The sequence below is a fragment of the Solea senegalensis genome, linkage group LG3, assembly GCF_019176455.1.
Source record: "Solea senegalensis isolate Sse05_10M linkage group LG3, IFAPA_SoseM_1, whole genome shotgun sequence".
NCBI classification, from domain to species: domain Eukaryota; kingdom Metazoa; phylum Chordata; class Actinopteri; order Pleuronectiformes; family Soleidae; genus Solea; species Solea senegalensis.
Window position 1 is genome coordinate 17,155,102 of NC_058023.1, and position 72,089 is coordinate 17,227,190.

At 40.1% G+C, this 72,089-nt stretch overlaps 3 protein-coding genes and 2 non-coding genes across 5 annotated transcripts; 4 read left to right on the plus strand and 1 right to left on the minus strand.

Annotated features, from left to right (window-relative positions):
- Positions 1–2,482: 2,482 nt before the first annotated feature.
- On the minus strand, positions 2,483–17,446 carry acox3 (acyl-CoA oxidase 3, pristanoyl). Its single transcript, XM_044022530.1, has 19 exons — positions 17,230–17,446; positions 15,946–16,083; positions 15,730–15,827; positions 15,288–15,423; positions 14,228–14,302; positions 13,389–13,478; positions 12,769–12,912; positions 12,407–12,495; positions 11,690–11,786; positions 11,275–11,457; positions 10,322–10,444; positions 10,015–10,135; positions 8,384–8,506; positions 8,036–8,149; positions 7,365–7,480; positions 6,371–6,545; positions 6,207–6,274; positions 5,674–5,760; positions 2,483–3,912 (listed from the first exon to the last, which is right to left on the minus strand). The coding sequence occupies exons 2-19, from the start codon at positions 16,063–16,065 to the stop codon at positions 3,793–3,795; spliced, it is 2,079 nt and encodes a 692-aa protein (XP_043878465.1). The 5' UTR covers positions 16,066–16,083; positions 17,230–17,446; the 3' UTR covers positions 2,483–3,792.
- A 4,043-nt stretch (positions 17,447–21,489) lies between these two features.
- senp3b (SUMO specific peptidase 3b) lies at positions 21,490–48,506 on the plus strand. Its single transcript, XM_044022502.1, has 12 exons — positions 21,490–21,805; positions 25,338–25,463; positions 26,134–26,865; positions 27,395–27,508; positions 30,157–30,268; positions 30,399–30,546; positions 34,594–34,641; positions 39,058–39,135; positions 41,771–41,908; positions 43,932–44,015; positions 44,177–44,227; positions 47,128–48,506. Exons 2-12 carry the CDS (start codon positions 25,376–25,378, stop codon positions 47,236–47,238), a joined length of 1,704 nt encoding a protein of 567 aa, XP_043878437.1. The 5' UTR covers positions 21,490–21,805; positions 25,338–25,375; the 3' UTR covers positions 47,239–48,506.
- A 2,059-nt stretch (positions 48,507–50,565) lies between these two features.
- On the plus strand, positions 50,566–57,266 carry eif4a1a (eukaryotic translation initiation factor 4A1A). Its single transcript, XM_044022503.1, has 11 exons — positions 50,566–50,643; positions 52,056–52,101; positions 52,254–52,386; positions 52,462–52,601; positions 53,589–53,757; positions 54,778–54,887; positions 55,119–55,262; positions 55,398–55,535; positions 55,649–55,738; positions 56,242–56,321; positions 56,549–57,266. Exons 1-11 carry the CDS (start codon positions 50,621–50,623, stop codon positions 56,691–56,693), a joined length of 1,218 nt encoding a protein of 405 aa, XP_043878438.1. The 5' UTR covers positions 50,566–50,620; the 3' UTR covers positions 56,694–57,266.
- Positions 52,804–52,944, plus strand: LOC122767372. Its single transcript, XR_006360219.1, has one exon. It is a non-coding gene; the product is annotated as a small nucleolar RNA SNORD10 (small nucleolar RNA).
- On the plus strand, positions 54,023–54,162 carry LOC122767371. Its single transcript, XR_006360218.1, has one exon. It is a non-coding gene; the product is annotated as a small nucleolar RNA SNORD10 (small nucleolar RNA).
- Positions 57,267–72,089: the final 14,823 nt, after the last annotated feature.

The following is a 72,089-nucleotide window of genomic DNA, read 5'->3' on the forward strand; positions in this document are numbered from 1 at the left end:
ACAACTATAACCTTTAAAGAAAAAGTACCCCATTTCAGAAGACATTATTCACCCTACCCTGCCGACATTCAGGGGGGAAGTTATAATATATTTCTTTACAGCGACATACACTGTAAAAAAAAATCTACGGTAAAAAAACTGGCAGCTGTGGTTGCCAGAATTCTACTGTAATAAAAAAAGGTAAAAGGATATGAGTACTGCTGATTTTACGGTATAAAGATTGGAAGTTTTTCCATATTCTACCATATAAATAACATTGTTTTTAATTGAAAGTAACAATGTTTTGCCATATATTTAACATGAAATATATGACACTGGCATCAGAAAGAGTGACAAATTCTCTTTAAATGTTTAGATAGCACACACTTTACGGAGACATACATTTTATGATCTACCTGCTTACAAAGATCTTTAAATCTTTAATGTAGAGGGATTCTGTCCACACACAAGCTGCTTATATCCACAACACATGTGAAAAAACACACCCCTTGAGAAGTTTGTATATTTATTGTTTTTATCCCCGCCTCCCCATGCACCCCCACTATTACAGTGTAACCAATTATACATGAGATTCCACTTGCTGTGTATTGGAAATGTATTGTTGGGAGTTTAGTGGCTCAACAGCGCCCTCCTTTAGTGGCAGTTGATCAATGCTCAGTGCACGTTAGAAACGCTGCCAGTTAATGAGTGGTGCGTTCAAGGTGAGTTGCAACGTGCAGCAGTGCGTACAATTATTATTGTGTACGTATGTCAATATTCCCTCTTGTATGATTATAAAACATAATGTGGTTATTGAAGATGTAAATGTGCGAGCTATACGTGAGTCGTGGCATTTGTAGGTGTTGGAATGTTAATTTAATGGTGTAAACACAGTTTCTCGGTTAACTAGTTAGCCTCTGTGCTAACGTTACCTTGCTGTGCTGCACGGGAGCCGCCTATCGAGCCTGTATGTGACCAGTACATATTCTGTTCCTGTCCAGAATAAACAGTGTTATGAACTGCAACGCAGCCTCCTGGCCGTCATTTAACACAACGCAGAGTCGAGGGGTTCAACCAGCCAGCTACAACACAGTGTAGTTGAGTTCGGTTACAAGAGCAAGGTCTTCTTCTAAATATAATTAAAACTGATATTAATTATTTTTAAAAAGAAGACCTTGCTCTATAAAAGAAACACATACTAACACGCCATTGTTTTATTTCATTTTGTTGTAAAGGTGCTATATATATGTAAACAAAAAAAACATAATTAATAAACTAAATCAATTCCCAGCCATCTGTGAAAACAGCCTACGTCTTAGTAAGAAGTTCTTCACTTTGGAGTCATTACATGTCACACTCAGCACACCAACAGTTGGGGGGGAAGGTTCAAATTATATTGATTCTTTTTTAAAAAAGTAACTGAAGACCTTACTCTATAAAACAAACATATACTAACACACTATTGGTTAGGTTTGGTCACTGCTGAGTGGGCCTTCAGTGCTAATTCTCTTAAACATTGAGACATTATGAGAAGACAGCTCCTTACCCTGCTCAGCACTGAACTGGCAAGCAATTCCAGCTGTCGTGTTGAACCGACTGCTGATTGAGATTCTCCACATTATCCGGCCCTCTTTCGTGGACGACCAGCCTGCTTGTGGAACTTCAACGAGTTTGTGACACTGGCTGATAGGTCATCTCTTTGGCCTTCAACTTCTGGGATAAAACTTTTTGGAGGCTCGTCTCTGTACTTTTTGGCAAATTCCAGCCTATTTTTGCTAATGAGTGGTTTGCATCTTCTGGTGTAGCCTCTGTGCTTTGTTTATGGAGTCTTCTGTGAACCGTAGATTGTGATACCTTGACTAACAGTTGTTTTAGAGTCTTTCTTTACAGCTCTCACAATGTTTTTGTCATCATCTGCTGATGTTTTCCTTGGTCTACCTGTTAGACAGTCGTTTGGTGAACCAGTGGTTTCTTTCTTCTTCCAAATGGTTGTACTGGCTATGGCCAATGTTTGTGCAATGGTTCTGATTGATTTCCCATCTTCTCTCAAATTCACAGTTGCTTGTTTTTCACCCATAGACAGCTCTCTGGTGTTCATGTTGGTTCCACTTCTAAACGCAGTCTGCACATGAAAAACCTATCCTACCCAATCTGAAACTGAGTGACATTCAGTGCTATTTATTGTTTGAATAAACAATGTAATAGGACACACCTGGGCAACAACACACCTGTCAGTCACATGCTCACAAGAAAAATAGGTGGGTTTAAACAAAAGGTGCTATGGTGTGTATCAGATCCAGGTGTAAATACCTCAAAGTAAAAGCTGCAAAGTCTCATATTCATCTTTTAAACAAACCCACATGTTTTCAGTCTGTGGCAAAAATAAAGGAACTGCCTCACTGTTCCAATACTTTTGGAGGGCACTAACTGCCTCACTGTCCAGTTTTGTACAATACAAATACAATTAACTACTCACACACATGCAAGTAAAACACTTGCTCTGTCAAGCTCTGCCACACCAATATTTATTAACCTCAATAATCAATCATTGACTCATTGCTTTTTGCTAATACAGTATATAAAGCATCTGATATGACCTCAAAAAACTGACTTAAGATTGGAGCTGCAGAACTGATGAGATTGGCCCCGCCGCAACCCTTCTGTGGAGGATAAAGCAGTAGAAAATGGATGGATACTGTAGATCACATGCAGTCACTTGAGTTCAGCAGCAGGGAAAATAAATCTAGGTGAACAGAAGTCTGACTAGAGATCTCAAGGTCCATCTTGTCCAAAAGTTGAAAAAATGATGGCAACTCCTAACTCAAAACATTCCAAAAACCTTGGTGCTCGACACAATAATAAAATGAATGAGGTCACCAATGGCCCTGACAAAAAAGATAAAGATAATAGATATAGAGATTTATGAGACCATTTTTTTTAAACATGTAAATACATATACTGTATAATCATGTCACAAAAAGAAATGTACACGTATGTATCCCTTCTGGTCATAAAGATCATTTTAAATGTATCAAACAGGGAGCTGGATTCCCTTCTTTTGTAAAATAGTATTAGCTGTTATTGTGTTTGTTCATTGTGTGAACTGTTGTGTTTACATTGGAACTCAGAAGTCAGTACTGGGAGTAACCTCACGTTCCAGGTGAGAAGTCATTGGAAAAAATGTGCCCAAGCCAATCTCAGGCTATCCATTGTTAGCAATACCAGACAATAATAACACACTACATGGTATTTTGAGCAAACAAACATCATAGCAACAGGTCTACTGTTGAAAAATGAAACAGTACTATGTGTACTACTCATTTACTGTGAATAAATACGACATAAGTGCTATTATTGGTAAAAGTACTTTTTTTGAACAGTCATCTTGGAATCGAGGTCAGTTTGGTTGCTCCAAGTTTTACTAGTTTGACATCCGACTACAAAGGGAACATACTATTCAAGGCGTAGCAAGAAAGGAAAAGGAAAATGGCCAAACAGTCCCTTTTTTCATTAAAGCAGGAAGATAACTGGGAAGGGAGCTGAAAATGATATGGGAAGTGAACTGTACCAGTTATGATGTACCACTTAATGATTTGCTGGTTGTTACACGATGGTGCAGGTGCTCAGTGTTAGAGAAAACATTATCCAGTTAGCAGAATGCAGCTGAATTTTTAAAAGGCTTGTCAGGGCTTCCTACTCGTCCTAATTGCCATAACCGGAACTTTTTTTCTGTCTCCCACCTCAACTCTCACCCCTGCACTTAAGATTCACAATTAGACAGACCGGGCTTGTAATCGATAGTTCATCTGTTTTCTAGAGTTTTGGACGCAGCGAACCAACCACAGGTTTGTCTGAGCAGAACTCCTTCCACCAGGAGGGACGATCCAGAACCTGACGGTTGTTCATCACCGTCGACCACAGGTTCTTGTAGAGCTGTGTGGAGGAGAAAGAGGGAGATGAGTTTTCAGTTTTTTTTAAACTGAAAATGTTTCTATCGTCCCATGCGATCACATGCAAACATTTTAAATTCAGATGGTTTAGATTCTTATGGGACCTGAAGTTACTATATCAGCGCTGAGATAACATGCTTTCACAAATAGAACAGTTTGAAAATAAGGAACAATCCTGATACACGCTCTTTCTTATCACTGTAACACTGCAGCACAGAGTGTACCCAGAGTTGCACTCTTTAGATATTGCATTATCATTTTGGTCTTTTACTGCGACTGTATTATCCGAGTCTTATCAGACATTAAAATAAAATAAAGTGGTGAATGATCTGTGCTACATTTATTCTGGCAGTAAGACAAATGTTTTGTAAACAATAATTATTTCAGAGTCATGTCGAACAACCCTGACAAGACCAAAACCAGAGTATATCTGAGGCCAGGACTTTGCAACACTGAAACCAAGACCTTGACAAGTCCACGTACTGTACTGTACATTCAGCATAGTTATAGTTTATATACTATATACTGTATATGCCCTGCTTTATTCTTGGTCTGGACTTGATCTTTTCAGCGTGGTCTTGACCATAACACCACCCAAATCCATAAAACAATAATCTCTCTCAAAAATGATTAAATGATGTGATTTGTTTTTAGTCATGCAAAGTAGTGTATGTGGTTCTGGTCAGCTAAATACGAAATGTATATATTCAGTTTGTCAATAAAGTCAATTTTAGAACAAAAAAGTTGAACTTGAACATGATACAATGCAGATTATCGGCATTCTACTGTACGCTAAGACACAGCTGCAGGGAAGATAATGTACGTTGATGACCTTGGTTCACAGCTGCTCATCAGGTGAGTCCACAACTTCAAGGACGTTCCTATTATAATATTTGAATTTTTGGTCCATTTCTACTGCTTTATCCTCCACATGTATCGCATTATATTTGTGCAACATTCGTGAAAGAACAATGTGAGATTTTGAGCACAGAAAAATATACTTTGCAAGCACAAAATTATATTTTTGGATGAAGCTGCATCTTGCCTTTGTTGGAAAGAGCTGTTCATCCACAGTAATGTTGACACCGGGTTTATAGCAGGCATGTGCTGCGGGGCCCCAGGCTCAGTTCATATTGTGTCAGTGGATATCTCCGACTCTCTCAAATGACGTTAAATCTTAATAAACAACATGAAATTATTGGGATTTGTTCTGTGAATTTTATTTTTCTACAATATTTTTTAAACTTTTAATATATTATTATTATTTTCTATATGAGAAGTACCGGGTCGGCCCAAATAAGTCCCAGAACGCAGGCAGGCCAAAACTGGATCCTGTTGTACGTGTGTCCTTTTAATTTGCTTTATTTAATATATATATATATATTGATTTTCAATAACATAATTTTAAAAAACACATTTGATGTTGTGGTTTAATTGTAGTGTATCAATTTGGTTTGTTAGATGATTGTGTTACCTGGTAAATTCAACTTTGGAGTCTAGCATATGGAAAATAAAAACACCTCTGCATTACAACCTCTGCTGCATCGTCTTTGTCAAAAAAAAACAGACCTCCTGTCATGGTACCTTTCCACAGCTTCAGTTCACTCAACTGTGTCTGGCTTCAACAAAAAATACGTCAGGTTGCTGCCGGGTTTGGACAGACAGGCCCTCTACCCTACAAGTGCTGTATTATTTGCACCCTGCAACACAAACTGAGGTACGACAAGGTTTTGTGTGTCCTTACCTGCCCATCAGTATTTCCAATGGGTGAGTGGAGGATGAAATCAGTGGGTGCTAGAACGTCCACCAGTGCTATTGCATCATCCTTCAGCTGGAGAAGAAACAGAGCAGAGGAGGTTAAGCTGAAGGTCTAACAGAGACACAGACACTTGCACCTTCATTTTTGATAAAGTTTAGAGTTCGGGCCTGAACCATCTTGTAGTTATGCTGCTATAGGTCTAGACTGCTCGGGTAAATTTTGTGGTGCATTTATTCCCTCAATCTCAGGGTATGAATATGACTTTATAACATGTCATTTACCTTGTTCTTTCTTTCTCTAGTTTGTGCCTTTCCTCTCCATCAGAACTGTCCGGACTAAACTGTGTTTGATTATCTGCGTGTGTGTTTTATTCATTTCTATTCCTATTTGTGTGTGTGTGTATGTTTGTCTATCTGTCTAAATATCTACTTGTTAAAAGAAACACGTGGTTTGAGTCAGATTATAAAGACACACAAAGACAAAGAGTGAGACAGACATGAAGACTGATGTTTCTATACCTGAGAGCAGAGAGTGAGAATGGCTGTCTGAACCAACTCTGTTGGCCTTTTCCCACTAAAGTAATTACCTGGAAAGGAAAACAAATACATACATTACACATGCACCAGAATGCCTCACCTACATTTGAATGTTTGCAGGACAGTGTAATAAGTACAGGACATACCCTGGTAGAGTGTGACCATGTAGTTGCTGAGACTCCACAGTCCATACAAGGCACACAGTTTACTTAGCACTGGTCTGAGAGAAGCGGGTGTTTCCTCATCAGTCACCTGCTCATGAAACCTCTGGAGGCAGCAGTGCTCTATGTAGGCAATGGACAGGGAACGACAGTAGTACACCTATGGGGGCAGGGGGTGGAAATACTTCATGTTTCTACTCTTAATTCTGGAGAGAACAATACAGCATAAGGCCACTGTGAGGCAGCACAGTTAATGCTAATATTTATACAGCAACAAGGTTCCTGAGTTCAGCCAGGACCCCTATACTCATGAGGATTGTGGGGCCACTGGAGCCAATCCCACCCGACACAGGGTGAAAGACGGGGAACACCCGGAACAGGTCGCCAGTCCATCACAGGGCAAGCACACAGATGAACAAGCATTCACACACAGTCCAATTAACCTGCATGTTTTTGGACTGTGCGAGGAAACCAGTGAACCCAGAGAAAACCCACACACACGGGGCCACACTTGGTCGGGCCAAGTTGCAAAACTGGGTCTTCATTTTGGTTCAGAGCCATGAAGTGCAACTGCAAGTACACTCATCATTTAATGTCAGAACATGGTTTGTGCTTCAAATCTAAGTGTGTCGAGCAATGACTTATGGCAACGCAACGATTTCAACCTTCAAATAATGTCTTTAAAAATAATTTTGATGGTACATAAACTTATGTACCATCGTAAATGTCACCTCTATCAAAGCCTGAGCAGGTCTGCATCACCTGTTTTGGCTCGATGTAACTTCTGGTTTCAGGTTCGTGCCACAAAAAGAACAATGACATTCTACTTTGCAGCACACATACATTCAGTAAAAAGGGGAAACGCTATGATAGTAACACACTACTTTGATGGAAACATGATCCAAGGTATGTGTGTGTGGACTTTTTCATGAAGTCAAAAGTAATGTCTTTGTTTCTTCTGTTGTTTTATGTGGTTTACCTGGCTAGTGTTAATAGCGTCAAACATATCCTTGCTTGATGCCTTCTGCTGTTCCACTCTCTTCAGACTCTCGCCCAACAGGAAACACACCAGCCACTTATATGCTGCCAGGGGCACTGATATGAAAGGCAAAAATACACCGTGTGCACATTGAGATTAACAAGTACAAACAAACAAAACAAGAATTATATTTAATGACATCTTTACACATGGTTTCTCCATTCCTGTGAGATCTGGAGAACTGAGTTACCACAAACACCATCAACTGCTTTGGGTCATCACTTCTCCCTATCCATATTTGACTCTATGAGCTCTATGTGGCCTTTTCTTAAAAATGTGTGTGTTTGTACGTCGGTGAAATACGGTCGCTGACTAAATACGGCGACCGCTGGCCGCAGTCTGATGTGAAGTGGTGCGAACACACGTTTGCTGACTTTATCCGGCCATTAACATGTTAACTTTGACAGCCCTCGTTATTACCAATAATTGTCTCTACAATGAAAACCTTATGATGAGACAGCAAAGACATATCCTGAGCTCTACACCGTATCATTAAAATTAAAATCATACCATTGATCAAATTTCAATTTACAGATTTGAGCTTCAATGTAATTTATCTCTGCTTTACCTAAAAAGTGAACAGACAGTTTTTTGGAAGTAATCTGGAGTACCTTCAGCATCCATACACTGCTCTATTGTTGTTGCAGTGAACTTGCTTTCCAGAATCCTATGGAAATCATCCAGGAAATCCACAGAGTGTAACGGAGACTTGATCCGCACACCATCTGAAAGTAGAGAAAAGGTCAGTGGGCAAAAGTATAGTAGGCATTATTACTGAATAATTCCATTAACAAACAAGTAATGATTTATTTTCCAGTGGACAATTTTTTTTAACATGCTGGCACAAAGATCTGAGCCAGATCTTTCTCAAACCAAGAGCACTGAGCAAATATTGTGCCTCCCTGCCTTAGTGTTCCACCTGACCCATAATGGAATATCCTGAATGAGAGAGGACTGACCATGATGCTTGACCTGGAGCCATTTGAGCAGGTAGCTGCTGGTCTGCTGTAGCAACACATTGTTGTCTCCTTCATATGTGCAGTTTGGGTCATTGTCATCACGCAGCTCGCCCAGCCGGTTCACTAAAAGACACAAGAGTTACATTCATATGACAATAATGACTTTTTACATTTTTATTGTTCAACTTGTTTCTATATATTGCTGTAATGTTTGAGCTATATAACATTACAGCACACAGGAGTAGTTGTTCCACAGCTGCCTCCAGGAAGTTCAAATGTGTTATTACTTAAGGGTTTGAAATCCTTCTTTCAGTTTTACTTCAATTAATATTGCCACACCAGGCAGCAGCAGAACTAGCATGTCAATATAATTATCATCAGATCTTCTTGCCTATTTTTGCTGGGAATCGCAAGCTTCACACAAGTAAAAGAGACGTGAAAAAGCTTGTTGTGGCTTTGAACAGCACTAGCACCGAGTTCATTTTGATGAAAAAGTGGTTCCACACAAAACCCACGTTGATTTAGAGTGAATTGACTAAACTTTTATGACTTCTGTTGTGATTTAGGGCTATATATAAAATAAAATAAAATTAACTTGATTTTCGGGGAGGCATGCTACATGCTTTTCGCTGCCTTCACAGCAGGAGTTGAACGTGAGGGAAATATTTATTATATATATATATACACACACATATACATATATGTATATATATATATACACATACATACATATATGTATATGTATATATATCCAAATGTTCCTCTTCTTATATATGTATATATATATATATTTACATATATATGTAAATATATTAGAGCTGGGCATAGATTAATTTTTTTAATCTAGATTAATCTCACTGCAATTTTGGAGTTAATCTAGATTAATCTAGATTAAAATGGCTCATTTGAATTCTTCTTCTGCTAAGTGGCGCTCCTCTGTTTTCATCACACCTAACATTAGGAGTAGGACAGAAAAAGTATATCAGAGTAAGATTGCTAGTAGTAGTAGGCAACTATCAGCAACTAATCAGCAAAACGTTGATAACGTTAGCTAAAGCTATACCGCGTGAAGTTAGTTTCAGGTTGGATATTCATTCAGACAGTTGTCGGACGCGACGGTTGGATATCCAACCTGAAACCATTTTCACCGTGGTAAATTACATAGACCGTTATAAAACAAAAAATGACAATAAATTACATAACGTAACGTTACCTACATCCGCGCTCAGCCAGGTCAGAGCCTTCTGGGCCAGGTATACATCCGCGCTAACATATCAAAGTGAAATTCATAGCTTGCTCACTATGTGGACCCAGGTCCCAGACCCAACTTTGAGAATAGATTAACGGCGATAATTTTCTTATCGCGCGATAAGAGTCTTGCGTTAACGCAGCACGTTAACGCCGTTAACGGCCCAGCACTAAAATATATGTATATAAGAAGAAGAACATTTGAACTGCTGTGTTTACGTGAAAACATTTACTAAGAGACAAGCAAAATAGTCTCATACGTACACCTGAATGACAAGAATGTGAAGGTGTAATGCTGTAGCCTGTCTACCTGCTTGTGATATAAATTTGAATTAACAGTGGCAGGATGTGTGTGTAAGTTTATGTGAAGGATGAAGACTGACTGGCCAGGTATCCATGTCCACCACAGGCCTCCCTGCATTCTTGGATCCCCCTCTGAGTGGTCCATGAGCTCAGTGGTTTACTGGAGCAGGCTATAGCATGGATCTCCCTGCCCAACTCTGCCTGAACAACACATACAACACACACATACGGATTAGAAGATGATTTTTTCATGTTCTGAACTTTATCAATTTACAACCAACACAATGAATATTCTACTTACTGCCAAGAATCAATCAATACAGAAGGAATTGTATGTGACACACAATGTCCAATTCTACAGAATTACCCAAACTGAATTGTACTTACTTGTCTGTCACCTTTGTCGCTCATCATCTGTCCAATCTGAAACTCGACATAGTTCATGAAGAAGCTTTTGGAGAAATGTTCAAGAGCATACGCTGCTGCCAGGTACGGGATCAGACGCCATTGCTGGACAAACAGACACAACAAGGACAGCATTTAATATGAAACTCCAAACATAGAAGACAGTGATCCTGTCGTAAACTGCAGAGAGACCATTAGACCATTTCATTTGGTCAAGGAAAAAGAAGAGGAAGAAAAGAGGAAGAAGAGATTAATAATTGGCCACTCCAATGCAACACTGTAGCCAGGAGTGTTATGTTTAGTGGCAGCTGATTTTCATTGAAAACACCTCCACCTGCTGGGTGACAAACAACATATTTGGAGTTTGCTCCTGCTGTAGAGCTACACTGTGGTCTGCAACAACTAATCTATTACTCGATTACTTCATTCATTTCTATTGTGATAGTCAATTCATTGGTTTCAGCACATTTTTAATCATTTAGTAATTATCGGATTTTTCAGATTCTTAAATGTGAATATTTGCTGTTGTCTTTGCTCCATTTAACAAAGAAATCATAAAAACTTTTCCAGGTTTGGGAAACAATGATCAACATTTCCTGACATTTTGTAGACGAAACAACCAATTCATTAAACTAATGAATAATAACTCAAGAAAATAACTGACAGGTGCATTGATTAAGGTCTGTATTTATATAGATTTTTTTCTAGTCTTGATGACCACTCAAAGCTGCTTTACACTACAGTTTTGGCATTCACCCATTCACTCAGCAGTGCACTTTCTATCACACAGAATCTTTCATACCCAGTCACGCGCTGATGGCTGTGTCTACACTGATGTCTTGTACACTGTGTCTTGTGTATACTTTTGTGTCCAAGGACACAAAAGTATAGATCATTTTTTTTTTTTTTCATTTTTTCTATTCCATTATTCAGACCTGTAGCTGGTATTCCAAAACTGGAATCTCCTCTGAGTCCTTGGGTCCGAACTGTCTCCTGGTGGCAGAGAAGCGGAGAGCCACAACAAGAGCCATCTTCAGGACGACCATAGCATTCCTGGTTATGGCGACCCTGCCCCCTGACAGAGCACCCAGAGATGCCCCAAAACGTTTGTTAGGGTCCTGAAAATGACATGAACACATCTGATGGTCATGTTTTGAAGTGTATTTGTGTATTGTAAGACTTGTGTATTGTTTTGGTGGAGGGAACCAGCATTGAGGAGAGTAAACATTGGTTTTAGTGCATTGGTTCATTTTTGCAGTTTCTGTAAATGTGTTTGGGGGAAAACTGTAAAAAACAAAACAAAAACAACAACAAACTCTATGCACACTAATTTAAAGCAGCATTACTTACTTTGAATGGAGTAACGTACTGGCCATCAGGAGTAACATCACCCGTCTTATTCAGTAGGTTCTCCCGTGGGATCCTCACATTATGAAACATAACAAACCTGATGAGAAATAGATATTAAAAATGAAATAGTTAGTTTTACAGACAAGCAACATGTTTCTTGTCGAAAAGCAGGGCATAGGTTAGTTTTAAAGTGAAGTTTGGTCCACATTAGTATATTAGGGCTACTTCTTATACTGTATGCTGTTCAAAGAAAAAAAAAAGGATGAATAAAATAGTATAATCCATTTCACTTGCCAGATGGAACATTTTAATTTCATTTATAAACAATGAATTGTGGTTAGGTTAAATTTAGGGTCAGGCATTAACTGGTTATGCTTAAGTTTAAGGATAACGTTTGGTCCGCCCGTGCAAATGAAGTCAAAGCGGTGTCCTGAGAAGAATAGCTGTGCAAACTTGTGTGTATGTGTTTGAGGACAGGCAAAACTGAGAACCACATTTTTGCTATTACAAAGACCTTGTAGTACCAAATTCAATTTACTGGCACTGGTAATATAAATGTGAACAGTGCCTATCCTTCATCCACATATTTGATTTACACCAGACACCCTCCCATTTATTCAGGCTTGGGACAGCACTACAGCTACAGCTGATAATGTAAAATGTTAGAAATGAATGCATTCTTTTTGCTTCTGTAAAAAGAAACCACTCATCACTTACCCATTATCCAGTCCATTCTGTCCAAGCTTCTTGCCAATGTCTCCAGTCAGTACACCAGGCAGAGCCAACAGGGTCTTAGGATCTCTAACCTGCGGCACAAGAGTTAAAGATTCTCTGGATATAAGACATGGTGCTAAGACGTGTATTCTGTACAAACACATGTCATTGAGGATATTATTATTATTATTATTATCACTTTGACTCAGTCTCACACCACACACATACCAGACATGTCCATAAACACAGACATGATGACATTTCAATAATTTAATGCCATGATTTGTAAGATGGAGTTGTGTGTGACCTCATCAAACTGTGATGTCAGCTGTGACTGGATCAGGGGTGAAAAATCAGAGCCTTACCGGGACGATGAAGGAGTGCAGGCCGTGGCAAACCTTGTCAGCTGTATAGAGCTGAGCAAACACTAGGGCATGAGTGGCAGTCTTGCCCAGGTTTCCCACCCAGAACTTGGCAGCTTCTATGTCTGGAGAGTTGATTATAAACTCCTGTTGTCAGAAAAGTTACTGTTAAGCACAAATACATAAACAGAAATTTTCAGGCAGGAACTCCAGATAATGTCTCTGGACATCCCATCAGAGGATCCACGTGAGGGGAGACACCAGACCAGAGCATGTAGTAGACATGATGGTCTTACATTCACTCATACAGAAAAACAAAAATGACCAGTAAACCAGAAAATGACCAGCAGAATTTTACCAGGTCTGAGGAATAATACGTTGCCAGTCAAGTAAGCTCCAGTCATCAACAGAGTGCAAGAGTCTGTGCATACTTACTGTATTTCAAGAACAAATTGTTTTATATATTTTATAACTATTCTATACATATTTAGAGATAGATAGATATAAATGGAAAAAAACTCTCACTCATTTTCATTGTGACGGTTAAATGGCTGCTGGCCTGAATACCAGGTACCGGCTATAAGATCAAGGTAGTGACAGTGTGTGTGTATGTGTGTGCTAACCTGGCTGGAGGGGTCATATGTGGCTGTGGTCCTCATGGCTCTGGTGTTGCTGCCGTGACTCAGTTCAGTTAGTGCAAAGCACCCAAATGTCTACAAAAAGATGACATGCAATTAGGAGGTGAGGTTTTGCTGACTGTGCAATGAAGCTTATTAATGTAACCACAGTTCTTTGAATGATTACCATAACTAATTTGTCTCATACATTTGCAGGCTCCGTTCAGTGAAGTACTAGCTCCTCCACTGCTGCAAGGATCACTCAAAAGTAGGGATGATAGCACTGTTTACAACACCTTTGTGCTAGATTACACTAAATACTTGAAACCTGAAGAGGATGTTTTGTTTTGATTTTTCCTGATTTTTTTTTTTATCATCATTATTATTATTTTTTAAACAACAAAAAACTGAATACATATTTTCTGGATGTGTTCCAGTAAAGTGAAATAGAAATATTATCCTCTATTGTCGTTATAGCATTGCTAAAACAACAAATCTATTGCTGCACCATGCAGGGGTCAATGGGGTCAATTTAGAGTGTCTAATTAACCAAGTCAATGTGGAACAATGGCGATAGGCCTTGACCTGTTGGAATTCAAACCAGCAACCCTCTGGTTTCAAGTCAAGTTCCAAACTACTTGCATATACATAAACTTTGGAGTGGTGGCAAAAACAACTCAAAGATGTTAAACTTGTACTGTTCACTATGTTCTTTTCACACATCACAATGTAAATGTAAAGGGTTATAGTAGTGGGACATTCTTGTCCTCAACATAGGTCTTTCCTTTTAGTCATGAATAAAACATTGCCAGCTGTAAGGCGCTGTTACTGTAACAGTTGCTTACCATCATGTTCTCGGTGCTTTCAACATACTTGTTGTGTCTCTTTGATCCTGAGCTGGCAACAGTCCTTCCAAACATCTAAAAATAGAAGATAGTTTTTAGTTTTTAGCATCCTTCAGAACCAGAGTGCGTTCGTCCAACTTTAAGATTTTGAATTTAAAACCATTTCAGTCACAAACATATTTACATGCATTTTAAAAGTCTGCTTGTAGTCAGTCTAACACAATAACTTCTGGGTGGTTACAGAGGTGGACCACAGTCCATAAATGTGGCGTACATAGTATGTACAGGCTTGTTTTGTGTTGCGGAACTTAAAACTTAAGGTTGGAGTTAGGCTACAGCTCGGCTGAGTGAGAGTAGCAGGCATGTGACTTGGCATCATGGACGTATTATAAGAACTGGATAGAGCTCTGACTTAAAGACAATTTTGTCATGGTGGCCACTCATGGTACTGCAACAAAAAATACTCATGCGAACAAGTTGAGTTAAAAAAAGTAGGAAAATTAACAGCAGGTTCACAGTGTGGGCACTCACTGCATAGCTCCATCGCATGGCTATGTGCAATACGTTTGGAATTCTGGAGCAGGAAAGCAAGTGTGCATGAGGTGTTGTTTTTACTTTTTCATTTTCACTATATGTCTACTGATCACATGAAGAGGTCTTGATTTTGTAATTGATTTCGTATTTTATCGTCAGCCAACTGATATACACCTGTGCTCAATCATGCCTTTCTAAAAAATACAATTTAGGACATGTGTTCAGTATTCTGTAATGATTACAAATGCTGCTGGAAGACAGATATCATTTGTGTTTGAGCAGCAGTGTATAGTTTGACTGAGCAGACTTTTTAGGCACAAACTTCCACCATGTCCTCACACTTCAGCTGTAACTACCAGACCACACACCCTCACTGATCCCCACTCTCCATCCCTCCTCCTCTCCCTCACTCAGCTCTCAGCCCACTACTTGGCATTTTTCAAAATCAACCATAGGGAGGCAGTTTAGTTGCACTTCAAGCAGCCAATATATGCTTTTTCATGTCATTTGTCAAATGCACACTCACCCCTTTGTCGAGACCATACTTGGTGGCCATGGAGCAGTCGTACATGCACAGACACTCATTAAAGACTGCAGCCTTCCAGGGATTGGCCATGGCCTCTTCATTTGTTAGGAAGTTATACCGGAAGAGCTGCTTCACCCTGTGGAATTTTCACTGTAAGCTTTGTTGATTTCATGTACAGTGAGGGCTCTAGAGTGTCCAGATGTAGCCAAAAATCTTTCAGGTACAACTAAATGTTTTCTTATTTCAAATTGCCTAACAATTTGCATGTCTAGATATGTCACAATTTGTATGTGTTCCCAATCGGCACTTTCTCCAACTCACACTCCAGAAACCTAAAATTATAATAATAAAATTAAGGTGGGAAAGTACAAGCAAATAAATTGCACCGTAGATGCAACATTCACATTAGCCAGAAAAAAAGTTAAACTTATCATGTTGATACCTAAGGAAGGTCAGCTCTCGTTTTTTCTCCAATGAAACATCTTCACCAGGCAGACGAGCAAACAGAGGATCATTCTCCAGTGTCTTAAATATGTATTGCTGTGATAAAAACAACATATACAGGTAGAATTATATACAATACCATCTACAGTGTCAATGTGCAAAGCCCCTTTATAGTTTACGTCCAAAGTCAACCACAAAGGGAATATTCTGTTACCTTGAATGCCAGTATTTCCACACCATCTATGAAGAGGAGCATGTCCTTCCAGTTGAAGGATGCCTTTTTCCTGTAAATATCCAAGGGGCCACTGGGGAGGTCAGTCACTTCATGCTCCATGATTGGTTTGTCTTCAGACTAAAGGGGTAGACAATAGAGGTCAAAAAAATGTATTCATGTAAAAATCCTGATTTTTACATTCTAAATCGATTCAAATCTATCAGTGTGCCAGGGAATTGGCAAATTGGCTCCCCCTCTGTTGTGCAGGTGCCCCTGAGCTGCTTGCTGAGGGGAAGGGGGAGTGTGATGGAGGGGGTTATCTCGAACCTGAGGTCAACCATGTCTCAGGAACTTCTTACTGGCTTTGGGATTATTAGCATCAATCACCAGATGAGCAGAGTTCATACAATGACATCATTGACAATTCTGCAACTAGGAAGGCCAGAAGGGTTAAGTTTTAGTTGTTTAAACATTGTGTTTTCTGTTCTGTGTGCAATTGTATCAAAATGATATTATCTTAAGGGTGTTTTCACGTTTATGTAAGAAGGAGTTGTGTTTTGAAGAATTTTTATTGTCTATTTGCATTATATTGTTATTGATGCTTTCTGCTCTTATTGTTGTGTATATTTCTGGCATATGTATAGTATAACTCTTGACTGTGTTTTTCCATTGTTCTGATTTGTGCAATTGAGATATTTTCTCCATTTAATTTTTTATTTAAATTATGTCATTATTTTTTCCCCCACAAATCTTTTAAAACAAATTAAAAAAGTCCTTGTGGACATATAATAAAACCTAAGTTTTGGGGGGGAGGGCACTGGAGGGGAGTCTCCCAGCGAGAACTGTCACTGACGTACTTAGAGCGCATATAGAGCTTTAGAGCAATATTACGTAAAAATCAATATTTGCCCATCGATTATGGTATTGCACAAGATAAAATCTACAAACTTCCGTGTTCCGTATAAATGTCCATATAGAACTTTATACATCATGTTATCTCGTATTTTAGGGGTCAAATAGGTTTTGTAGATCAAATACACTAAGGTTGCATAATAGCTTTCTATTCTATTCATTATTTTGTGACCTTTGTACTCAAGCTGTTGATACCAGTGGAGTAAAGTTGAAGGTTACACTGTCTCTTAGAAAACTAAGTTAGAGAAGAGCAGAGCACGAGAACTGTCTGCTCCTCCCGTCCTAACTTTGAAACCTCAAACTTCACTTTACATGGCATTATTTCATTTACACTCAATGTCACACACGCTGTTGGTTACTGATGACACTCACATCGCTGAACAGAGCCAAAGTGCGAGATATCTCCTTTTCTTACGGCTAATTTTCCCCGCTTTAAATGTCGTCCTCTCTTCTTCACCGCTTGGCTCACAGCGGCTTCTTGCTCTATTTTTCCTTCTTTCTCTACTGCTTCTCACAGCTCTTTTTCAACATACAACAGATTCGCCTATGACAAATTCTGGAGTGTGCTTGGCTAGTTGTGTTGCGACAACAGTACCTTTTCCGGTTTCCATCCTTCAGAACAAGAGCACTGTCATTTTCGGTTCCAGAACAGCTGATCAGATAAACAAAGAGCACAGCCTCTGTTTTAATCCAGTTAGAAATAGTAAGGCATGCCAATGACCTGAATGAATGAATGAATTGTATACAGTGTAATTCACTCATTCATCATTTAACAGACTCTAATTTCATTAATGGATGATAAAATGCTGCAGTCCTACCATATGTTACATTTTAGTTGATATTTATTCAGCTGTAACCTGACAAATGCATGAGACCTGATAAAAACTGATCAAACTGATAAAACAAAGTTTGCTTACGGACCTATAATTATAAAGTCCAACTTAAGTGTCGTTGTTCAAACTAACTCACATTTCTGACCCTATTTTACATTAAAACATCTTGCTTAACACTATTTCATGACTCTATTCGACTTAATATAAACGCAGTCACTGAAATGCTGTCAAAGCACATTAAGATTTCGTCTGCAGCTAGATTCAAAAAGTGAAAAAAATCACTTCTAAACTACATTAAAGTTAAAGTGCTTCCAGCTGCATCAGAAATATTCCCATCAGCTATAATCGCCAACATGACGTGATCTATGACAGGAACATTTCACAACCTGGCACATGACTGATCATTGATCAGGTGTCTACAGTGATTGTTAGCCTTTAGTAACGCACGTTTCTTTATATTAATTTGCTATTACCTTTTTGTGTTGATTCTACATTCATTCCATGATTTTATATAAATAAATATCTGTTATAAGCTTCGGGTTTATTTTCGCGATTAATTACAGAAGATTGTGCGATTAATATGTTTTTTTATCTTTGTCATTTAACTTTCTTCATATATATGTGCGCATTTACCTTTAAATCATAGTTATACTGTGCTTTTATTGTGAAAGCAAGAGCTGAACCTAGAAATTCACTTCCGTGTGGAGTAAAATGCGTAAAATATGTCTCCTCCCACAGATTCACCAGCGCTTTACTATTATTGATTCAAATGTAACTTTAAAATGCAAAACAATTACTATTCCAATTTTATTTTACGATATTAAAATAAATTAGATACTTAAATGTGTATATTGTTGAATTACATTTTCTGCGCTTGATTGTGCACTATGGCGAAAACCCTGACAGGTTTTTTCTTTTCTTTTCATTGACTATCAGTAATTAAATAAGTGGACAAGTATTACTTATACTTGTATGTTTACACATTTTGTATTCAGAATAAGAAACTTGATAAATGCTCCAAAAAGTTCCTAATGTTTATCAAACAACATTTGTGGGTGACCAGTTTCATGTCATTAATATTTAGTGTATACATAGTTTTTATTTAAAAAATAATGGTGGACTGATTTGCATTGTTGCCTCACATAAAATGTTCAATTTTTCCTGTCATCTGATCTGACTCCATTTCTGCACAAGACTGATTATGTCCTGCATTCAGTCAGGAGGAACACATTATAGTGTTGCTGTAAATAAGACAAGTGAGAGATACCAGCAGAAAATTGGGTATTCTTGCTCCCTCCAGTTTATTTCTAAAATGACAGCTGCATTTTATAGACATGTGAAACTTGATTCAGCAGATTTCCATATTAAACTGAAGAACTGACATTGTCCCATATTGAAGCATACATGGAGATTACCTCCAGCTGTGGGTCAAATCAAAGTAAAAATTAAATGTCACTGATGCTCATGGAACAATGAATAATGGGGGAGGAAGACTAAAAGAGAAAACCAAAACGGCATAAATAATCCAGGTCCAGTCACTCAAGATGGTTTGGGGAAAAAAGGCTGTACTACACCCTGAAGAAAGTGCAATCCATTATGGGTTTGTGTTTTTAATCAAAGGCCTTTTATTTTTCCAAACCATCCAAACCAGTGCCGGGTCCTGAATTATTTATGCCATTTTTGGTTATCCCTTTCCTTTTAGAGTAAATGTTATTTACGATATCGGTAGTTTCAGTATCACAGACAAGACACTTTCTGAGGACAGAGGGCAGTGCCCAGTCTGATCCTGCAGCTCCCTGCGACATGTATTTGTCCGGGTATAACCACCAAATATATATTTGCTGTGGCATCACATAAGAAAAGTCCTCATCTAATTGAAAGTTAGATGACAAAGATAGAACATCAGACACTGGTATTAGTTGAGAAGCCAGCACACACCCTTCATCCAATTTTAGATGAAGTTAAGTTAAGTTAGTTTGTTTTTATTAATCCCCTTAGGGAAAGTATTCCTCTGCATTTTGACCCATCCTAGAATTAGGAGCAGTGGGCTGCCACACTGAGTGGCGCCCAGGGAGCATTGGGGGGATGGGTACCTTGCTCAGGTACCCCAGCCCTTTTTTGGCCGGGTGGGGATTTGAACCGGCGACCTTCTGGTTACAAGTCAAGTTCCCTTTCCACTTGGCCACAGGCTGCCCCAGAAAGCAATAATGATGAGACACTGTAACTTTAAAAGATGTTTTTAAGGGTAGATATCTTTATCATTAGGGCCTGAGCATTGACTTGGCTTGTAACTGGAGGGTTTGAATCCAAACAGGTCAAGGGCTGTTGTACCTCTAGCAAGGTCCTGATTGGACTGATTGGACACTCTAAATCATCCAGAAGGGTCAGTCAGTCCTCATCTACCACTTTATCCTCCACCAGAAGGTCGCGGGGGGTGCTGTGCCAATCTCAGCGGGCGATAGGCGGGGTACACCCTGGACAGTTCGCCAGTCCATCGCAGGGCCACACACGGCTAGAGACAAACAACCATTCACTCTCACACTCACTCCTATGGTCAATTTAGAGTGTTCAATTTACCTATTCCCCACATTGCATGTTTTTGGACTGTGGGAGGAAGCTGGAGAACCCGGAGAGAACCCACGCACACACGGGGAGAACATGCAAACTCCATGCAGAAAGGCCCTTGTTCCAACCGGGGCTCGACCCAGGGTCTTCTCGCTGCAAGGCGCCATGTGGTGCCACTACACCACCATGTGGTGCATCAGGAAGGGTATCCAGCATAAAAAGAAATTTAAAAAAAGTTTTGTTTACATGAAGCTTTCATTGTGTGGTCTACGTTTGCTATACTCTGACAAAACAAATTAGCGGTGGCAGTTTTCCTTGATGAGCACTTCAGCATTACATTAATTCATCGTCTATCCCTTTATCCTCCTCTAAAATATGAAGATTGGCATTAACAGGTTCGCTAATGCCAATACCAGTTGACATAGGGCAAAAGGCAGGGTACACCCTGGACAGGTCACCAGTCCATTGCAGGGCCACACAAGACAAAACAAACATTCACTATCACACTCACAGTCAATTTAGAGTGTCCAATTTACCTCTGCATGTATTTGAACTGTGGGGAACCCAGATAAAAAAAAAACACACACACACACAGGGAGAACATGCAAACTCCACACACAAAGTTTGAAACCTGGGTATTTTTGCTGCAAATGTGGAAACTGATATTAAAAAAACTAAAACTTGAACAAAAACGTGCAATTTTTTTTAATTTTTTTTGCATAAAATGTTTTGTTAAGCATAATTGCACTGTATATTTAGGAAATGCTTTGTTTTTTTTTCTGGAGAAAGAGAAAAAAGTCAACCAACTCTCGAGTTTAGCACACCAAATGCAGTATGAAACACAGTTAAGCGTGTTGTTTTTCTGTCCTGCAGGGGGCAGTTATAAGAATCTGCTTATACACATGCAAGTTCTCATGTAACAGTGCTCACAATTCTCGGTTTTAAAGGGAATTCTAAAGAAATACGTGGACTTGAGCATTATGTACTTTTCAAAAATAAAGAAAACATTATATGACCTGACTTTATTCTAATAATCTAATAAAGAGCAACTAGTGTGATAATAATAATTATAATAATGGCATGAAACAGGCTTGCTGTTTTTTTTCATTGAACTACAACCACATTGTAAATTCATTGTATAGTAAATGTTTTGCAACAACAGGATAAAGGTGATGATTGGAAAAAAAAAATATATATATACAAACATACACCGTGTGACGCAAATCCTGCGCGACTGATTCGACTCAGGAGCGAAAATTTTGCAGCGGTCGGGCGGCTCAAAGCTACAGACCTTATTGTAATATTTTACTTTACATACACACATTCTTCCTGCCGTTTTCACGCCCGCGGTCGATCGAGCGCCACCGTTTCTGACGAGTATCGGCGTCTTTCTCCAATGCGGAGGTGACATCTGGCTGCTCCACACCTGACTTCATTCAATGTGTTACACCAATTAGCATTGTTTTGGTTCGAAAACCGTATCACATTAAATACGCCCGACTTTGAGTCAGACGCAGCTGGACACACTCGTATAAACCTGCAGGTTAACGGTAAGTATACACATGCAACACAACAAGCATCTTTAAAAAGGACAACTGAGAGCAAGCGGTTTATTTAGCTGCTGCTAACTAACGCTTTGCTAGCTCACGACATGGCTAATGAGCTAATATGTTAGCGCCGAAAAGAAAAATAACAACGGCTGCTTATTTTAGGCTGTCTATAATACTTGTGTTGTGGTTTTGCATTTGTAAGGTTACTTGCTGAATACGTATTTCAGTCTGTGTGCATTTTATTTTGTTTAAGTGGTGGAAGAGTGACGTTGGTGTGGCTAATGCTAATCGCATATAAGCTAGCCCCGGTTAGGACTATTTCCTGCATCGGCAATAACTGTCTTCTTTGTGGAGTTGCTGTTCTCCACGATTCTCTCATGCAAATGTTCCACGTCATAGTTAACTGTTCAAAATGATTAAATTTACCCGGCTGGTTAGTTAGGCGGTACTTGCATTATTGGGCTTTGCAACCTTGAAATCACTAAGTGAAGCTAGCAAGCTAAATTGCACTGTGACCACCAGATGCACATGGTAACAAGAGTACCGGCGTTGAGTCGATTGTTAGTCGACGGTGCAGCCAGTGTTTTTGTGAATTGAAGTCATACTTATGAATACAGCTTCAGGTATGCTTCATGGTAAAGTAGTTGTGCCACTTGCTGGACTCTAATTGAGTAGGGGTGATAATAATTCGATACTATTATGACTCAAAGAGCTGAAATTAGATTATAGAATATAATCCATGTATCGGAGTCTTAAGTTGTACTTTTAACTTTATATTCTATCATGTGTTCTTATAGATATAGATAACTGGATGTGCTTTTTGTTTCACCTCTCATTCAAGAGGCTTTTGTTAGTACAAATGGAATAACATTGTATAGCCTTTCCACTGAGTGGAATGGTTCGGTATGGAACGGTACATATTTTTTGCATTTCTATTAGGAATAGTACCAAAAAAAAACCTTGTCCACAACATTACATTTTTTTCCATACCTTCTCTTGGGTAAAAGAAAAATTTATCTCTCTTGCGCAGTCTTTTCTCATACCAATCTTGACACCTAGTTGAGACAAACGGCCACAAGCCGAGCAGGGAAAAAAAGATGTGTTGGATGTCCTCCATTGTTGTCTATTGTGTTGTTGTCTGCAGTGTCACATTTGTTGTCGTCGCACTGATATACTGTAACTTCATGCTGTGTATGACGCTGACAAGGCCTTCGGGCACCGCCCACACCCCACTTACCAAGTAAAGGTTTTCAGTTGAAACAAAAATCTGCCATTGTCCGGAAGATAGTCTACAAATAGAGGACATTCAAAACAACCACCAACATGCACAGGGCCCTCATTTATAAAACTGTATGCCTGAAAAGTTGGTGTACCTATGAAATACAGAGAGTGCTTACGTAAATAAATATTGGGATTTATAAAACCATGCACACGCGTCCCAAGTCAGTTTCTCTTTATAAATCACAATCAAGTCGTAATGCGGTGCAGCTTTTGCAGGCTCCAGATAACGCTCATACTTGACCATAAATACTTATAAACCATAAAAACACCAGATTAATATTCATTGATCAGGAGTGTCCAGAAAATCTTGGCAAACACAGAGAAGATACAGAAGTTAAAATCGAGGCACAAAAAAGTTTTTATACAGTGTTGTCATCACTAATGTCAGAAAAGACAGTATGTGGCTGTAAATGCAGAAGGGCAATGTTGTTTCTCCACATCAGCGCACACTAAGTGCTGCTCCTCCTGTGCACAGTGGGTTTGGGGAAAAATATTCCGTAGGCTATCCTCCATTTATGAGTTATCCACTGTTGCCATAAGGTTATGGTTCGAGGGTTGGACGTTGTTAGACAGAGGGTTGTTTGTCGAATTTGATTTGTATGTACAGTAATCGTCATATGTAGAAGCCAGTTTCTGTGCGCGCTGATGCTGGATCCAGTCTGGCACAGAGAAACTATTTTGTGTCATTCCACATGGTGATTACGTTCTTTTTTTCCTCCTCCCCCTTTCACTGAATCTGAGCAGCTTCAGTTGTGGGAATTAAACTGATCGTAAATGAGTCGTGCGATATACCGGTAGTAAGAGTTATACCGGTATATTTTTGAAAGGAGTATGTAGTTGAGACAATATTGCCATACCGGTATATTATTGTTGCCTTGTGAACGCTATTTAATAAGGCCGACTGTTTCTCTGTGATTCTACAAGCCTAGTTCAGCTGCTCAATGACGCCCCTTACATGTATGTACTACGTAGTGTTCTCCCACCCACGCTACGCATCACAACAGACATTTGAACAAAAATGTGGTGGACACGATACAGGTGGAGAGTGACCAGTTGGTGGCTAAGAAAAAGAATAATGGCGCTGTTATTTTCTTAAAGATCCCATAGCCTGGAAGTGCCAATTAACGCTGCATTTTTTTGTGTATCACAATCGTCATTACCTCGTTTATGAAGCCCTAAAAGTCCATAACAATCAGTTCAGCCACTGCTGAGAGTGCAGGGTTTAATTGTTTTCCTGAGGCGTACGAAGCAGAACGGCACTTCTGTTGACTAGTTACGTAACTGGCAAATTTCACCACTCCTCTAAACAGCAGTGCCTCCTAGTCCCGGCACTAAAGTCCGGGCACATCCGGTGACATACTTTCAACCGTAGAAGAACTACTCTCGTTGTAGCTGCTGAGTTCCGTGCAACCGATACGCCCAGCAGCTACAACAACAGTAGTTCTTCTATGGTTGAAAGTAGCAATATAAAGCAGGACACAGCACCAAACTTCACCTAAAGGAAGGAGCAGTGCCAACAATACGTATATAACTGTCTTTGTGTGCTTGTATTGTCGTTTAGCATTTGCGATAGCCGGCTACAGGCTAAGCTACACGCTACGCTCGTGTTTAATTTGCATGTGTGTTTATCATCGTGGTAACCACAACGTTATCCAAGCTACAGGCGTCCTGCAGCAGTCTTTCACTTGTCACAGTGTCTTCTGACTCTGGGTCAGACTCCAGATCAAATGCGAAAGGGATTACGGCATTACTCAATGTTTTGATAATTGCTAGCGGTGCATCCGCCTTTCCAGAGGGGGAGCTGCGGATCTGAGAGCTGACATGCCAATTATGTCACTTCCATTTTATTCCTAACTGCCCAGCACCCTTTCATCACTCACATCAGCAATGGCACTCTCTCCACTGTCCCTACATGCTGACCCTGCCTTTGGTTCACTCTCTGTCTCACTGGGATGGGTTGAGCATTGATAACTAAAATAAATTAGCTTTGTGGACACCTCACTTGAACCCAGTGGTCTTATCAGTTGAATTTTAAAAATTACTATTGACCAAGCACTATTTCTGAGCAGAAAATTCTGAAGATTTTTAAAATACTTAACTCCCAATAAACTTTTTGGATGTAGTTATTTTATTATTGCGTATTATAAAAGAAATAGCAGCATATGGAGCTCAGTACACTATACTGGGCATAGATGATACTAGTAAAATCCTTTCTCATTGTTTTTGAATGTGTTAATTCTAATTTAAATAGGCGACGAGCTGGCGCAGGTCGTGGGTTGTCCGTGGATAATGCGAGACAGTGGCGGTAGCCTTGCCCAGAACTGCTGGCAGGGAGACCTGGGTCTGACAGCTGTGGGACAGGACGACACAGGGGGAGGTGTGCATTTGTCTCTTTTTTTCCCTGTAACATTTTCAGACTTTATAGTTTTGTACACTGCTCTCATGGGCACACACACTGTATTTACAGTGTGATGTCACTCTCCTTTTGAGAATCACTGTGTGCAGCTTTATATCGCCATATACTCTATCTTATATATGGGGATTTAGGCTAAAAATATCCAGGTATGAAAATATGGCCCAGCCTGCAGAAATATTTATTTGATTTATATCACGATATATATCAATATGGAATGATGCCAAAAAAGTAAATTGTTATAGTTTGTGTTAATTCATTCAGTGGACAGGAGCATGACTCCTTTGGCTTTAAGCTATTTTATGGTATTTGTTATTCTAAACTCTACTCCATGAGAGCTAGTAAAAGTAATGCAGGGTTCACATTGTGTTGAGTTAACAGGAGCAGCTAACAAGACATTCACAGACAGTGGTACATTTCATAATTTCTGCAGGATTTACTGTGTGGACCAGCTTCAAGATGCATTTGTTTTTTTAAATCTTCAATATATTATATATATGAATAGGCACAGTAACTGATTGACTTTTAATGATCAAGCAAATAATCAGATATTCATGTCCATCTCTAATGTGAAGTGTTCCCTTAATGTGCTCTGCCTCTATAGTAAGTCATGTTGACTCATGCTTGTGTTCAGGTGGGATTGCCGGAGACCACCTCATAGTTCCAGTGTCGGGTCATAGTGTACCCAGACCCATGCACCTAAGACTGGGGCAGAAAGAGAAAGTGTGGACAAGTGAGTATGTCGACGAGGAGGATGAAGATGCAATGGATGGGATTGTGGCAATAGGTGATGAAGAAGAAAACAATGTGGATGGGGAGGATAAAGCTGGATTCGAGGGGAAGGATTGGGATTACAATGAGGAGGAGGTGGAGGAGGATGACGATGAAGACGGAGACGATGAAGAGGAGGACGAGTTGGAAGAGGAAGGAGACCAAGCGGAGGCGGGATGGGAACACCCTGTCTTTCCCTTCCACTCCTCCCAGCACTCTAACTCTCAAACTCAGCATTGTGCACCACAGCAGGAGGCGGAGGACGGTGGTGTAGTCACTGCAGAGGATTCTCTCTCTCAGGCTGAGGAAGGAGAACTGTTGAGGTCTCACCTTAGCAGGTACAGGGCTCAGAGGAGGTTCAGGCGCTGGCAGCGTCTGCGATCCCATGGAGGTCTTCGATTTCGACTCACTCAGCACTGGAGGAGCTGGCGCCAGCATGCCCAGAGGGTGGGCTTCTCGGGACACCGGTGGGGTCGGAGAGTACGAAGATATGATTTATACGGCAAGCAGAGGAAAATAAAAAGATATCAACGATCACCATACACAGATGGCGGGGATGACAGCAGCCATGAGAGGTTCACAGAGTCTGACAGAGGTAATGACTCTCTGTTTCTTTGGATAAGCAAAATATTCAGAAACTCTTAGCTGTTGATGGTCATTAAAAGACATCTCTGAGTGCAGCAGGGTGGCTCATTTATGTGTTTTGCACAATACAGATTGCAAATAAGATTTTGTTAAGCATGAAAATGTGGGAAATTGTATAACTTTGTGGAGTTCTGCTCCTGATTAGAAGTGTTGTGCAGTCCTGGAAAGGTTTCTCCCAAGATTTTCTGTCAGCACTTTAGACAGACTGAGAGATGTCCTGGGGAAAACACTCCGTGAGGATGCCTCACATAAAATTACTGTACCTCTTCAGTATTCCACGTTCATTGCACATCGCAATGCAGATCATTGAGAGTTGTATAATATAGAATATATATGTTCTATATATTGAATAGATATCTGTGTAAATACCTCTGTAAATCGAATATTGAGCTATTTAAGGTATAATGTTTTGTGAGTGTGTGTGTGTGACAAATATCAGTATCTGCTGCTTAGAGAATATATAATGTCTCCACTGACAGATAAGCAGTTTAATGGCTGCTCTCCAAACAAAGTAGAGGACAGAGGGAGACGGGAAGTGGAGGTGAAACCAGTGGAACTGGCCCTTACTGAAGAACACATGAGCTGTGTGACTGGTATGGATCCCTTCATTCACTACACTTATGGATCACTTGCATTCACTGTCAATCAAATACATCTGCTGATTCACACTGGTCACAACCATGACCGTCTACTGTCAAACACCAGAGTTGTATGTCGTCAAAAGGCATGAACTAACTACAACAGTCAGGTCAGGTTAGTCAGTCGGTAATGTTATTTCACTTCCATTGTTTGGTTTTTAATGTAATGTAGTGGAGCCATTAGTCAAGGGACATTTTGTAATGAGCCTCCTTCCTCACACAGATTCAGTAAGGGTGTCAAGATTCTCCAAATCCTCTGCCATGCCACTGCCTGTTTAAGACCATTCTAGACCATTGGTTTTATTACATTACATGTCATTTAGCAGGCATCTTTATCCAGAGCAACTTACAAGGGAATTGAGTACAACCTGCCAGGGGTGGAGTTGAACTTGTGACCATGATGTCTCTGTTCCACTGAACTACCCCACCCCCATATCATGATAATTCATATAATTGTGAAGTGGGCAGGCTGGGGTGTAGGTTTTGATCATGTCCTGGATGTAGGCTGGAACGGATTCGTTTGTAGCATGGAACGCAAGCACTAGAGTCTTGAAGTGGATGCGAGCAGCTACAGGAAGCCAGTGAAGGGAGCGGAGGAGCGGTGTAGTGTGGGAGTATTTTGGTAGGTTGAAGACCAGTCGAGCTGCTGCATTCTTCTGCAGACACAAAATGACCATGAGAGACAGCCCACATTGTTCAGTAAAAATTTAATTTAATTTAGTTTTATTTAATTTAAAGAGTCACTAATCTGAGGCTAACTCCTCCCAATGCATGATTTTGAAAAACGACAAGTATTCGGCAGCGTGAGGGAGAGGAGGAGGGATGGGTTCAGTGCAGGGGGTGTGGTCTGGTAGTAAAATCTGACAGAGTTGCAGCTGTGAGGGAGAACCTGAAACGTAACCATGAGTCGTTTTGGCCATCCCCAGAATATTACCCAGCTAAGTTTTTAGAGTAAGACCCATAAGTACAACTCGACTACACACACGTGTTAGTGAGGATAGGGCCCACCTGTGAGGTTAGAGTTAGGGCCAAAAAGAGACCGGCCCAGGCAGCAAGTTACAGACGATAACATAAAGAAATTAGCTTGGTATCTTGTATTAAAGTCTAATTTGAACCCGTGTTGATCACACCACTAAGCTATTGCTGTTATTTATGCTATTGCCCAGGGCTGGGCAATAATACAAAAACGTTATGTATCGCAATAGACACTTCGACATCAATAGAAAAAACGTTCCATAAAGTCACTCAACTTCGTTGGGAACAAGACCAAAGTGCTAGAAAAATAGACGAAGCAGGTTTGGTTGCATGAACAAACTCAGTCCCACCCTCGTAACCAAGTTGCTACCATGCTTGCAGCATGTAGAGTGGTCAGAGCCTCTGGAGTGACATTCAGTCATTGAACAGTCATGTTTGGTTGCGGTGTCCTCTTCCCCATGTCTCACTCACAACAACAGTATGTGAACATTGAGTGAGGAGAGGCGAGAATGAGCGCTGAAATTGTGGAGAATGTTAGTTAAAAAAAAAGAAAAAAGGACACATTACCTTGCCAGTCTGGCAGTTTTTTGGTTACTAATTACCAATGTTGCCTACAAATGACGCCAAACGAAAGTACCCACCAAGAGCTTATTACTTATTATCAACAAACTTATTGAACCATTTTTGTAGCTCACATCCGCTGGATTACACATGCTTTACGGCAGAACAATCAACATAATCTGCCGCTACATGTGGAGATACACAGACCCCCCTGTGTATTGTGCTCTGCAACAGTGCCACATGATTATGATGATAATAAAATATGATAATAATAATAAAATATGATTTAAAAAATCTAAACGTTATAAAGACATAACTGAGGCAGTGACTTATCACAGAGCCAAGGACATGCTTCCAGTCAGCATAGTTGAGAAGTTTTGAAAATCTCATGAACGTGCTTGCCATTACTATTTTCCTGTGTGATCCGACTGAAGTGATTAAAATAAGAGGAAAGTTTATGAGTTTAGAATAAAAGTGTTACAGTTTTTTAGTAGGTCATGAAAAATGTTCAATATTTATCAACTAATTTCATGTTTTTAAAACAGTTGACCCTAACTGTAACACTAAACTTACCTATGGGTCATAATTCCTGCATACGACCCATAGTTCCGTTCTGTTGGAGGACAGTCTCGAAAGTGACACCTCTGGCATTTATTAAAGGGAGAATAGTGTGGGAGAGCCTCATGCTGATTAGACTCCCTCACTGGAGCACTCACTCATGCTCATGATTGGAAAAAAATAATGTTGTATGTCATGGAAATTTAAACAATACCATGATATACATTTTTTTTTACCACCCACCAATACTAGATACCCATATACACTGGTTTATTCCTACGAAATTTGGTTTAGGGGAGAAAAAGAAAAACAGCCAAACAAAGTCACAGCATTGCCAATATTGGTTGACGGTTTTATGCTTTTTGCCTTTCTTCATTAGATACTCAAATTACACGTGAAGAAAGGAGCTATACATAAACATTTTTAAAGGAAAATGGCATGGCCACCACAGACTACCTTTCTGCACTATTGAGAGGATAATAATAATAATAATGGCTCTCCATCTCCAGGTATTCTTGAGGAGTCTCTAAAACAGTATGGCAGTTTGATCCCTATTCATGTGGACGACATCGTGGAGAAGCTTCAGGACATCTTCAGCGAGAGTTTCTCACAGCCACACAGGTCAGACACATGAGTTGTATGCATAAAATACTGCTCAGTTCTGGAAAGAATGTACAGTATAGTTTCTGATCCCTCTCCAGAGGATTAATTTATCTAACAAGGGAATTTTTTATTTGTTCTTCATTAATAGGAAAGCAATGGTGCAGCACCTAATACAATCCTTCCAGCGGTCATCAGGTTCAGCCTTGGCTAAAACATTCAGAGTCAACTATAAACGCCATGTTCTCTCCATGGATGACCTGGGAACTCTGTATGGACAGAACTGGCTCAACGATCAGGTATTCCTGACTCATAACACAATAACCTTTATTCCTCTAAGACAGTTTTACAGATCTGTGCAAGAAAAGCATGTGACTTAAAGGGGACATATAATGCAAAATCAACTTTTTAACCATTTCAATACTTATATTTGGGACTCTGGAGGCCCTACCAGTCGCCAAAGTGTGGAAAAAGAATACTCAGTCATGTTTTCGTGGTCCCCCTTCGTGTAAGTATAGGCGATAAAACGCTCGATGTTGAATTCCCTGTGCTTATGACGGCAGCATGTGCATTTCACTGCGAATGTTACCGCCCCACCAGTACGTTTACTTCGCGAGCTCCACCTTAGCTCCACCTTGTCCCTGCGAGAGTGCAGGCGAGGGAGGAAGAGCGGTATTATGTCAACGCGGAGGGACAAGTGTGCAGTTGGTGGCTGCACAGTGGAGCACAGTGTTTTACAGAGGATTTTATATATGAAGCTAATGTGCCGGATAAAGTCAGCAAACGTGTGTTCGTGTGTTCGCACCACTTCACATCAGACTGCGGCCAGCTAAGAAAAGATCACACAGAGCTCATAACTGACCATTCTGACACGTCCTAATTAAACATATTTGTTCAGTACGTCCTCCATGACCGGAGCACAGACTCAGTCTGATACAATCACATAAAACAGCTGTTTATTCAGCTCGCCGCTGACGATCAGCGGTGGCGATCAGCGGTGCTGCACTCTCTGTGCAGCGGTGGCGAGGTCTCCGGAGCACAGTCACTGGTCTGATACAGTAACATACAGCAGCAGTTTATGCAGCCTGCCGCTGGCGATCAGCGGTAGCGAGGTCTCCGGAGCACAGTGGCGATCAGCGGTGGTGAGGTCTCCGGTCTGATGAAGCAATATGCAGTTCGCTGGCGATTAGCTGTGCTGTTCCTAAGTGTTTTTAACTAATTTACAGTTGGACAGTGTTCGATCCTTATGTAGGACGTCTCTACCTGTGACGGCACTCTCGCTGTTTTCTGCGCACGCTGACATGTTGACATTGTCAGAGAGCTAGTGGAGGGAGGGGAAGAGGAATAGAGCTGTAAAGCGCTGTAAAGAGGACAAATCAGAAACCCCCTGGAAGAAGTGGGTGTGTGTTTGCCTGTGTCTCATTTGCATATAAAGGGACCATGCACGAAAACCGAGCGTTCTGATAGGGGCGGGTTTAGCAGGGTTATTGAACTGCTATGATTCTTCATCCTTATGGTATTTTGACCAAAGCATGTCACTGACATGTTCATTAGGACACCAGGGAACTATTTTAATGGGGGAAATAGGGTATAATATGTCCCCTTTAATGGTTCCATTTGTAGTCGGAACTGCTTCACCGTGAATCAGTTGTACATATAACTGTTTATTTATTTAACATGTTGATACGTTGTTTGTTTGTACAAAGTAGCAAATGTACTGGGTTGCTATTGACAGATATTGCTAACAGTGGCTATCCCAAGAAGGAGTCCTGCACCAGGTCGGTTACCTGTGGGCACCCAACGTGTGACCCACGAAAATACTGCCTAATAGGTGAAAAAAATATAATACATTTGCTAAACACAGATGGGCAGTGGGTGGTAACAAATATATATTTTTTTCATAATATGCATTTTAAGATCGCATAATGCAAGATATATCACTCTTTTCAAGCCAAAATTACTTTTATTTTGAAAGTCAGATGCCCCCCGCGTCAATGAAGGGAAAACAGACAGCTTGTGCACTGTGGAATACTGGAGTGGTACAGTAATTGTGTAAGAGGCATGTTTCCATCATGGTACAGTTTGGTTTGGGATAGTATGGTACTGTAAGAGACATACAGGCTGAAGATGAGCAGCACTGTGTGTTAGAGAGTGTGTGTGTGTGTTGCAGAGGGCGTGGTTCACCTGGGAGTGGGCGTGTGCACGGTGCGGAAGTGTGTGTGCGCGTAAAGGTGGGCACGAGAGAGAGAGAGAGAGAATTTTTATCACCCTTTTTTCCTGTTTAATCCGGCAGTCTCATTTTTATGTTTATCCATCCTTGCTGCGCTGTTTTGTTACAATAAATGCACCTAAGCATATTTGGATCTCAGCGTATCTTTATCATAATCTACTATAGCGCGTTACAAATCTACGTACCTGAGGACCCAAACCTCATAGACTCTCAGCGGCTAAAAGGTTTGTGTTTGGAAGCCGCAACAGGTACGATTTGGAACCGTAAAGCCAGGCTTGCATTTAGACTGAGAACAGTACCTTTACTTGGCAGGTGGGTAGTGCGCTGTGCTCAATGGCTGGCTCAGCGGGATATTTAGCATGGCATTGTACTGGTGTGCCGGCAACATACAATGATGAACATCAAATGTGACACAATGGAGGACATCAACATGGCAGCGTGCTGAATGTAAATCAGTTAAAAAAAGACTTGGGACAGCACACGAGCGGCAAGCTGCATAAACTGCCATCAAAAGAATAAAAAATAAAAAAAACACACTAAATAAATCTGCATCTTTAAAATGAACTGCACCTATCGGAATCACATTATCCAATGAAAAGTAGTACAGCTCTGTGTGTATAGTGAATAAACACATCTAAGTCCCATTGCTGTGTGGGCGTGATATGCACATCAGTGCTTGTATAGCCGGTTCAGTGTCACATCACCGGGTGTGTGCGCGCGCGCGTGCGTCTGTGAGTGAGAGAGACGGTGTCACTAAGTTTAATCTTGTAAATAAATCTTTCGGCCTGAATTCAATTTTCCCTCTATTGACGTAAATGATGTGAGGAGAGAGAGGGACGGGCGGCGGCTCCTTCCCGACCCAGGACCTTCTCTCTCCCTCTGACCCACCGGAATAGAACAGCACCCTCTCGGTCTTCCGAGTCCATCAAAATAGGCTATATAGCATGAATTAGAAAACAAAGAAATTCTTTGTAAAATCAGATGTTCAGAAGCAGTGAGCATGCCACCCCTATATAGTCAGAATTATATAATCTTTATATGATGGAATTTATATAATTTGGGCACCCACAGGCAAAATATAAATCGGCGCCTATGGCCATCGGTGGCATGTTAGTACTGCTACGACCAGAGGGGAACAGTGACGTGATTTCACCGTCAACTGAGGCATGTCTGGTTGTAGCAGGTTATTGAAGTGATGTATTTGATACATTCTGAATTGCTTCTGGTGAAGATAGCAGACTGTTCAATAAAGCGGCAGCTTGGCTGAGGCACTCTCCCAGCCGTCAGGTAGCCATCATGACGCGCTACCTGTTCACAGTTCCTGCTTTTTGTCACATGACCGGAAGGCCTTCCGCTCTCACACATACTTTTTTTGTACCTTGCATTCACACAAAAACGCTACACACACGCACAAAGTGTATGTGAGAGCCAAAACTAGTGAATGTGAGAGCTAAAAAAGTGAATGTAAGAGGTAAAAGAGTGTATGTGTCAGGTAAAAAAGGAATTATGGCCTGTACGGCCCCTCATACTTGTGACCGACATCATCTTTAAATAATTATTTATGTATTTTGTGTTTTTTATTGTCGGCTGTGGTTAATTGAAGTTTGTACTGAAAATGTGCCAGTAAAAATAAGTCACTGTTAGACCTCAATGAAATTATTTCATTAGAAATGATATTGTACTCCTGTTTGATGCTGTTAACCTATGCTGGACAGGTAATGTGTTCATAACATACAATAAACATCTCCGAGTTGTTTTGGACATGTTTGTTTGAGCACAAGTGTAGTGTGTTAGTAGTAGTTAATTTAGTAATTGATCAATAATGTAATAATAATTTTTTAAAAATCACCCTCGACATGGGTCAAATGTCTCCCGCCTTTTCAGCTCAAGTCATGAGAAAGTTGCTGGTAAACTGGGTCACAGTAGTAGTTTCTCCTTCTTGCGTGTAATGATATCTATGTCACACAGACCCGATAGGACCTCTGTATGACCGGGGCCTTTCTTGTTGATATTGGATACAGTTGACTCCTTGATTAGAAATGTTTTTTATATAATATATTTTTGAAGATGTCCAATTACATTGATCATCACTGTCCTGCTTTCATGTTCTTTTCAGATAATGAACATGTATGGTGACCTGGTTATGGATTCTGTGCCAGAGAAGGTAAGTAAATAACAAAATGCTCAGATTTTGCACATGACTTTCAGATTAAGTATCATGTGAAATATGTAGTATAATATTTGGTGTACAATGGAGCCTTATAGAGTCTTGAAAGAATAACCCCGGTTATAGATTCATGTTCTTTCATCTTAGGCTTCAAACATCTTGTTCAATTGAGAATGTATTTATTACAAACTGGTGTTGGGTTTCTCAGATGTGGACATTTAAGATGGATATTTTTTTTATTCTTTCAAATCAGCATAAATCAGATTAAAGTTATTAGCAGCTTTTTTTAGGTCAGCTAACATTGCAAGAATTATGTAACATTTAACCTCCTGGGCTCCAGACTGTAACCAAATGGTTTCATTTTGCTTCCAAAATATGAGGTGGTGCAAGTAAATTTTTCATCTACTCCCTCTTGTGCAACTGTATTTGCCGGTTCTTTTGATATAAACTGTTACTAGTATTTTGAGTAATTGGAATATAGAAAAATCCTCAAGGCATAAATGCTTTGCATTGAGGTGCCATTTGACATCCGTTTAAACACTACACTGACAAGCAAAGAGGGAAGGCAGCGCCTATTGCAAAAATGGAGCAGGATAAAACGAGCATTGGTTGTTCATTTTAAGAGACGCATCTTATTTTGACACTGAATTCATGTAAAATCTGAGGTAGAACGGAAACTCCAATTAACGTTGCGTATCAGCGTCATTTCCTCATTAAGTAATAGCCACTGCTGCGAACACAGGGTTTTATTGTTTTCCTGAGCTCTCCCAAGTGGATTTCAAAGATGCCTGCTAGTTGCGTAACTAGCAGATCAGACTACTCCTCTGAACAGCAGCAGCAGCTCCTCCTGATCCGGAGCTGTTAAGCAAAGTCAACTGCTCGTTCTGTTGCTGCTGTAAAAACCAACAGCGGACACTTCATAAGCTGCTCTAAACTCAATCTGAAGGAAGGAGCAGTGTCAACTATCCATGATGGATTTCTTGATGACAGAGATAAGTATTTCAAACATTAATTAATTATATATGTTTGTGTGTGTGCATGTTTGTTCTCCTGTGTAGCATGAGCTAATGCTGGCTAACAGCTAACTGCTACAGGACTAAAAGGGAAGTGTGTGTCTCTGCTCCCAGTTAGCACAATGTTGTCTGGCTAACAGCTTGAGTTGAAGCAAAGTGTGTGTGTGTGTGTACATGGTTACAGGCTAAAAGCTCATTGTGGGGGAAGTATGTTCAATAGCTGACAGTAACATTGGAGCAGACAGCAGAGAAATCATGAATAGTGTCTCTAGTATATTAATTTCTAATTTCATTTTCCACTCAAAATGATGTCATTACCAGACGTCAGCTTCCACAGCTTGGTCCTGTGTTTTGCTCTTAGAGTGGAATTTTATACAGGTGACACACCTTATAATCAAGATTCTAGACTCATTATCACATTCATTGTATAAATACAGCAGCATTTATATTAAATATTGATCACACATTTTACTGTGCTGAACAATAACATAAGTATACATACAAAATACAAGAAGAGCCAAGAAATATATTGCGAGGGGAAAAAAAGTACATGTGTATATACTTTGTGTGTGTGTGTACACAAATACACAATAGTTGAATGCACATGCACAGTAATCAACTCTGTAACAGTATTTGACAAAGTAACTTATGTGGCATTATAACCTTTAGAACCAAAAGAAGTCCTGGCTCATTGATCTGTATCATGTTTACAGAGGTTGGAGCTTGTGACCATGAATCAAAAGCTGCAGCCCAACCTGTTTCATGTCAAATAAAAGTAATTGTTATAACATAAAATAATTAACTTTGTTTGCAAATAAATATTTCTCAGCATTTGTACAATGTATTTTTAAAATCTTGGTCAAAAATAATAAAGTGACTGAATTCATTTGTGACTTAATATTTGTTTTAAATGTAATATTCTATAGACTACGTGGCTGATCTGATGAGGCTGGTGTTTGACGTCATGAAGGAGCCAGAATCTTTTGCTGAAGAGTTGCAGAAGAGATCCATCCCAGAGAGCCTCTCATCCCAGGACAAAGTGGTTGCCTGCCGTGGGCCCTCCGTCAGAGAGTGGATGAAAGTCCAAATATTAGGCAGATGGATCAAGAAACTCCTGGCATATCCGGAAAACAACACAGGATGTGATGACGACTTATATACTTCTACCCAAATACTCCCACCACCAGCAGACAAAGCTGTGATAAGCTAGATGTGATAACACCTAAGAAGAGAATCAGACAATATTGTAAAACAGTTAGATGTGTTTGTTGCTGTGTATGTTTTTGTAAATATTTTAAAATGAAGATATTCTGTGGGAAAATGTTTGCTTTCATTAATTCTTTGGTCCATATGATAGCATTTTAATAGGCCTCTAATGTTTGTACTTCATTAGATGTGATTAAGAAAAATGGTGAGTAAAACTCTAGTTACAGCCAGGAGTTGACAAAATAGAGCTATATTTAAGTAGAATGATTTACTAATTCAAGACAACCACTTAAAGACTTCAAGATACTGCCCATTTTGTATGAAATGATCAATCTTTCCAACAGCCCTGTTAAAATTTAGGAATTAATTTTTTCGTTAGGAGTGGGCAAAATGTTAGATACCTTTCCAGTACTTCTGTGCAGAAGTACTGGTTAATTTTTAATCATCATTAATGTTTAATTATCATAAAAGTACTTAGTGTTGTCATTATTTTCTTGGACAATAATATATAAAATCCCTGAGTAATGTGACTGTTATTAGCATACAGTGTATCAGTGAATGGAAGAAAACAACATTATTCCTGTAACTACACATATAAAATAATAGCCACGGTCAATAAAATTAACCATTAAATTGTTAATTTTAACCTGTAATTACATCATTATACTTTTCAGCTTACTGTATTAACTATCGTTGGTTTTGCCATTCATTTACAAATCTATGGTTTATAGCATTTCGCTATTCATGGACGCACCAAGCAAGTCGAGAATGTGGACGGTTTGTTCACATTGCTGAGAGGCATTATGGGAGTAACACTACTGCGCATGCTTTATGGGCCGCACAACCTGGAAAATGCGCTGGGTGAGCAACTTCATAGAATGAACAGAGCCAAAAGTGTGGTGCTCGATCCAGTTCTTATAATACATCAATGAAAGAGCCTCGCTCTTGGGGGGGGGGAACGACATTTCGGGAATGCCTCCGGTTTTGCCAATCACAAGAGATTCGGTACGCAGACCAATGATGAGACAGAAACCGCTCGGCTAAAGAGGCACAGTGTGATGAGAAGTAATCTTTCTTCTTTCTGCAGAAACTAGGAGGTTTTTGACCATAAAAACAAGTTAATGTTTGCAAGTAGACCTCCATAACTCACATTTTTTGAGAGACGGGACCATTCTACCACTTCTACGACTTTTAAGTAAATATCAGTAATACAGTTATTTGAGGAAATCTCAATATTTGCATTGCAAGTCTATTTATGGTGTGTTTCTAACATTTTCAGTTGGGGTTCACTGTGCTTCTAGTAAAAAATGTTAGTCTGAAACCCTGACTTCTGTTAAGTGTATTTAAATAAGGTACAGAAACAGTGTGCCACCCCTCCAAGCCTAGAAGCAACTAAGACATTGGGTCAAAAGAAACAAACAAGCTTCCAGTCGGAAAAGGCTATCTAACAGCGACATAATCCGCTTAATCTGATATAGTGTTAAACTGATATATATTTTATAACATTAACCTGATAAAATGTAACTGAAAACTGAAACTGCAGCACACATTGAATATAAGTTTGATTGCTAGCCAGTCTTAGCGACAAGGATATGGAAATTTGACAGCCATGCTCATGACCTTGTTTATATTGCCCCTTAATGTTGCCATTACATGAATATAAACTGTTCCTGTTAAAAGTTTGGACACATTAGATGCTACTCCCACAGTTCACTACCTGATAAATCTGATTGAGGAAAATACAATGTGGATATTCTGAAGAATCTAAAGTAGTATAAAGTATTACGGTTTAACACGTTTTCTTTATTCCATAATTGTAAAAGAAATCATCTCATGAAAATACCAGAGATGGGCAATTTACGAGGTTTCTCAAATGCATCTTGAAGCTGCTCCTCTAAGCTCAACACACTGTAGATTCTGCAGAAGTGATGACATTTACTAAGATCTTTGGATGCATCTCGTTAGCTGCTCCAAAGCAAAACACAGAGTGAACCCTTCATTATTTTTACTAGCTCTCATGTGCTTGAGCTTAGAATATTTAAATAATACTCATTTAAATAGCATTCTTTGCTAGAAATGCCCATCCCTAATTGTCACATGTTACTTAAATATCGCACTGCTCACTCACAAGGTCTTGTCTCATTATAGTCTCACATCATGTCTCATGACTAAATCTTTTGTCTGTCTCCCTCAGGTTCACTTTTTCAACAGCTTCTTTTACGATAAGCTACGGACTAAAGGTTATGAAGGAGTCAAACGGTGGACAAAAAATGTAAGTATGTGTTTGTGTTAGTGCATGCTATTATTATTATTATTATTATATATGTACAGTTGTGCTCATAAGTTTACATACCCTGGGAGAATTTATGATTTCTTGGCCATTCTTCAGAGAATATGAATGATAACACAAAAACCTTTCTTCCACTCATGGTTAATGGTTGGGTGAAGCTATTTATTGCCAAACAACTGTGTTTACTCTTTTTAAATCAAAATGACCCTGATCAAAAGTTTACATACCCCAGTTGTTAATACCGTGTATTGCCCCCTTTAACATCAATGATAGCTTGAAGTGTTTTGTGGTAGTTGTGGATAAGGTTCTTTATTTTCTCAGATGGCAAAGCTGCCCATCCTTCTTGGCAAAAAGCCTCCAGTTCCTGTAAGTTCTTGGGCTGTCTTGCATGAACTGCACGTTTGAGATCTCAATGATATTGAGGTCAGGAGATTGAGATGGCCACTCCAGAACCTTCACATTGTTCTGCTGTAGCCAATGACAGGTCAACTTGGCCTTGTGTTTTGGATCATTGTCATGTTGGAATGTCCAAAAACGTCCTATGCGCAGCTTCCAGGCTGATGAGTGCAAATTTTCCTTCAGTATTTTCTGATAACATGCTGCATTCATCTTGCCATCAATTTTGGACAAGTTTCCTGTGCCTTTGTAGCTCACACATCCCTATAACATCCGTGATCCACCTCCGTGTTTGACAGTAGGAATGGTGTTCCTTTCATCATAGGCCTTGTTGACTCCTCTCCAAATGTAATGTTTATGGTTGTGGCCAAAAAGTTAAATTTTGGTCTCATCACTCCAAATTACTTTGTTCCATAAGTTTTGAGGCTTGTCTCTCTGTCTTTCTTCTGGCGACTCGACCATGCAGCCCATTTTTCTTCAAGTGCCTCCTTATTGTGCATCTTGAAACAGCCACACCACAATTTTTCAGAGAGTCCTGTATTTCAGCTGAAGTTATTTGTGGATTTTTCTTTGCATCTCGAACAATTTTCCCGGCAGTTGTGGCTGAAATCTTTGCTGGTCTACCGGTTTGGTTTCAACAGAATCCCTCATTTTCCACTTCTTAATCAGCGTTTGAACACTGCTGATTGGCATTCTCAATTCCTTGGATATCTTTCTATACCCCTTTTCTGTTTTATGCCGTTCAATTACCTTTTCTCGCAGATCCTTTGACAATTCCTTTGCTTTCCCCATGACTAAGAATCCAGAAACATGGATGAAAGATGCAATGGTCTGTCAGAAGCCCAGAAACTCACTGACCTTTTATACACACACACTAATTACAACCAAACAGGTCACAGGAAAGGATGGGAACCTTGATTAACCATTCAAACCTGTTTGTGTCAACTTTTGTGCATGTTATCAGGTCAAAGTCACTGGGGTATGTAAACTTTTGATCAGGGTCATTTGGGTACTTTCTTTTGTCATTTTGATTTAAAAAGAGTAAACACAGTTGTTTGCCAATAAATAGCTTCACCCAACCATTAACCATGAGCGGAAGAAAGGTTTTTGTGTTATCATTCATATTCTCTGAAGAATGGCCAAGAAATCATAAATTCTCCCAGGGTATGTAAACTTATGAGCACAACTGTAGATGTTAGGTATGAGCACCAATACTACATCATTAGTCTGATTACAAAAAGCCAATCAGTAAATGTGACAATACTTAATCTTATTAAAAAGATACAAAATGGAAAAATGTTTTATCAATGATTCCACGAATAAAAATAAAAAACATTTCTACTCCAATGACTATCTTATTTGAGGTGCATCTATTTCGGTGTGCTTGCAGATTTGATGAAATGTAAGAGATTTCTTGAAGCTGCTCTTCTCAGCTCAACACGCTGTAGATCCTGCGTGGGTCTTTAAATGCGTCACTTCGAAAATTTGAATATTCCATGAATAGTCCTGTCGAATATTCAAATCGTGGGTTTTTTTTGTTTCTTGAATGCTTGAAAGTTGCTGGACCATAGATGGGATTTAAAAATCCCAACCCAGCAGAGGTCCTGAGACCCCTTGTCCTGAAAGTTTTCAAAAGATGGGTCCCAGAGAGGGAAAATTTCAAAACGCCACCCTTGCTTTTTTGTGTATACAACCAATATGTTGATTTGAGAAAACAATGTCCCACTTCTCTCTTGCACTAGCATTCGTTGGCGTCTCTTTTTGTATTTGTATTTTCTTTGATCTATTTTCTCTGATAACTTTTATTTTCTTTCCTTACTCACTCTGACTTGGCTCATTCTATACATTGTAATGTATACTTATTCAAATAAAGATTTACTTAAAAAAGAAAGTTTGTACACAGCACACATGCATAATGTGCATGCTCAACATCTCCATCTCTGATTTTCCATGGTGATAAAACATTAACTTGTTCTCATGTGTACAGCCCCTTATTCTTGTTTACAATAGTTTACATAAGTCTGAATGAAATGACAAAAGGCATTTTGGGTGCACCTAAATAAAAAAATGTTAGCAGCACCAGTGCCACCAATGCGAAAAGTTATCTGGAGCCCTGTTCAGACCATATTTATATGTTGCTAGATTCATTTTATATTTTTTGTTGATTTGTGGTCAAAGTAAAAGTTGTTTTTATGAATGCAATCATGTCTCCTTGTATCAGGTCGACATCTTCCAGAAGGATCTGTTGTTTATCCCCATCCATCTAGAGGTCCACTGGTCACTGGTCAGCGTTGACATTCCTCGTCGAGCCATCACTTATTTTGACTCTCAGCGGACCCTCAACAGACGCTGCCCAAAGGTAGGACTGACAGTCATGGCAAACCGTGAAACTAGTAGATTTATACGAGTGTATATAGATGAAATGTCAGCAAAGCAAACTGTCTGTACCAGGAGTGAGATTTACCTTAAAAGTTGTTATTGAATGGGTTTGTGAGAGTCATAGTTAATGTTCAGACAAAAAAAAAATCAAAAGATGTTTATTGTTTTAGGAAATTGGTTTCAATTGTTAGCGGGTTGGGCTAACGCATGAGCCATTTTGAAATGGCAAGAGTGGTTTCTTAAAAAACGTGTGTGATAAACATGGTTTATTAAGGTGGATCTGATTCTGACCATAAGGTTTTTTCTGTGTTAAATTGTTCCGAAGAATAATAAAAATAATTCCTACATTTTCTTACGTTGTTATATGCAGTATTTGAAGCTGGTAACAATTTAAATATTTTTTTATGTGAATTTGCAACCAAATGCAACCGATACGATACGAACATTCCACTTTTGGAAAAGTCATAGTTTGCATTAAAATAAAGACATACATTATTTTTTAAAGACTTTGAAAGTTCAATTAGGATCTGTGTATAATCATGAAATGAATTTCACATATATTTGTACAATTTCACTGCAATTTGTTAAAAGACCAGCACTGTCGCCTAAATATGTAGAATTTCGGCTGTCCTCAGCAAAAGGTTACAGTGTCAAACTGCAAAAATAAGTAGGGATGCACCGATATGACTATTTCCGCCAATACCAATATCCGGTATTAATATTGCTGCTATGGCCGATATCGATACATGTTTTTAAAAAAAAGTCTCTGAGATGATAAAAGTTTGTACAGAATGAAAATCATGTAAGCTGAATTTTTGAATGTCTTCCTTTATTTTCAAAACATGTTTTACCTCCAAATAACAAGGTCACATAAGACACAAGTAACCAACTACAAGTAAAGGTTTTTAGAAACATTTACCACTTGTAGCAAGTGTGTAACTAAATTAAAGTACAGTTTAACTCCCTCAACTCACTAAACTCCTGTGAGAAAGTTTGGATCATAAATTACAAACATGAACATAAATAAAAATAATACCCTGCCAAAGTTACTGTAACCGAGATAAGGGCTTCTATACGGGGTACGTAAATAAAGTCAACAACTCTTCCTCCCGGCAACAACAACCACTTCCCTTAACAATAAAACTACACAACAGATATGAGAAACAATACCTGACAAGCTCTACTAAGAGCTGCCATAATAAAAGAAAAGATGTTAAAATACTTAATCAAACTTGCCAGTATTCATGGAAACCAGATATATATTTATTGCAAACGATGCCGCATGGCCTCCCCTTCCCGACACACATACACAAACAGCAATTAGACGGGTATAAACATCGGTTGTTAAAATCGGCACAGTTTTACTCATTGGCCGATGCCGATATGTTAAAAAATGACGAACATCGGCCGATAACAATATTAATGCCGATATATCGTGCATCCCTAAAAATAAGTGCTTAAAAATGTATAAATATCCATATCAAAGGAATTTAATGGTTTCATAAAATAACATCTATTTCATAAAGACAACTTTACATTTAAATTGTCTGTAAAAAAATCCAATCAAAGTTGTCATCACCAATTTTTAAATAATTCTGAAAAATCATTGTTAGCTATAAACCTAAGGATCTGCTTTCATCATGATCTTGCATGCAGCATACATTAACTTGTATTTATTGCTTTTATTTATACTATGCGTGCAAGGACCTATATTACGTGGGCATATCTTAATATCTGCGTGCATGCAGTAATATTATTCGTTCGTCAGCGTGTTTTACTGCTCTCATGACTTTTGACATAAATGTGACACCATAGAAAAAAAAGGAAAAAATAAATATTCAGGCCCTTCATTCAGTAGAAGCCCCTGTGGTAGCAGTTACAGCTGAGTGATTTTCTACAGACTTTGTACACCATTCACTTTATCACACTGCATACACTTAGGTCACTGTGTTGGTTTGCTTTATTCATATTTGTCTTCACATTGAATCTTTTGTCGTTCACAGCACATTTTTAAGTATCTGCAAGCAGAGGCCATCAAAAAAGACCAACAAGACTTTTTGACGGGATGGAAAGGCTTTTTTAAAATGGTGAGATAGATTGTGTTTTTTTCTATCCTGACTTGACCAAGTGACGAAGCTCTTTCAAGAAAGAAAATGTAATGTTATAATATTTCTGCTTGCTGTCATTGTAAACCACATCCCTATTGGCCTCACTATTGTTTCATCAACTGTGCCATTGTACATTGCAGAATGTGGGTCGTCAGAACAATGACAGCGACTGTGGAGCTTTTGTGCTACAGGTGAGTGTCAGCTTTTAAACCATATTCAACACATCTACTGTAGGGCTTAGCACAATATTGGGTTTTAACTGTTAAGAAATAAAAGAAGCTGTAAAAAAGCAATAAGTGTATCTCTTATTACTTATAATGTAAGGTGAGATGTGAAGATATATCTGTAATACCTAAAAATAGGGCTGGGTAATGTAATGGTAATATATAAATATATATATATGTATATGTGTGTATATGTATATATTTATATATGTATATATATTTATATATATACATGGATGTGTGTGTGTGTGTGTGTGTGTGTATACATATATATACAGTGCCTTGTGAAAGTATCCGGCCCCCTTGAACTTTTCAACCTTTTGCCACATTTGAGGCTTCAAACATAAAGTTATAAAATTGAAATTTTTTGTCAAGAATCAACGAGTGGGACACAATCGTGAAGTGGAACGAAATTAATTGGATGATTTATACCTTTTTAACAAATAAAAAACTGAAAAGTGGGGCATGCAATATTATTCGTCCCCTTTACTTTCAAGTTCAGTGAGGATCTCTGAATGATCCAATGTTGTCCTAAATGACTGATGATGATAAATAGAATCCACCTGTGTGTAATCAGGTCTCTGTATAAATACACCTGCTCTGTGATAGTCTCAGGATTCTGTTTAAAGCACAGAGAGCATCATGAAGACCAAGGAACACACCAGGCAGGTCCGAGATACTGTTGTGGAGAAGTTTAAAGCTGGATTTGGATACAAAAAGATTTCCCAAGCTTTAAACATTGCAAGGAGCACTGTGCAAGCAATCATATTGAAATGGAAGGAGTATCAGACCACTGCAAATCTGCAAATCCATGACCCGGCCGTCCCTCCAAACTTTCATCTCGAACAAGGAGAAGACTGATCAGAGATTCAGCCAAGAGGCCCATGGTCACTCTGGCCTTAATGGAAGAGTGGCAAGAAGAAAGCCATTTCTCAAAGAAATCCATAAAAAGTCTTGTTTAATGTTTGCCACAAGCCACCTGGGAGACACACCAAACATGTGGAAGAAGGTGCTCTGGTTAGATGAAACCAAAATTGAACTTTTTGGCCACAATGCTAAACGATATGTTTGACGTAAAAGCAACACAAGCATCACCCTGAACACACCATCCCCACTGTCAAACATGGTGGCGGCAGCGTCATGGTTTGGGCAGGGAAGATGGTTAAAATTGATGGGAAGATGGATGGAGCCAAAAACAGGACCATTCTGGAAGAAAACCTGTTGGAGTCTGCAAAAGACCTGAGACTGGGACGGAAATTTATCTTCCAACAGGACAATGATCCTAAACATAAAGCCAAATCTACAATGGAATGGTTCACAAATAAACGTATCCAGGTGTTAGAATGGCCCAGTCAAAGTCCAGACCTGAATCCAATCGAGAATCTGTGGAAAGAGCTGAAGACTGCTGTTCACAAACGCTCTCCATCCAACCTCACTGAGCTCGAGCTGTTTTGCAAGGAAGAATGGGCAAGAATTCCAGTCTCTCGATGTGCAAAACTGATAGAGACGCATCCCAAGCGACTTGCAGCTGTAATTGCAGCAAAAGGTGGCGCTACAAAGTATAAACGCAAGGGGGCCGAATAATATTGCATGCCCCACTTTTCAGTTTTTTATTTGTTAAAAAAGTATAAATTATCCAATAAATTTGGTTCCACTTACGATTGAGTCCCACTTGTTGTTGATTCTTGACAAAAAATTTAAATTTTACATCTTTATGTTTGAAGCCTCAAATTTGGCAAAAGGTTGAAAAGTTCAAGGGGGCCGGATACTTTCACAAGGCACTGTATATGTGTATATATATTAATATATATATATACATACATATATGTGTGTGTGTGTGTGTATATATATATATATATATATATGTATATATATATATATATATATATATATATATATATATATATATATATATATATATATATATATGTGTGTGTGTGTGTGTATATGTGTGTGTGTGTGTGTGTGTGTATATGTGTGTGTGTGTGTGTATGTGTGTGTATATATGTGTGTGTGTGTGTGTGTATATATATATATATGTGTGTGTGTGTATATATATATATATATATATATATATATATATATATATATATATATATACATATATGTGTGTGTATATATGTATATGTGTATATGTGTGTACACAGGGCGGCTCTACCTAATTTTGTGCCCTAGGCGAGATTGCTCTCCGGTGCCCCCCCCCCAACACTCACACACACACACACGAATTACACCAGCCAAATGAACAATCACACATGTTTAATTTGAACAACAACAGCAAACAACTTTCAAGTACCTCTGATCCCTGCTCTGACCCTGAGGTCACCCGTCATGTGATTCAGCAGCACCATATTTTAGGAACATTATTGTTTATTCATTTATTAATATTTATTATTTTCAAGAGAGAACACACAAATGAGGGCGACTGGGAATAGAAAATCATTTTTATTTTCATTGTTTTAAATTTTTTTTTTTTTTTGTCTTGTGGCGCCCCTCCAGCAGATGGCGCTCTAGGCGACCGCCTATATCGCCTATGACAAGAGCCGGCCCTGTGTGTACATTCAAAATCAAAATTTCTATGCCTGACCCAGGGCTTTACCATTCCAAACCATACCGTACCGTTCCAAACCGAACCATGTCATGATGGAAACAGCCTTACATGTTCAGCTCACTGACAAATGGTTGTAAACAGTTCCCCTGTTATAACCTGAGCATCTTCAGAGCTGGTGGCTCAATAATGTAGAAACACACCCACTGGCTGTTGTCGTGTGCATTTAGAATGCACTTTTACACAAAAGTGTTGTGAATGTGTTGTTCATGTGGACCTAAAATTAATTTTCTCTCATGTCTCCCTCACAACCCCACAGTACTGCAAGTGTCTGGCACTAGGGCAGCCATTCAGCTTCGGCCAGCAGGACATGCCCCGGCTGAGGAGACAAATGTACAAAGAACTCTGTCACTGCAAACTCATCCTGTGACCTAGCACCCCAACACGTTCCACACCTTCAACCTGCTCCCACCCCTGACCCACACAAGATGGGAGGGACAATGATCTCTAATGAGAAGAGGGCAAGGGGAGCAAATTACTGAGTGGAAACAAACTTTTCAAAAACTTTTTTTTTTCTCTGCCAATATCCAGAGAAATAACTCCTACTGTAGGCGAAGTCATTGTCATACTTTTTTTTCCTTCTCTGTTCCTCTCTCCTTCACTCTTTGAAAACTCTGATTTACTGCCCACCATGGTTATTCCTATGTGGTTGACAGAGGCCAAGACTAGCTTCCATTTTGGAAATGTGCTAATCATCCATCCTTTTTTAGGTCTGTGATTTTCAAGTGGCAGCATAGAAAAATATAATTGAGGCTACTTAAGTATTTACAACAGTCCAACATGACTATGACTTAAACGTAAGATGTCTGAGTACTGAGAGCAGAGGTTGTATTAGCAGACAGCAGTGATTTGGACCAGCCTGTCAGCTTGTTGTGACATTTCCACACCTCTCATCCATCCAGTTGTGTTCCATTGCTAATGTCCAGTGTCAGTCAGATAATGTTTGCCAGTAGTGCAGCGTCATATTTCTGATTCCATTCATTTCCCAGCAAGCTGACGAGATGGATTTAAACCAGTAACGATGAGCTACTCTGATATTTTTTTTCTGAGGGAAATTGCAATTTAACAACAGAACGAACAACCATGGAACACCAGAAACTTCCTCCGCCTTCCTCCATCACTCCTCTCCCAGTCACACAAATGGAACATCCTTGTGAGAGAGACTGGATCTGCGTCTGTCGATCACACCTCCCCCCTCAAAACAAGCCACAGTGACACTGGCCTGAAAATGGGAGGGGGTCTTTACACAACATTTATCTTTTTTTCAATGTTTTATCTTTGTCAGTAAACGTATTGATATGCTTATTGCTTTAAAGAAATGGTGTTAAAAGGAGGACTACTAATTTGTGTTGCTTTCAGTGTAGGTACAAGACGAGGTCCTCTGGCTAGTGTCTTTGAAAGTTTGTGAGCCATTTTGTTGTGGACTATAACAGCGACACAATTGATGAAGCATGTCCACAGTCGAGTGACAGTACCCTCCTCTTCTTTTTACAACGGACAACAAATTTGTTGATAGCTGTGTTTTTATTTTTTTTGTTTTGTCTTTTTCAAACCGGAGTTAAAGCAACAGAGTTGACAGTTTTATATATCTTCTACAATGCGTTATGGTCGCTAAAAATAAAAACACATGGCAAACAAGTCTGTGCATTTCATTGATGCAGGTGATTTAGCCTGTGCTGCCTATGCTCTCATGTTATGTATGTTTCCACATAGGGCTGGTCAATATATGGATATTAAATCTATTGTGACAGACGAGACAAAGTCTTAGATTTTGGATATCGTTATATTGCGATAAGGTATCTGTGGTGACTTTAATCATGTTTATCATTGTAGTGGCTGTTTGTGGCAGTCAAACTAAACTTAATCAAAAGACCACTATTGCACTGTGAGTATTAATTACATGCAGGTGAAAGAATCAAATGATGTCCACTGCATGTTATTGTTGTATTTGTGTAGGTTTATTGTCCAAAAGCAAGCAAACAAACAAGAACAAAGGAAATGTTCTGGTAAAAGAAACAGGCTCACCCAGGTGCATTGTGGTCCCTTACCAGTCATCTGACAAATGATGCATGATGCCCAAACTATACTAAATAACAAAACTATCAATTTCATTAACGAGATAACTAAAGAAAGCACTACTAAATACTGATAATCAAAAATATAATTGTGATGAAAACAAAAAAATCTACTTCAAGAACTAATATCACTATGAAATGAACATCGAACAAATAGCTCCTACAACGATATTGAATAATTAGGTGAAATGCAAATAACGCAAATAATATTAATTCATAAAATGAATTCCCTCTGGGAGTTTTCTTTTGATTCAGAATCATGTACAAATGCCAAATAGATTCTGATTTTCATATGGTCACAAGTATAGCTGAAAACAACCATAATCACAAGAATCAAGTAGATGCCTGAGTTTGAGAATCTAGCTACTTCAGAAGCTGCATATCAGACATGTAAATCGATCAATCGATGTTTAATTATATACAGTAGGTGCAAGGATCTCCAAATGCTTGTCTGGACATAAAATGCGAAAGAACAAGGATACTTACATACATGACATACTTAATAACATTATATCTATTACATGAAATAAATCTATTAATATCACAGACAAATTAATCTAAAATTAAGTAACATGGGCAACTGTAATCACAACACTGAACAAGCTTTTATTTAATGTTAAACGTAATACTTATAATAATGTGATAATTACAGCTGTGCCTTGGACACACGTGTTGTGTTCGCAGGTCATGTTTTTATTATGATGGGTCACATGTAATCGATCGAGGGGCCGCATGTGGCCGACAAGCCTCGAGTTTGACACCTCTGATACTGAGTTTGGAAATAGCACCATTGATAATAGCAGTAGAATTCCCCAGTAGGGACGACTGTGCTCTGGACAGGAGAACCTGCATGGAAAAGTTAGTAAAGGCATAATATGGTAACCCTTAATGTTTTAGTTAACTCCAAGGTTTTACCTGATGTCAAAGAGTCTTGTGATTAAATGTAGAATATTAATTTCTTCTGGCAGTGAACAGCATGTTGTAAACATTCACAGACATAAAAGGAGTTTGTCAGTGAGTAGACACCAAGCACGAATAATTTAGTAAATGGAACTAATGTTTTGTTGTTATATGACAATAAAGAAATCTTGAATCATTGTTTCTTCTTTAATGCTGATGCAAATGTATTTAACGATCCCAGTGCCTGTCACTAAGTGGTGTGATAGTTGACGTCATTAGTGTATCAAAATGTGACAGTATTAAACATTTTTCTTTTAATATGGTCTTATATGAGATGTGTAGCTGGAGTCATGACTACATTATGACTCATTATTAAATCATTGCATTTGTCACTGCTGTAATTTTCCCATCTTCTGATTTGCTAATTGCGACATATTACAGGGATATGTTGTCTTTCTTTAAAACAGTGGCAGAAATAAGCCTTAAGGCTTTTGAACCACGGGGACAGAGGAGTTGAAAGTGCTAGACGTGAAAACTCTTAACCACGGCAATCCTACACGTTTCCTTTATGAAACGTAAACCCCACCCCCACCAATACTGCACTACGTATGACGCTACGACCCGCCTACTTTTAACGTGACGTTCCAATGGACCAATGAAAAGTCTTTGTAGGCGGGCACATAGCTAAATGACGGCGGTGTGTTGCAATGAGGGGGTCTCTTTGTGTGTTGTCACCATATAAAAGACATTTCTGCCGCAGTTTCTGTCTTTGGAATAATGTCGGCTGAACGTGATCTTAGGTAAGAAAAAAAAAAATTAATATTCCAGTGATAAGGCAGCACTTCACAGCGTTATTTACCTTGTTTACGTTGGCAATCAGCTTCTTGATAAGGGTTACTTCTGTTGATGAAGACTTTGAGTACATCCCAGCACATCCCGGCCTTTATGTGCTCGACTCACGCTCGGGCCTGCCATCAGCCTCGCGTTAAACACGCATCATTCATGTTTTAGTTGTTATTAGCCGTTGGTACACTAAATTGTTTTGGAAAGGTGTAGCCTACAAGCGTATTTAGAGTGGCGTTGTTGGCCCTGAATGCAAAACAATGAAGTTAAATATAAGGGCTGCCGGCGCCTTGGGCAGCACGTGAATGAGCATGGACTAGGCCTCACCAGTGCCCTTTTCGGTCTTCTCCTCCACCGCTTGTCGCTTACTGTTTGAAAATAATGGCGAGTTTAAACCGTAAGTAACCGCGCGGTGACATCGCGTCTGGACGTTCATGGAGCTGCCCTTGTTGCGCCGTACAGCTTTGTTCCTCTTGTGCTGCGCTAGGCGCACATGGTCGCGGCGGTGGTGGTTAGCCTGCTGCCGTGACAATGCCGGTAGGGTAGGCCGCTCTGCGCTGCTGAAAGCGGTTTCCCTGACGCTGCTGTTGGTTGTATTCCGCCGCCAGAAAACAATGTGTGTTTTGTATGTTGTCCTTAATCGATTTCGCTGAGTTGACATGGCAAGTAAATGGCCTCGTCAAGACGAACACGGCCTGCTGGTAGTGGTGTTAGCAGGCCGGCGCTAAAGCCACCCTCGTAGTCTTTGGTTCAAAGCCACATTTTATAAGACGGCCCGTTATGAGCATTTAAAATGGAACAATTGGACTGCGGTCGTGTTGGGTGTTGATTTCGTACATTTTGTCATTGTTTTCGGACGTTACACGCCGTTACAGCCATAATTTTCGTGTCGTTTCCGACTTGCATAGCCTTGAGTGGAGAAACGACCATCTTGGATGGGACGACTGTAGTGGAAAGAAATGGCGGACTCTCGAAAAGGCGTTCACCATATTAAACGAGCGTCGGGAACATCATCGCATGTTGGCATTTAAATGTCTTTGTGTTGTTCAACACCGCCAAACATAACAGTAGACTAATAGTTTGGATTTAGTAAAATCGAAAAGTTGAGAAGAGGACAGGATCTAATAAAACTAAATAAAGAATATGACAGGCGGGGAGTTGTCCTACTCCAGACTGTGGCAGTAGTACACAATCATGGGCACCATACGCCGTTAAACCCTTTAGAAGACTTTCAGAATTAGCGGTTTAAAAGGCTGGTATTGCTATCAATATGAACGTTTATAGTTTTGACATCTGTCTAATGTTCGTGGTGTGATGAGTCAACTTGTAATAACTGACTGTATTAACTTTCTTTGTTTGGTCATTTCAGAGATAATAATGGCCCAGAGGGCATGGAGCCAGATGGTATCATTGAGGTGAGTCTGTTAGTCTAAAGATGATACACCCACTCAGTTATATGATCTGGGAGCAGCAAACGTTGGTCGCTGCATGCATCCTATTAAGACAGAACTGATATTTTGCAAAATGTTTACCTGAAAGTCACCTGCTCTTTGTATCTCCTCCGCAGAGCAACTGGAATGAGATTGTGGACAGTTTTGATGACATGAACCTGTCAGAGTCTCTGCTCAGGGGAATTTATGCCTATGGTTTTGAGAAGCCTTCTGCCATCCAGCAGAGAGCCATTATCCCTTGTATCAAGGGTAAGTAACCTGCTTCTCCACTGGATCTGTGAATTACTTTCTGCTGTGGCTAATCACCCCCCCCTCTCTGCTCAGCTTACGATGTGATTGCCCAGGCACAGTCCGGCACTGGGAAGACTGCCACCTTTGCCATTTCCATCCTCCAGCAGATTGATGTGGAGACGAAAACCACTCAGGCTCTGGTCCTGGCTCCCACCAGGGAGCTGGCGCAGCAGGTAAGCTCCCTGTATAGTTGTATTTGGGGATTTAATTATTTCATATCTGTCTGGTAATTGGCCATTAAAATGGTTTGTGCTTTTTGTGGTGCTGGGTTTGACTGAAAAAGGCTTGCTACATATGCTCATCCCCAGCATGTGCTTGGAGAGCCAACCAGACCAGTGTTAAACTCCTTACTAACAGAAGTGACAATCACCTGCTGTATGGTGATGAAACCCCATGCGTGTCATCTGACTATGTAAAATCCTGCTGTGTTGTTGCTCAGGTTGACGTTCTGCTGACCGGAGTCTTCTGCACAGCTGGAATTCATAGACATGATCACACTTGACTGTTTCTGAATCCAGCACATTGCACTTTTTGTAGTGGAGTTATCAGATCACTCGAGTCTTATTTGGCTTGAAGGAGTAGTTTCACACCACACGGACTAATGGCCTGTTTCCACCACCTTGACTTGGCACGGTCAGTTGCTTTTCCACTAACTTACAAAAAGTACCCGACACCAGTACTTTGCTAATCTCCAACATTTACCAGGGAAATGTCTAAAATTTCAACATGTAACAGGAGTCTGTTGTGTTTAACGACAGCACTGCTGATTGTGGCTTTCATCCTAGTGACTTGTCAGACTGAGTCTGCTCAAGTCATGGAATACTGAACTAATATTTTAAAGTAACTGATTCTATTGATTCAGTTGCATTTGAAAACTGCGTTACTGGTCACTCGTTTTGTGTGTGTCACTTGTAAAATGAAGTCATAGCTGCAGCGATGACTCTTCCCACATTGAGTAGGTACTATTTTTGTAGTGGTAAACCATGCCATGGCTGGGTGAGCTGGGACCATAGCGGAAAAGGGCCATGATGTAACTAACAAATGGTTCATGATGGTTAAAAATCATGAGTTTACACCGACATAAAATGTTTGCGTTCAGGTACTGATGGGAGGAAGAAGCTACTTTAATCCTAACCCCATTTTCGCTTTTATCGTTTTAGATCCAAAAGGTGATTCTGGCCCTTGGTGACTACATGGGAGCCAGTTGCCATGCCTGTATTGGAGGGACCAACGTCCGCACTGAAGTCGTGAAGCTCCAGAATGAAGCCCCTCACATAGTTGTGGGAACCCCTGGCCGTGTCTTTGACATGTTGAGTCGCAAAAACATCTGTAAGTCCTCATGTGAATTAATGGTTAACTGTGAAACTTCAGGACTAACTGTTGCTGTGACTAAAAAGACAGTGAAGAGTGGCTTATCTGCTGGATTTAATGCAATGTATAGTTTTTGTAGTCTAAGTGGACCGAAGGGACAAATGGGTAAAGATTATTTTCTCACAACAAGACTGGGATGAAAGCAGCTTTTCAGTTCAGATTCTTTTTACTGCTGTGGCCCCAGCCAGTGTTAAACCCCCAACAGAGGGGACAATCACCTGCTGTATGATGATGAAACCCATGCGTGTCAGCTGAATCTGTAAACCCCTGCTGTGGTGTCACTCTGGTTGGCGTTCTGCTGACTAGTGTGAACAGTGCAGCATGACTTCAGAGACATGATCATACCTCACTACTTCTGAATACAGCACCAATTTGGATATTACTACTACTAATAAATTGTACTTACCAATACAAGTGGCGTCAAAATCACAGGGAAGTTGACAAATACTGATTGTAGGGCTGCAATGATAGGTTGTAGTTGTCTCTCCACCAGAGCAGTGGCTTGCCATGTGTGGCATCTCCCAGGTGCTGTTGAATGGTCATTGGGTTTTCACATGGCCCTCTGGTGCACAGTCACTCACATATGTGGTAGGAAACCTTACAAGAGCCCCCTCTGCTGGATCCACAGGGGTACTGCTTAAAATGGTCTTAGATTTCACCCCACAATTGAAATATCTGGTTTCAGTGTGACAGCCCTTGTTCTGTGTTCATGTTACCACTAACTTTTAAATTGGTCACTGGGTCAATCTGCCCCTATTTTGCCTTAATTTTTAATGGAGGAACATTAACATCTGTAAATATTAAACAGTATTCTGGACAGGCCACAAATCATGATTTAACCTTGATATACCTTACATTTGACTGACAAGTTTTTGTCATTTGAAGTAAGAAGGGTAGGTGTAAATGAGCTTTGGCTTCAGCCCTAAACACCTTTTGGTTTACAGAATTTGAATTGATGGAAACATGTATCATTTTCAGCTGCTAAGACCATCAGAATGTTTGTCCTGGACGAGGCTGATGAGATGCTTAGTCGAGGGTTCAAGGACCAGATCTATGAGATTTTCCAGAAACTGCCCAGCACCACACAGGTAAGCCAGTTCATGTGAGATGTCTTATTGATGAGCAAAATAAATCATAATCCAGTTTAGCTGAATTTGCTGAATGCATATTAGGGATGGGTATTTCAAGAAAGTGCAAATAGTCAAATGTGTGGACTTTTTGTACTAAACAGTCAAATTATTTGGTATGTTAAATGTTGGTGTGAAAGAGCTGACTGAAATTTGGTTTTAATCAATACTCCTTAACCTTTTTGTCTTAAGGTTGTCCTCCTGTCGGCCACCATGCCAGTCGACGTTTTGGAGGTCACAAAGAAGTTCATGCGTGACCCCATCCGCATCCTGGTGAAGAAAGAGGAGCTGACCCTGGAGGGTATCCGCCAGTTCTATGTCAACGTGGAGAGGGAGGTATGAAGAGATGACATTATTGCAATATGGCACAATTTATGTTTAACTAGCCAAGATTAGTGTGCTAAAATAAATATACATTTTAGTGATTCTATAAGGGATCTGCTGTGGGCTAATGTGGTTGTGATACTGTAGGACTGGAAGCTGGACACGCTGTGTGACCTGTATGAGACTCTGACCATCACACAAGCGGTCATCTTCATCAACACGAGGAGGAAAGTGGACTGGCTGACCGAAAAGATGTGTGCCAGAGACTTCACCGTGTCTGCTCTGGTAAGGGCCACCACATCAACGTGCTTAACCCATATGAAACAGTCCGGTGGCATTCCCACTTAAGTGAATCCAAGTGCCTTCACATTTGTCCTTGTTCACATCTCGTCTTTCAGCACGGTGATATGGACCAGAAGGAGAGAGACTTGATCATGAGAGAGTTCCGCTCTGGCTCTAGTCGAGTCCTCATCACCACTGACCTGCTGGTACGTCCGGTTACTGTTAAATTGTCAAAATGGATGGGCTAGGATCAACTAGTGATGAGGTTCATGGCTTAAGTGAAATCATACTGTGGTTTCCTTAGAGGTCAGAGAATGTGTTGTAGTTCAGCGAGTGCTGGCCAAGGTTCCCTCTCCTCCCATCTGCAGTGTTGGTGAAGGACTGAATGTTCCTTGGTAGAGAAGCCGGTCTGTCCTCCACTGTGGCTTGGCTCACATCCTTGGCTCACAACTATATGGCAGTTCACACGTCCTATCCAGTTAACAGTGTTTTGAAATGAATTTGACACATTTTATTGTTCAAAATGTCAACAAGTCCAATATTTAGCATATGGAAACACCCAATATAATACCCAACTTTTTTTTTTTCATATCTCAAATTCTTAGCTTGTCTTCCTTGAAAAATTTGAGAATGATCTGTAGCAAAAAACAATTGTAGTTTTTTTTTTTTTTTTTTTGTTTAGTAACACATTTGATATGTTCCTCCTCAGGCCAGAGGCATTGATGTGCAACAAGTGTCCCTTGTCATCAACTACGACCTGCCAACCAACAGGGAAAACTACATCCACAGGTAAAGAGTCCACTATAATCATAACATCCTGACTGAGGGAGAACATTATAAAGATATCCTGCTTTTAAATGTTTTTCCGTAATTAAAACTAGACGGTTAAATCAAAGTATAAAATTACAAACATTAGATCCGTTGACCTCATCAGCTGCTGTTGGAGTTTCGGATATGCTTTGTGCACAAAACTAAAACAGATGTTTTATTTCTTTTTATTCTTCTGAAACTATCAGGATTGGGCGTGGTGGTCGTTTTGGCAGGAAGGGAGTAGCCATCAACATGATTACTGATGATGACAAGCGAATCCTAAGGGACATTGAATCGTTCTACAACACCACCATCGAGGAGATGCCCATGAATGTGGCCGATCTTATCTAGAAAAAAAAGTCGACAATGCCCTCTGTCCGCCTCTCCCACCCTGCTTATTTTAGAAGTCTCAACCCCCCTGTTTCTGATTCGATCTTGACCCGTAACGATTCTCCACATTCTACAGGAGGGAAGACTGCAGCTTCCTACCATTTTGAAAATAGTTTTGGCTGACTTTGAAGGATGAAATATTGATCAGCTTCATCTGCGTTTCATTTTTCAAGTGTTGGACATATGGCACCCTAAATTCTTATCAAGCATTTATTTGAACATTTCCTCATCAATGTCTTGGTAGAACAAGTTTGTAAGTGAGCACCCAGGTGCACAACTTCAACTACTTTTCCTAAAGCTGAGTAAAAAAGGATTGAGCTGAAGCTTTAGTGAAATGTGTGTGTGGTTTGCAGCTGCGGCTCACGATTGTTCAGACTGCACTTCAAACTCTTCTGCGTTTGACCGATCAGTATTTAAAAAAACGTCAGTGTCCTTAAACAAGTTCATGGTCATTCATGTTAAGAACAGGTTCTGGGGGCGGGGTTTAGAGTACACAGGAGGGCATATTCAATAAAGACCTGTATAGTAAAAATCCTTCATGAATGAGTTGTTTACCGTTTTGATCCCTTTTCCCTGCTGTTTCTTTCTTATATTTTGTATTGCTATTGTACATAACTGCTTGACTTGTACAGTCACTCGTCCAGTAGCATTCAGTTGAAGACTGACCGGTGGCCACAAACGTGACGGTGAGTTCTGTGGAGGTTCTGCCTTTGGACCCTGACAGCCTGGTTGGATTTTTTTTTTTCATCTCGATTCCTTTTCACATTGTTAAATTTTCTTTTCGAATCGGAAGTCTTGCCGTTTAGAAAAGGTGGAGGTCTGTTTTTTGTAACCAGCCTTGCCAAAATGTGGGGGAGATTGGATGTGTGACATGAAAGGACCAAACTTAAGTATATGGAGTTTTTTTTTTTTTTGGCCCCCTCTCCAGTTTCCCTCCTGCCCCTGAGCTCATTAAAAATGGGATTTGGTGTCTGCTTTAGATCATGTTTCAGGTTGTATGGTCAGTGCTATTTTTTAAAAATGAATTTATGGAGTTGTTAACCTTTTTGAGACAGAAACAGTGTATCAAGTTTTTTTTACATTGGATTCTGTATAGTATTTATTTTAATGGTCTTAAAAAAAAAATAAAGGTTTCTCCTTAACAGTGTAAAGTGGCCTGTGCATTGTTGAATAGCATGACAGCTGATAGGCTGGTGGACTTTCACATGAATGTACTGTGAGTCTGCTGGTGAAGCCACACTGCGGTCACTTCAACTAGAGCTTACGGGCAAATGATATTATTGTTGTCTGGTTTAAATAAATGATTACACAAGAACTATAATCTAGCCTAATTTTTGTAAAGGTTTAAGACTGGGAAGTTAAACACCAAATTTAATAGCAACTGTATACTTGTTCTTGCAGCCACAAAAAACGTTTCAGGGTTCAGTTTTCATGTCCTTGGGTTGCTTATTCAATCTTTTTTCTTATGAAATATGCCAATTAATTTGGGCAGTGTCAGAGCTTCAGAACCAGGCTACATTATAGCAAGGCACCCTATAAGTTGAATGTGAACTCTGAAGATGGAAATTCATTTGTGAAGATGGTACCCAGATGGAAGTTTCTGACAGTAAATGACAGGTTTAATCCTTGAGAATGAGCACAAGTAATACAATTTTTGAAAAAAGAACTTTGTACATACCTTGAAATGTGATAGTGTAACGTGTGTATTTCTGCATCATTAAATTAAATTGCACAGATATTGTCCACTAAGGGTTTTAAAGATTTGAAGACTCGAAACAAAATTCGCTGTTTAACGAATTCAGTTAAAAATGTAAATGAATAAAGTTGAAATGAAATATTTCTTGAAAAAGGTTTTTAAAGAATGAAGAACTGTCACATAGTCTTATTTTATTAAGAGGCAGTTTTGTGCTCTTGCTGCCATCAAAATATACAGCATGTTAGTCGTTTGGGTTGTATTGTGTTTGAAAGTTGAGAAATATTGCCTCTGTAAAAGCAGGAGGTGATCATTGAAGGTTCTATTTCGATGTTCAATGCACACTTTTTGCCCAGCAGAGAGAGTTCTACAGCTCAGCCAGAATGAAACCCATGTTTTTAAGTTTGATTGGGATTTAAAGATGAGGTGGAATGGTTCTCCATATCACACATCCTTTCACTCGTCACCACATCTGTACCTCTAACCTTAACCATGTACCGCTTTACCTGTCCCTCAGAAATCAGGTTCTGCCTAAGGTTCTGCCTTATTAGGACAGGGTTTTAGTTTCCATGAGGACTACTGGTCCTGACAAGCTCAGTGTTTGTGCCAGAAAAGGTCCTGGGTCCTGTTGCTCCAAACTAGAATAAGGGATTAAGCAGGGCAATGTTACTTATCCTGTCTGAATTTAGCCTCAAAACCATGGTGATTTATTCTTTGCGGAAACAACAGGATATGTTATGTATGATCCTGCTGCTAAATAAATGCTACTTTATATGATTTATGTTAAGATTATTGCAGTGACGAGAGCAATAATATAAAATACTCATTCATGCATCTGTGTTTCTGTAACAATGGATCTCTGACACTAACACGGTATAAAGTGAAGCATCACACAGCACAGAGTCGTGAATCACCACAGATAATCTGACAGGGATTATTATTTTTGCATGGGGCATTTCTTATATTAACATGGACAAGTGGAAAATCTAAATAAAGGCGTGATTTACTGCACTATCATAACTGATAACATGTATCTGTGATCTCTCCACACAGTGCAGCAACTTTGTTTTAATTAACTAACTATATGCAGAACACCCTATAGCACCACCCACTGGCCATAAACTGCTATAACACAAATGTCACTCTATAAGAATATTAATCAGTCATTTCACAAATCACGTTCTCTTACAGTCACAGTAGGAAAACTCATGTTGTGTTACAGCTTCAGCTCGTGTGATTGGTCACGCGACTGAACACAGATCCACTGCAAGGAAAAATAAAGGATATTTTACCACAGAGTCAACAACTTAATAAATATAAATCTGCCTGCAGGGTAACTATTGAAATTGTAAATTTATTGTAATTTCTTTTTACATAAAATCCTGATGTAGAAGAAGGTCAGCTTCCAGTGGGTGGACAGGTAAGCTTGACTAGACCAGGTAAGCTTGACTAGACCAGGTAAGCTTGACTAGACCAGGTAAGCTTGACTAGACCTGTACATCACAACATAACGTAGTTAAATTGTCTTTATGGTTTTGTGTTTTCTGATAGTTTTGCACATAGGCTAAACAATGAAATAACTTGTTAATGTTTTAGGGGCCGCTGCCTTCAAGGTCCTGGACCCTGGGACTCAGGAGTCCCTCTTATGAATCTACAGAGGACTACAGAGGTACTGTCACTGAGGCCACCTCTGGAAACCTGGCTAACACCAGCACATCCAGCACCATGTTTAACAAAGACATCACTTGATGCAGAACAAAGGTACCACAGCCCAGAGAACTGCTGCAGAGGGTTCAAGATGTCCTCCATCACTTTCACCTGGCAAGGGACACTGATGGTGTGCTGCTCTTCACACATCAGTGTCCCATGTTAAAGGTGTGGAGGATTCAGCATATGTGGTGGATGACGGCACCTTGCAGCTTAACTACACCAAGGGCGAAGGAGCTGCTGTACCTGTTTGGATCCCTGTGAGAGGCACCTCTCAGCAACCGGGTGTCCAGTGAGCTCTTCCAAGCACAGGCTGTGACAGTAGTTATGCGCTGGAACTTCCGGAGGTTGTGGACCTAAAGCAACCAGACGTGGACCTTCCAGCTGTGTTTGACCCCATGTTCATTGCCAAACTCAATGCATCCTCTTTAAGGGTTAGTCAGGCAAACTGTCCAATCCTGCAGGTGTCAAACCAGGACACTGGGGAGAAACGTGGAGCCCGGCTGTCAAGGACAAAACACAGCCCAACATCTCAGCTGTAGCCGTGGAGACACAGGGTGTCACAGGATGACTGGATCACTGCCCTGCTGCTGTAGTAGACACAGACTCCCAGGTAACTCAGACGTTGATCCAGGTCCAGCCACCAGTGCCTGCCACACCTAAAGGGCCTTTGATGGATACAGGGCATTTAAATTACCTTCAGACCTCACAGTTAAAAACATGCTTTAACATGGTAGTTGGAGTCAATATCATGAAGATCATACTAATATTTATATATATATATATATATATATGTATATATATATATATATATATATATATATATATATATATACATATATATATATATATATATATACATATATATATATATATATATATATATATATATATACATATATTAACTATATCAACTATGACTGTATGAAATGATTCCTCTGAAATAATAATAAACCCAATGCTTTATTTTTCAGTTTTCTTTATTAAGTCCTGGACCACAGCCGATGGACAGCACTCATGAAAGCTGCTTTTGATTCGGCACCGTGGGGCTAAAAGTCTGTTGGAGCTGGTGGATGCAGACTATGGTGGTGGATGCATCCTCCTTCATCATACCGCATGGCAGCATGTCTCCAGATATGTCAAGCCACCTGGCCACATTTCAAAATACCAGCTCCTCTCTCAACACAGGCACTGAGAAGGTTGTGGAGAAAGCATCTGTGGCATAGTTTGACCACAGTCAGTGTGTCCGTCACAACTCTCAACCCTCCCCCCAGGAGGAGTCACTGACCCGGGCCACAGTGGAGAAGATCGTGAAGGAGACTCTGGAAAAGCAACAGCAAAAAGAACACCAGGAATCTATCAATTTACAGTTCTTTTCTTTTTTCTTTTTTTTTTATCAGACCCCAACAGTGCAATACTTGTACTTGTACTGTCAGATTACACATCTAAAAACTATTTTGTGCCATAATACACAGCCCATCATATGTCAAACCTTAGCATAGTATCTCATTTGTATAATGAACTTTATCCTCATTTTTTCTTGATTACCGGTTTAACATTGTATTAATTTATGTATGAAATATGCTATGGGAATAGATAAGTACGTTTATGATTGTTATTATTGTTATTATTAGATTCAGTTTAATCGTTGCCAGTGTCAGCATGTTAATGCAGTATTATCTAACATTTAGTAACAGTAGATGAAGATCTATTATCAAAATAATATCATGAATGTGTTATTGTTTACACGTCATTTTTAAAGCACTCAATGCTACTAAATGCTAAATGTAATCACTTTGAACTACAGGTGGGATTCAAACCTGCAACTTTGGAGCTTTGCTCCATATAATGAAATAATCCTCTACAGCTGTGACTGTATACCACTAGATCTATTATCCACTAGAGGGAGACGTTGTTGTGTCTTGTTGAGGCAGCTGCAGGATCTCAGTGGGAAGAAAGTGGCTTGACAAAATAACACTACAACTGCGACACCAAATATAAGTACACAGGTAAAACAATGCAATAAATACAATAAATAATGAGCTTAGTTGTGAATTACAAACATACTCCTGTGTGGATGTGTGAGGTACTGTCAGATAATATAAGTCCTGTTAGTCAGCATTGACTGCACAGTGAGTGGCCCCTAGTTTGAATTAGTCTTTGAATTTTAAAAGCCATCAAATTTCAAGCACTGATTTTTTTTTGCCTTAAATTCAGTGTAAAAAAATTCATACGTTCCATTTACATTGGAACTCAGAACTGAGAGTAACGTCATACCCGTGTTCATCGCCTTTCAGTCGAAGCACAGATGTAACAACAAACTTGCCTAAAATAAAGGACGATGTCTTTTGATATGTTAGTGATTTTATCTTCCACTTGTTCTAACACAGCCTCCACTGACAGGACACTAAACTGTGTAAACCTCTCCATCTCCCTCAGTGATTTTACATCACCACTCACAGGAGTTGTTGATCCTCTGCAAATGTGTCATTTTGCTAAAATGATGTTTGAAATCAGATTGACTTCAGTGACACAAACTCACCACGAGAGGGCAGCAGTAGACCAGCAGCTCCTGTGTCCCTGTTAGCTTTGGTGAGGGAGATTGAGTGGTTTACAAACTTCGTTTTCCAGTTGGAAAATACATTTTAACTGTGAGATAAATGTGTGAACATATTCTAAAGATGATTAATACACTTTAGCTGATGTCATTTTAATTTCTTGTGCCCTCACTGGGAGCCATGTTTTCATTCAGACTGGTTCTCTGTGCCAGGGGGTGAGTATGTGTCAGTACCTCATGCAAGCACACTTTAAATAACCTGGACTATCCCTGGTGTTGGTTTGTTGTATAGAAGACATGATCATTTCTCTAATCAATCACCTTCTGTCTAATCATGTGGATTTGCTGTGGTTTAGATGTTGTCTGGGCATCACAATGTACATAAAGCAGTGGAAACTTCTCACATACCGATGACAAAACTCATCACAATGTGCACCACAAAGCTCACAGAGCGGGTCGTAGGGCTGGGAAACATGTAGCGTGTGGGTTTGTACCTCCTAGTTGGTGGAATTACATTTCAACAGTTTGCTCATCCATCTTCTACCACTTTATCCTCCACATGTGCTGTGTTTGCTGTGCCAATCTCAGCTGACGTAGGGTGATAGGCAGGTTCGTCAGTCCATCACGGGGCCACATAGAGACAAGTAACCTCATCTCACCTACGGTCAATTTAGAGCGTCCAATTGACCCAATCCTCCATATTGCATGTTTTTGGACTGTGAGAGGAAGCCGGAGAACCCTGAGAAAACCCACGCACTCGCGGGGAGAACATGCAGAAACAACACCAACCATGTGGCCACAGTTTGCTCGTATGGTTGCCAAAATAAAAAATCAGCCATGTTCTGTACACGATATAAAGCACTCACAGTAAGGCCTTATCGACATGGAAACAGGACTTCCCAGCAAAAGTCTTCGTTTTGAATCAAGCTTTATTCAAACAAGCATACGTTACAATGTATACAATCACAGAGACAGAACGAAGAGGGAGGCGACGAAAAAACTGTGTGATGTCAGAACACTTTCCCTGTTTAGAAGTTGGAAACACAAAGGCATCTCGAGCTAGCCGTTATTAGGCAGTCGATAACAACTGTCCACATGTTTTTTTTTGCTCACACAAACATAGCTGTGGTTGAAAATAGAACGACGTGCACAACAATTTATTGACAAACAAACACAACAAAGTAGGTAAAAGTAAAAGTAGCAGGCGGCAGCCATCTTGGAATCCCAAGAGTTGGAAATCTGAGTTTCGACTACAAATAGAAGTCACCATATGTGAATGCACGTTATTATGTTCCAAATTTGAATGGCGACCAAAAATGAAGAAGACAAAGAAGAGATTAACATGACAATAGCAGCTGGAGCTGATAAAAATCTGCATGCATATCATGCCGTCATTTCACCCTGCAGTGAATGCTGATTAAACGCCTGTAAAACCGCTGCTGAAAAACCTGTTGAAATGCAAATTTAAACAGGATTTTCATCTGTGGAAATACAGTATGTATACAACCAGACCTGCACTATACTAGAATCTCTGTATTTGGCTGCGTTCTCTCGGATCATTACACGTGAACGCACCCTGAACTTGGAAACGCACACTGCTACTGTGACCGCTAACGGCACTTCACAGTCAATGAGTCGTACACATAGTACCTAGATAAATAACCACTGTTTGTTTGCACAAAATACCACATGTTTTGTTATTGACCGGTATTGTTTAACAATGACTAGCCCAAGATGCGCTTGTGCTCCCGACTTCTGGAACACGGTGAACTCGGGGGTTCTGAGTTGTGATCATTCACTGGGCTGAATAAAAAAAGGAAAAACTGCTCTGTACATTATGATCATGTTAAAGGACGAATCTGGAAACCCTTCACAGACCACTGTTGGTGTTTCATTGACAGCCACTGCTTTAAATGTTGCTGGGCATACAGCATGATGTCATATGTTGTCCACTCACAAAGGCTGCTCTCCACCACAAAGCCCTGATTGGTTCCTTGTCTGCTCTGTTATCTGTTCTCCCTATAGCCACTCAATTTGGCTGAAAGGCCACCTGGTTCCAAACTTCCTCCATTTTTCAGCACGGGAAACACTCCGAGCTTCAGAACAGTTTGATATCATCACGTCCTTGCTCATCACGGCTCAGCGTTTGTCCTGACGTGAAGTTATTAGGGCAACAAACTCAATTACACAACGGGTCAAAATGAAAAACCGTGTCCCAGTCGAGGGCCAGGACAATGAAACATATCAGAGATCGAATTTGAAATGAAAGATGTGTCGTGTTGAGATACTTTTTTCATAAAATGAATGGATTGATCCATGAAATAGCCTTACAACATAAATGAAAATGCTCCGTGTTGTCAAAGTCCACGTCTCATTTGTTGATTTCTTTTACAGGTGCGGTAACGTCACACGTGTGTCAGTGGAGGAGCAGGAAAGACGAGACATTATCTTTGCTGAACACAGGTGTGTGGTGGGCCAGATGTTTGACACTCCAATAAAAGATGTGAACACTGCAGTTCTGGATTCTTCGACACATTTGCTGCAAATTCTCAGAATCCATTCCTACACACACACAAAAGCCACATCCCCGGCAGGTTAACCTCTCCTAACCTCCCCAGTGTCCCAATATGATTTCCATCAGCCTGAAAACGTGTTATGTCTCTGTGTGTTTTTTTTTTTTGTCTAGCTCTCAGCCTTGGTGGCCTGTCGTCCAAAGCCACTTTCTGTGGTGAGCATACCCCGTGTGCCCATCCCCCAACTGCCCAACACACAACCATACTCCCGATGGTCACTCCACCCCCCGTCGGGTGCTGGATAGTGGGGCTGAGCAATGGTGGGGTGCAAAGGGGGTGGGGATAATGCGAATGTGAGCCTCGTAAAGAGCCTGCCATGCTCTTTCTGTTGTGTGACGGATGGCTGGGAGGCTGAACAGGCCTGTTTTGCATGAGAAGAGAAGCCAGCAGAGGGAAGAATAGAGGCCTATTCAATGAGGCCTGTCACCCAAAACCACCCTCCTGCACTGAACCCTCACACCCCACCCCTTCATCATCCATCCCTTCATCCTTTTATCCCTCCTCCTCCTCCCTTGTACTCCCTCTCCATCTCAGTCTCCCTTTCTTCCCTCATTTTGTGGTTTTCATTTGTCTGTCTTCACTGCCTCTTTCTCACCCTATAATCTATTCCCCACCCCCACTCCGCTGCCCTCCTCGCTTATTCTTATTTCATCCCACTTAATTTCTGTTCATTCAGATTTTCCCTCCTTTCCATCAAGCTGTTTTTAACCTTGTCGAGTTCCATAACATGTGAAACCTCGCATTATTTCGTGGGCATGAATGAATGAATGAAATGCTATAACGGAATGTAAAGGTCAAAGTTCTTTAAGACTAAAAGAAGTCATGTGACTTGATGCTCTGACATGCTGACTGAGTCTATATTTGAGTCAGCAGGAGTTATTACAGCATAATTAGCTTGAATGCACTTTCAATCGTTTTTAGCTTCTGGGCCGAAGAAATAAAACCAACACACACAGATGTTCGGCCACAGAAGTCGTTCATAAATCTGATATATTAACTTCTACTTATGTGTCTTTAGCACTTTAGAGTTCGCCACATTCATAGAGAAACAGACATGTCTCGGGCTAGCCATTGTTAGTAATACCAGTTCACAACAACACTCTTCCAGGTATTGTGTAGCAACATGTCTACAGTTAAAAATAACATTTCCATGATACAGTTCTGGCATTTCTCGACTCGACTCAGTGTGCATCAGGCACGCCGTTTTCCATTACTTCATAGTGTCTCCTCGACATGGGCGGGGTCGGCATAGCGCGGCTGCACGAAACTGCTGTGACACACAAAGTAGTGACGGGCGAAGCAGGTGTACCGCCTCATTAGAATCAGTTCATTCAATTAAAGGTTCAGTACGTCCTGCATGACTGGAGCACAGACTCCGACTGAAATACGGCTGCGGTTCAGCTCATGATCGCCAGCTTTTTGGCAGTGCAGTCACTAAATACACCAGACTCCTCTATAAAATATAAAGATTTTAGCGACATTAAGGCATGATTTTAAAGTCTTTTTAAAACTGATCTACCGATTGGCATCGTCAGGTACCAGGTACTGTCTCTAATGGAAAAGCTGAGCCGAGCCGAGTGCTGCTAGAAACGTATAATGGAAAAGTGCCATTTGAGTCTTGATTAGTAATAGTGGTGTCAGTTTTTCCAGGACTGCTCCCCTGCTCTCAAATGTCCTGACCTGTCCATGTGCAAATCTGTGTCAACAAACTGTAATGACTCAGAACATCAGCAGCACATCAGCAGCACATCAGCAGCATCCACTGTGAATGAGTCACAGTGGCTGTTGAACACTGTGAGTGCCACAGAGACAATGATCAGTCTCTTAAAAGTGTGGTCTTCTATTGAACAAACCATTTTGGACACAGACACCTGCCCTGACTCAGTAATGCTCCGATCCACTTACATCGGAACGCAGGAGCTGGAACTGAGAGTGACCCGTAAGTGACCACAAGTGATATCCCTATGTATAACTGACAGAACTCGCATTCAGGCACTACATTGGTCATTAAAAAATGATGGCGATGGGGAGTAGACCACAGTAGACGACACTAGAGCTGTATGATGATCTGCATTCTAATCTGGGTTAGAAGTAATCTGAGTCCATACTAACACACCTGAAAATGCTGGTGTGCTTCATTTCAGAAAGTATCGGTCACTTCGCTCAGGCAGGAAGTACTGAACGTTTCAGTGAACGTCTTTCTAATGATTCAGTACACCGAAAAACAACTGCTTTACTTTAAGTCACTACAAAGTCACGGCAGTTTCATGCCGCCGTGCCATGATGACTCCGCCCACGTTGAGGAGGTACTATAGTAATGGAAAACCATACCAAACCATGTATAGTGGAGCTGTGCTGAGCCGAGGTGAGCCGTGCTGCAACTGTATATTGGAAAAGTGCCTGAGCTCCTTCACATATACACACCTTCACGTACACTCCTCAGCCTCCCTCCTCTCCACACCACCCACCCACCTGTCCACCATAGGATCTACATCCTTTAGCCGTTCTGCCCCCCGCCTCTGGAATGCACTCCCACAAGACATCCGTACCATAACATCCTGCACAAAGTGTGTGATTTTATTTGTATTAAAGTGAGCTTTAATACAATGTATTATTATTATTGTTGTTGTTATTATTATATTTCTCTTATTTGACCGTCAACAAGATGAAACTGACATTGACAGGGTGTGTTAGTGAAGCTTTTTGTACACAGCTGATAGTTGAAGTCTGGCTGATGAGGACAAATGAAGTGAATCTATTCCAAATGTCTTTGTTTTAGTTTGTAGTCTAGTCAGCAGGGGGCTGGTCCAGCTTCAGGAGAGGGTGAGTTACATGAGCCTAATATTATATCCAAATATTACATCATGATATCACAATTACAATATTTGTGATACCATTGTGTATTTTACAGAATTATCTGTGTTAATACATCGTCCACCATAAAAACGTATTTATAAAATGAATCAATGATGAAAAAAACCCATCTACTGTATTTCGTCACCATAGCTTATATAACTTGATATTAACCCTTAAAAAAACACTCAGGCACATTTTTGTGTTTTTATGGCTTTTAAATTTTAGAATATTGTATCCTTTTTTCCTGCATATTGTTAAGAATGTATGCCAGTGTTGTGCATGTTTGAGTCATAAGGAGGTTACACAGGTTGGTGTGATACTCAGTATCAGTCTGATACTTGTCAAAATCACAGAATCTGAGAAAAAAAATTGGTACAATCCAAATATCCTACCTATAACACATGCACACAAATAAAACACAAATAGCAGCAGCATTTTAGCCAAATCACGTTTCGGGTGATTTGTTTCTTCTTTATGGGAGTATTTGTTACACACACAAGCGCAGGAAGAGGCTGCAGCCCCCCCTAGTGGTGGCTGGAGACCCTGTATCTTTCACTTGTCAATAATCAATTAAACTTTATTAGTAAGAAATGAATTATATATAAATATAATTGTATATAAGTTGAGTTAGAATGTTTTAATGTAGATTCTAACAAATTATACTCAGGACATGTAGGCAGAAAAACTGGTTTACTGTGAAGTAACCTAGACAGAAGAGGTCGGTGACACACAGCAAGCAGCAGAGAAGATAGATCTGGTACTGATGCTAACAACAACACTGTGCTTGATGCACTGACTGCAGCATCTACAACAGGTAACGCTGAAGCTAGTATTAGTAGCAGCAACTGGGTTTAATGCATGCCCATGGCGACGTTCTGGATAGACTGGATTGATCAGCCCCAGTCAGGAGTTTCATAAACAACACACCTATGCACACTTTAAGCCAAGGTAAGGTGTGATTATAATTATTAAAGGTAACACTTTCTAATTGTTTATTTACTGAAGTAGGGCCACATGGAGACCAACAACCATTCATAGAAAACACACACACGCACACACAGGGAGAACATGCAGAAAGACCCTTGTTGTAACTGGGGCTTGAACCTGGGTCTTCGTGTTGCAAAGGCAAGAGTGCACCACCACTACACCAACCGTGTAGCCGTTGTTGGCTTATTATACTAATAATATTTGTTCAAAGTCTGTTTTGTGCTTCATGTGTGGCTTATCACCACGATGCTGTTACGAGGAGACGCTCAGTTCCAAACAGTGGCAGCATGCACACAGGAGAGAGCGCTGTCAGTTATGTTAGCTGTAACGTTACCACTGAGATGACATGTGCTAATGAGTGACTGCAGATCAGGAACTATAAAGGCTGAGCTGATGAGTGGATTGGAATGAGGTGTGCTCCCGCCGCAGGTGAGCTGATTGCATGCAGGAGAGAGGCGTGGCATGATAGATGAGGCTGACTTCCAGGTTTCAGTTCATGTGTGTCATGTATCTGGAAGGCAGACACAGTATCTATCAGTTGCTTTTAACATACACTAACATAAATATGTTCATGGTTACGCAATTGGAGAATTGTCAGAGATTGCAGGAGACATAGTTTTAATACAGTTTAAAAAAAATCTCTTAACTCTAATGTATGTTTAATGTATGTTCAATGTTACTGCTACTGGATGCTTGAATTTCCTTCGGGATCAATAAAGTATCTATCTATCTATCTATCTATCTATCTATCTATCTATCTATCTATCTATCTATCTATCTATCTATCTATCTAATTTAAATAGCTTGAAAATAGCTTGAAATGGCTAGCACAAATGTGTCATAGTTTAAAATGTCTAAACTAAAATTAAAAACTTAAAGCCAGGCGAGGTCAAATAATATAGAATTCAGAACAAAGCAAGCTTATAGATTAAATAAAGAAACAAATCAGAGATTGTATTTAAAATTAAAGTTGTGTCATGTTAAAATTAGTGCTGTCAGTTTAACACGTTATTAACAGTGCTAACGCAAACCCATTTTAACGGCGTCGTTTTTTTATCGCGAGATTAACGTTGTTTTTGGCCTAGCAAACTTTGTATTTTTTCACGTGCTGTTGCAACAACTAGTAACGTTAGAAAAACGACACCACACCGGATCTACTTAGACCGGGAACAAAACAACAGACACGCAAGCCGGCCAGAGAGTAGTAGGCTAACGTTACGCCTTGAGTGGATGGCGAGCACTGTGCGCTTCTCCGTCTCCAAGCGGGCTCTCTGTATCCAACGCACTCCCCACATCACAATAATGATGTATGCAGTGTTACCAACCAAGCTGGCAGACCCCCAAACTGTAGTAAGGAGACCTCCGAAGACCGCTAGCTCCTTTAGCTCGGATTAGCTAGTTACGGCAGCAACACATTAAACCACGGGACTCCGTCTGCATTGAAGAACGGCACTTTATTCACAGCACTGCCTCTCTTATTATTATGCGGCTCTCACAGTAAGAGGAATAACTCAAAATATGCAGGGTGACAGAGATATTGAAGAAGTTTACACTAAATAGTCAAATCAGTCAGGAAAATGGGGAAGAAGCAACCTACAGTTGCAGCGCCCAAGTTAAAACATGCTGCCACAGCTTGCTGGTGACAGCCAGACACTTAGCTTCACTCACTGGTGCATTGTGGGATGCGGCATGTTAAATCTGAGTGGCTATCAGGTGAAACAAGTTGTTGCAGCAGACGTCCTGAAATATAGAAAATGCCACTCGTCATCGATCTCCCTCATGGGCAACACCCACGAGTAATATTCCTCATCAATGGGGCGACTTACAGTCAGTGGTCTTACATTCCACCCCCGTGAAATCCACTTGCATATTCCAGATCAATATATAAAATAACCTCCTCAGTGGGTGCCATGTTTGCTTCTAGAGGAACTATTGCGTAACGTCCATAACACAAGACATTTGTAGGGCAGTGGAGGAGATAATGTTTGGGCTGGACGGATTTAAAACAGACGAGAGTATGAATGGGCTGATCCTGGCTCTGCGTTTTCACAGTCATGTTTTCAAATATCTTTTGAGATGACTTGATAAGTGTGCCAATGGAGGGAAACGAGTATCCAACGCCACGCCACAGTCAGCCCAATGCCCTGGACTCTCCTCAGCAAGCTGTCGTGCGTAAGCGGCACGAAGACTCGCTCGCTCGCGCGGAAAGTGATAATATAGGACCTCCACAAGATGGCAACATTCCTCTGGCCAGATGAGAATCAGGACAGGAATGCCACACGTGCTCATGCTGCACTTTTCTGCCATGGCGGCTGCAGGTGCACCAGATGTGGAGAGTCGAGACCCAGAGCTCTCCGGAGTCGAACCCACTCCTCCTCCAAGGCCTATTTAGAGTGCTGAGATGTTACCATGTTAACAGAGGACTTATTTCTTGAGCGGCCTATGTAAATGTATAAATGTCTCATTCTTAACAAAAGACAAAAGAGATGTTTGCATGCGCTCATTTGAATAATGTCAGTTCTGTAAAAAGCTCAATGGAAACGTACTTGTCTGGCTCGGGCCTTGTCGGGCCTAACTCTTAAGGCCCGATTGCAGCTCTGTTGTAGATTAGTCACCATGTCGGAACCAAACTACATTTATAACCTTGAAATGGTTATCATCAACAATAATTTCCTAATTTCATCGAAAAGCACCACAAGTGGTTAAAACTATAACATGCACTTCTGTAAAAAGGTAAATAAATACTTTAGGTGCAGAAATGTGAACTCATATGTGTCTGTGGTTTACAGAAACAGATAATACTGGGTTACAAACCAATCTATGTCAGGAAAACCTGAGATAGATCTACTTAATTTCTCTCCACACTACTGCCAACACATGAGTGTAAAATAGTGTGTGAGGGAGGTAAAAAAAATACTCCTTTCCATGTGAAGCCAGAGAGGAAGAAAGACTAATGAAGAAAAGCTCTGAGTGTGAGTTGTTTT

What these genes read in the sequence shown, in the direction of transcription:
- senp3b (XM_044022502.1), top strand. Translation starts at nt 25,376, where the DNA reads ATGCGAGACAGTGGCGGTAGCCTTGCCCAGAACTGCTGGCAGGGAGAC. An exon ending in ACACATGAGCTGTGTGACTG is followed by an intron (nt 27,509 to 30,156) that starts GTATGGATCCCT and finishes CTCCATCTCCAG; the next exon opens with GTATTCTTGAGGAGTCTCTA. An exon ending in GGAAAGGCTTTTTTAAAATG is followed by an intron (nt 44,016 to 44,176) that starts GTGAGATAGATT and finishes TGTACATTGCAG; the next exon opens with AATGTGGGTCGTCAGAACAA.
- eif4a1a (XM_044022503.1), top strand. Translation starts at nt 50,621, where the DNA reads ATGTCGGCTGAACGTGATCTTAG. An exon ending in AGCCAGATGGTATCATTGAG is followed by an intron (nt 52,102 to 52,253) that starts GTGAGTCTGTTA and finishes TCTCCTCCGCAG; the next exon opens with AGCAACTGGAATGAGATTGT. An exon ending in CCAGGGAGCTGGCGCAGCAG is followed by an intron (nt 52,602 to 53,588) that starts GTAAGCTCCCTG and finishes TTATCGTTTTAG; the next exon opens with ATCCAAAAGGTGATTCTGGC.
- acox3 (XM_044022530.1), bottom strand. Translation starts at nt 16,065, where the DNA reads ATGGAGCATGAAGTGACTGACCTCCCCAGTGGCCCCTTGGATATTTAC. An exon ending in TTTTGGAATACCAGCTACAG is followed by an intron (nt 10,445 to 11,274) that starts GTCTGAATAATG and finishes CTGTTTGTCCAG; the next exon opens with CAATGGCGTCTGATCCCGTA. An exon ending in GCGACAAAGGTGACAGACAA is followed by an intron (nt 10,136 to 10,321) that starts GTAAGTACAATT and finishes TGTGTTGTTCAG; the next exon opens with GCAGAGTTGGGCAGGGAGAT.